The sequence below is a fragment of the Pogoniulus pusillus genome, chromosome 9 (assembly GCF_015220805.1).
Source record: "Pogoniulus pusillus isolate bPogPus1 chromosome 9, bPogPus1.pri, whole genome shotgun sequence".
Classification (NCBI taxonomy): Eukaryota; Metazoa; Chordata; class Aves; order Piciformes; family Lybiidae; genus Pogoniulus; species Pogoniulus pusillus.
In genome coordinates, this window is record NC_087272.1 from 22,647,109 (window position 1) to 22,719,197 (window position 72,089).

The window sequence follows — 72,089 nt, forward strand, 5'->3', positions numbered from 1 at the left end:
CATTTCTGTAAAGGCCTTTCAGTACCAAATCACGTAACACTAGAGATATTGGCTTCTCCCTTCCAGTTTCCAAATTAACTGCTGTCTATGAATGATATCGTCACCGACATGCTGTCAGTAAGCTGTTTTTGCTATGACATAAAGTACTTTGCATCATACTGTATATTCTGTCACACACTAGCTTGCATTTTCCTTTCTTAGAGAAGGTTAAATGCTGCCTTTGGAGTGAGTGACAGCACAGGAAGAAGAGCACCACATATCAGAGATTGCTGTGGCTGCCATGTCCTAGTGAAGCATCCTGCGAGATGTTGAACTTGATCTCAAAGGACTCTTCCAACCCCAACAGTTCTGGGATGCACCTCTCCACCCTTTAAAGATGGAAATCGAGGTAATATTAACACAATGTTACCTCAAATAAGCTATGATTATGTTAACTGTGGGCTTCATAGTCAGTAGAAAGGAATCTGCAGAGGACAATTCAGGTTCTGGGTGCCTCTTCCCACCGCTGGTCAAGAGGGCATCACATACCTAAGTGTTTGTGACTAGATGGTGTTTTGGAAATGTGGGGTTCATTGGGATTTTATGATGCTGAATGAAGAACAGCAATGATTTTAGGAAAAGATAAGTATCTTGCCACCATCTGTGTAAATGATTGTGGCCAAGACAAATACAGAGGAGAAAAAGAGAATTAGAAGAGGGACTGCTAAGGTCGTTCATAGGATCTTAAATATATAGATCCATTGGCTGTAAATTAATGCTTGCTTTCATTTCTGTGCTAAACTTACTTTTGGAACATATTAGGACAATTTGTTAGCTTTTGCCACTCTGTAATGACGCACCAAAATGATACATGGTGCACTTTGTCACATTTTTTTCTTCAATTTGTGTATATATATATATATATCTATATATGTGTGTGTGTGTTCTTACTAGAGCAGGTTGCTCAAGGCCTCATCCAACCTGGCCTCGAATACCTCCAGGGAGGGAGCAGCCACAACCTCCCTGGGCAACCTGTTCCAGTGTCTCACCACCCTCACTGTAAAGAATCCTTTCTTAACATCTACTTTGAATCTCCCCTCTGCCAGTTTAAACCCAATACCTCCTGTCCTGTCATTACAAGCCCTTGTAAATAGTCCCTCACCAGCCTACCTGTAGGCCTTCCTGGAAGGCTACTATAAGGTCTCCTCAAAGCCTTCTCTTCTCCAGGCTGAAGAGCCCCAACTGTCACAGTCTGTCCTTATAGCAGAGCTGCTCCAGCCCTCTGATCATCTTCATTGCCCTCCTCTGGACTCGCTCTAACAGTTCAATGTCCTTCCTGTGTTGTGGGCTCCAGAACTGCACACAGTACTTCAGGTGGGGCCTGACAAGAGCAAAGGGGGAGAATCCCCTCCCTTGCCCTGCTGGCCATGCTTCTCTTGATGCAGCCCAGGACAGGGTTGCTGTCTGGGCTGCATGTGCACACTGCCAGCTCATGTTGAGCTTTTTATCAACCCAGACCCCCAGGTCCTTTTCCATGGGAATATCTTCACAGAAACCTGTAGACAATTCCAAGTAAGAAACTTGATGTTCATATGTCTTTGCCCTTACAAAGCATGTAAGATTCTTTAAATGAATCTGTATCCCTAGAGCTAATCTGACCATGTCCAGCAAGTGGACACTTGGGTTTGGTTCTCTAAAGATGAAATATGTCTTTTTCTTTCTGTTTTTTTGGGTGTTTTTTTTTTTTTTTTGTTGTTTTTTGTTTGTATTTTTTCAGCTTCATTTTGATTTGTCTTGGTTTGGGGTTTTGAGTTGGTTGGGATTATTTTGGGTTTGTTTCTTTCTTAAAGGAGAATGGATAAGGAGGATGTGTATCTTCCCTTTTCTTTTGATGCACTAAGAAAAGAAACCAGGAGAGGGGAAGCTGATGAGAACTGAAGCCAGAGAACTGTCTCTGTGCTGCAAAGCAGTGCCGTGCTGTGCTGTGGCCCTGCTCCAAGGCTGGATGAGTTCATTGTAGCTGAGGTGACTGCAAAGAGATGAAACAGTACAGGGATAGAAAAAAACAAGCTCTTAGTAAATGCTGCCTTGAGATCCTCCTTCTTGGGTGTTTTTACTCCTGTAGATGAGCAAAACAGCAAACTACACAAATGTGAATGCTGTCCTTCAGATATTTGCTACATCTTCATAGTTTCTTATGTTAGCCAATTTGAACCACCTGTGCCCAGTTTTCCAGGGATACTGAGCCCTCCTGACTACTGCATAAATTGTTCGGTGCTGATTTTCAGAAGCTATGTATTTTAAGTCAAAATTTTCATGGTACTACACATATTAAGATGGTCTTGCAAATTTATGACTGCTTCTGATCTGAATATCTGGGTTTTCTGTGAGGGTAACAATACCATTAATCTCGTGTGTCTTAGCAGTAAGGTAGTGTGAGAATAAACTGGGCGTAAGGGAGAAAGGTAGAAGGGTATAAAAACATGAGTTCCATAGTATTTTATTCAAAGCAGTGCTTGAATAGCACACCTCTGTGTGATGCTTATACATGCAATGAATGCAGAAGATATGAAAAATGCAGCATTATGATTTCATCTAATAAGATAGTACTCCTTTGAAAATCTAATGTAGAATCATAAAATTAAACCTGGATAGAAGTGCATTTGCACAAAGGCAACCGATGAGAGCAGGTTGCACAAATTCAGGCAGTATTATTCTTGCATTTCCAACCCAAATCCGTTAACCTTAATATTTGTTAAGTATCCTCAGGGGGGTACAAGTTATACAATGTTTTCCTGTATTCCTCAAAGTGCTGTGAAGAGTTAGCTTTTCTTTGAAGTGTAGTAGTATATTTAGATTCAGGAAAGTAAGGGTGCGTGTAAGATGAAGCTAGATAAGAACCCCATAATTCTTTGACGCCCTTTCAAGTGATAACGAACCATTTCACAGTTCTGTTACAGATTCTCTAACACTCAAATAAGACCTTTGTTGATGTTAAAATGTATGATACTATTATTTGCACTTGTAGAATGTATCTATAGACCTGTGAAATATTTAACTATCTCTATACTGTAGTAGGCAAAAAATCCAAAATATTCTGTTTAGATTCTTTAGATTCCAATTTTGCAGAAAGTAGATGCTGAATCTGAGAGATCTGCTAATAATATTAAGGAATAACCAACAAAGTTTAAATCAGGAATATTTGTGATTTTCTCTGAAAGTTGACCCCAAACACATCCTAGCTCCATTTGAAAGACTGCTCCTCCCAGTCTCTCCTCCTTCCATATCCTTTTTCCTATGGGGAGAAAGCATATGCACAGAGTCTAGATGAGAGCTACATCCACTTCCTTTTAGGATGCAAAAGGGATGAATACTGTCCTCATTCATGCAGTTGTCTAGACATAGCCAATGTATTGCTAATATGGTTATATCTGATGTGGGTCTAGTGAAGGAAATGAGGGAAATTGATTGCTTTGGGTATTTTATTTGGTTGGTTGGTTGGTTGGTTTTTTAATTGTTGTTTATTGGTGTGGTGGTGGTTTTTTTCCCCTAACTCCCCCAAATGAATGACAGGGGAGGTGCATTTTTCTTTATTTCTATTCCTGCAGTGCCTTTAAATTACAAACAACTGCCATGAGCTAAAGGTGTTTGTTGCGATAGAGATACCATGAAAAAGCTACAGTAGTTAAGCAATACGTATACTGTATCTTGGAAATCATGCAGGTTCTTTGAGGTTTGATATTTGAGGATGTCACATAAGATCTTCACTATAGATATTCTGGCAATTTCTTCTTTGTTATTTTAGAAATGCCCTATCTATGTAGGGAAAAGAATGAAATGTGCATGGCATGCTTTCCTGGTTGTGGTTTTGGCACATGATATGGGAAGTAAAATGATACAGTTCTCTTGATGCTGCGTCCTGGTAAAGTCAGTATAAAACCTTTATTGATTCCAGTGCCTCAGGATCTAGATCAGGGGGTTTAAGTTTTGGCTTCCAAAAATTAAGAACATACTCTTATAAATAGAGCTTAGAAGACTATGGATAGTAATATCTGTGTAAATCCAGGTGATATTCAGTCTCTTCCACTTTCATTTCCATGCATATTCCATGCATGCAGCATATTCCATCATAGCTAAACACAAAATACATTTTAAGTTTTCTGATATAATTTCAACTTCCTTCCTTGTGAAAGCAATTAATAAAAGTGATATTACATTGCAGAATCTTAGCTGGTGAAGAGGTAAGGAGAAATCTGCAAGACAGATATGTTACTGTTATTCCCAAAGCAGAATGAAAATCTCAACTTGAACAACGTCAACAAAAACATGTTTCTTTTCAGGTTTAATTTCCATGAGAAACTATGTTAAATTAAAACCTTTCAGTGCAATGTCCTTCCATTTTTTGCATTTTTACTACCTAGAGATCAAACAGTTTGACACAGCAAAAATTCTAGCGAGTTAGAAATGCTGATTGGTGTGTTGGCTGGTGGCCGGGGGAATGTTATGACCGAGTAATTATGTGTTCTGGACAGATGTATTAACCAGGCTTCGAGCTGGAGCCACTGGATATTATTTTAGCCATAAGACTAGAGGAACTGAATAATTTTCAAAGAGCTGGCTGGCTGACACTGCTTTAGTGATGCCTGTTCCAATGATTCTTTGGCAACAACTTCCAACACTGCACTTATGACACAGTAAACAAAAACTACATTAAAGGTTTGGGTTTTAATCATAAAGAAGTTGAACATTTCCACTGAGCTTTTTTGCTATTTATCAAGGAGCACTGAAAGGTATTGTAAAGCCTCCATCCTTGCTCCTCTAACCAAAGACCGGGAACTGTTTAACAGTTAACAGGTAATACTTCATAATTGCAGGGTTTTATTAATTCATTGACTTCTTATCACTAAACCTCCTATGTCCTATTTCTTTTCTCACTCACTTGGTGAGGTGAGTGAGCGTGAGGGTTTTGGGGTTTTTTTGCAGGTTTTTTTTTTTTTTTTTTGACTGACAAATAGAATGAGGGAGGTTTTCATTCTCAGCTTCAAGTTAAGAAAGGGTAAGTTTTCTTCTGTTCTGGTAAGTAGTAACATTATTTTGCAAGATCCTGGAATGTTATATTGATAGATGCAGAAATAATTTGGAAGGGAAAAGAAATCCCTACTAAATGCAGTCTGAAAAATGCACTGAAAAAGAATTTAACTCTTACATGTAAAGAAACGTAATATGTTACAATAATAATTAATTGGTTCTAAGTGTCATGTTTGAGATAGTTCATTGGGCTTCTGATAAGCAGACATTACAAAGTTCTTTGAAGTTTGAAGAAATTTTGGGTTTATTCCTTTTATTAAGCCACTCGATTCTTGAAACAAATTTGCAAATGTGCATTGTGAAGGCTGGGGTTTTTTTGAGGAGGTGTTTTGTCTTGGTTTAGTTCTAATCTGACTTCATCGCTGGCTCTTTCCAGTGGACAGAGCATTAGAACAAGAGCAGCTCTTCAGCATGAAGCGGGGAAAAGTTTGTTGTTTTGGTTTCCCCCTGCGGTGATGGATTATGAATGTAAACTGTTATGTAAGGTCATTTTGAACATTGCCCTGGAGGCATTATGTTAAGTGAAGCATAGCAAACAAGTAAGTCAAAGTCTCTTTCTTGGAATCAAAATGGATTAAATGAAGAAGGGTCATTTCTGCCCTCAGATTCTTAGAACACAATATGTGACTGGAAAAACACAGCTATGTACCTAGGGTCCTATTTTTAGGTCTCCTGCTTGCTCATTTGAGTGTGGTAAATGGCAGACTCTCTGTGCTCCAGGTTCACTTTTTGTAAAACACAGACAATAAACTGCTGTAGCTGACAACAGCCACTACAGTGCTAAATGTCTGAGGCTTGTGCTTTGTTTTTTGGGGGGTGGTATGAATAAATGGTGAAAACAGTGAAAGAGCATGCTATGTCAAAATGCAAAAGACGGAGGTCAAAACTTTCCTTTCAGGATGATGCTGGAGTAAATAATCCAGTTTCCTGGACATCTTTGATGTCTTTTGATAGTTCCATGAATATTGGAGTGCATTATAATTTGTAGACTCTGAACAATTACAAAGGAGCAGTTTGACTTGCATGTTTGTCTTCCACCCAACTCCCGCAGCCGAAAGAGGGGTTTGTCTGCAAAATTCCTCACACATACCTCAGCTGCCAAAACTCCAAAGTCAGATTGCTAAAACAGTGAACAAACAACAAGTAAGACCCTGGTTACATATTTGTTATCATTTTTTATCAAGTAGCCCAGTGTTTCAGGAAAGTATAATGTTTCTTTCTGAGAGAGGAAAAGAAACAGAAAGATACAATAATCTGACTCCTGTACAGATACTTATTTTATAATCACTCTCTCTTCTTAGTATTTTTATTAAACTAGAACTCGTTGCCAGTACACCACAACCACTAAGTATTGCGAAGTTCTGCATATTTCCTGGCGTGATGAAAACTTAGCAAATGGATGTTTCCAGATAGCAGGGAACCACTGAAGGAAGAATCAAGAGATACTTACACACTCCTGTTTCAATAATGAACTTGGTTACTTCTCTAGTTTAAGTATTGTAATATTTTTTCTTGTCCCAAGAAGACTTGAAAAGAAATAATTTTATTTTTCCTTTTCAGCATCATGGAAGAAAAATCACAAAAAGCATAGATCTGTTTTCCTAAATCAGACTTCATGTTCTCTGTCCTTGTGTGCATTCATGTATGTACATCTGTCTGGGTTCATAAATTATTCAGATTATAATCTGAGAGCCACTCAGTGGAAGACTAACAGACAAAAATTAAAACTTCATGTGGCACTTTAAAATTTGCTCTAAATGCTTGATGTGTCTAGGAGTCTAATCAAGTTGAGGTCTGAAAACTTCTCCAAGAACTGCTCTTCCCAGCGGGCCAAATCCAAAGAACTCCAAATCAATAGGAGGCTCTTTTTTGCATTTGTTTGATTTGGAATAAACTCAATGGATCCAACAGGCTAATGTGATGAGAAGCTAAGTAATTGCATATGCATAAATTAAATCCTGCTGTTGTACATGTCTAAATTATGCTCATTTAAATTCCCAGAACACATATGAGTGCTCAACAGCCATTAATTTCTTATCCACCATAATGAGCTTAAATTGTGAACTTAGGTCCCTGGAAGATTTATGTAAATTTCTTCTTTTCCTTAATTGAAAAAACTTTGTTGTTGGTGGTGGTTGATTGGTTGGGGTTTTTTTGGTTGTTTTTGTTAAGTTAGGGTTTTTTTGTTGATGGTTTTTGTTGTTGTTATGGTTGGTTAGGGTTTGCATGGTTTGTTTTGTCTTGTTTTGGGGGCTTTTTGTTGGTTTGTTGGATTTCTTTTCTTTCTAAAGAGTAATAGTAAAAAGTAGTCATTCTTCCTTAGTCACAATTTATTTTCTTGTACTTAGATTTGAGATGCTAATGCTAGAATATACACTGAAGTCTCATGAGACAGACATGTTAATGGTTTGTAGATTCCAATACCTATTATCCCATTCACTCTAGGAATAAGCTACAAGATATAAAGAGAAGTGAATGGCATAAAGAATAAATACACTGCAACCTAGACAAAAAATTGTTTTCTAAAGATGAAAATTGGAAGGTCATGGGACTTCAGGCTGACATTCTTTTAATAGTGTGCAGACCATTGTGTCAGGCAACTATAATTATTAGGCTACAATCATAGATTATCCTATGAATTGCTGTAAATGGAAATAAACAGCAGCACTAAGGGGGACTGACTAACATAGACCAAAATAATCCACTGAGAGCAGAAATGAAGATGGTAGCTTTTCTCCTTCAGTTAATTTCTTAGAAATGTAGAAATATTCTAAATCTATGAAATCAAGAATAAAAACATACTCTGCACTGGATGCAAGCATACAAAAATGGGATAGATAAATGTCCTCAAGCATTGGAACCAACAGTCAACAACTTGTGATTCTGAATGGTAAATGGCTCACTTGTATAATCCTAGATGCTGACAACCAACAGTGTGTTTAGAGACCAATCACTGAGAAGAGACATTTTGCTACTTCTTTGTTATTTGGAAATTAATGGGAGGCAAGAACTGCTACTTTGAAAAATATTAAATCCTGCTCATTTGTAGATTGATGCCATCTTTCTTCCTTGAGTCACAGCAGCTCTTGGATCCTGGCTGTTTTATAATTTCAGATTGGGAAAAAAAAAAAAAAAAGACAACAAACAAAGAAGTACAACACTCAATTGTATCCTTAAAAGCCAGAGCATTTTCATTTTGTACACAGTATGTGGCTGAAACAAAGTACCACCTCTGCTTGCTGTGCTACGTCTGATAGCTGTAACACACAGGTTTGTCCAGCCCTGGCTTAGTGTGTTGCTTTCGACTGATTAGATTAGATGTATGACTGAAAGACTGATTTGCTTTGCCCTGCTTGTTTTTATATTTGGGTTTTCTAATTTACGTTCTGCATGTTTTATTTATTTATTTATTAGCACAGGACCAGCCAGGAGAATGATGTCACTTTTAAACATGTATGCAACAGAGGCAAAGTCTGATTTATAGTTTTGGAGAGTATATGCTAAGAATAAACCCATTATCAATATGATGCTCCACGGACAGCATATTTATATTTTGCAGACAACCACACAAGCATTTCTGTTTTCTTACAAAGTAGATCATTTTTTATACTGGCAAGACTCCTGACATAAATATGTTATGGATACAAAGGAAAGCAGACTATGAGTTTTGGGCTGTTTTCAAAATGAAGGAAAAAGTACAAATCCTGATGCTATTGGGTCAGGGATGAGGATGTTTACAGGATATTTCGAGTGGGGACTAAAACAAAAGGAACATTTTCATCCATTCTGATTAATATATGTTTGTACAGCACCATGAGGATGAGAGATATCTTAAGTGTTATTAATTAATTTTCTTTCAAGATATGTATAATATTTATGTATTTATCACAACAAAAATGTTTCAATATAAAAGTGAATTATCTCAGAAAAAAAGGCCAAGCTTTTGATCTGCTTATACATGATGACTGCGAAATTTTCCTTTCAACCCAGAGTTACATTCGAACCCAGAAAGATATACAGCTGACGTTTCAAACAGAACGACACTACGATAAACTAGGGTTTCTCTAGAAGATAAAATACATCATAAATCGGTGTAACACTTACCTCATTTTAAATATTACTGTCTCCTTTTATCAGGTAACACTATATAACCTCCCCTTACCTCCTTTCTTCCCATATTTTATTTGGTATATTAATTCTGAACAATGATCACAACCAGAATTTTTTTTTTTTTGCTTTAATTAAAATCAAATATATGGACTTAGAGGCTTAGGTTATCTGATAAAATATTTTCATTTAAAAGATACCAAATCTTTTGATTCCCTGATGAACTGATCATAATTGAAATGTACAGTGATAATTTTAATCTGCAGCCAGTTGCTTAAAGAAATTATTCTTACCCTTCTTCAAAGTCACAAATGAGCAAAAAGAAATCCCTTAAGAAAAAGATTAATATCTGACCCAATGGGGTTTTTCTTTGTTGCAGATTGTCCCCTCCAAAAAGAAGTTGATTACATTTATGTATAAAATGATTTTATTTTATAATTTTTATTTTTCCAAGGATAAGGAAATTCTTCTCTGACAACAGTAGCTGAGTTGTTTCCACTTCCATAGCATCCTACCTCTACAGGGACACTGCATATCTCTTGCAAATATACTTGCTTTGCAAAACACTGGCTCCATCTTGGTCAACTGGAAAACAGATTTCACTGAAGTGAGAATTCCCCCTGGGCCTTGCCCTGAGGAACGTGTATATTACAAGGGCAAATTTCAAACTGAGAAAACTTTATGCTGGGGGACAAAGTTGTTGTGTAGCAACTCCGGAACGAAGAGAATAGGAAATAACAGTCTGACACTTCAAGAAGAAATCAAACAAAGCAGAGAGAAAGTAAACGTTGTGGGGTTTAAAATTGTTTTTAAAATTCATTAATATTGTAAAAAACACTATAAGGACAACTTCCTAAGGCATTTTTGAGAAATTCTGACTCAAACTTCTCTTTCAAAATTGACCGCAGTACAAAATTCTTAAGGTGGATCAGAAGTTTAAATGTGGATAGTTATTATTTAAATGTTTATCCAGTGTAATATGAATTTGAAAACTGAGACTGAAACAAGTACAGATCTTAAGAGGTAGATCCTATACCACACATTTCTTATTTAGAAATTTATAACCTTTTTTTTTAATATAAAAGTTTCTATATAGATTTCTATAATTTCTGTAGAGAAAAAAGAATTGGAAATGCAAGATATGTGTGCAAAGTTACTGAAGAAACTATATTTTCCCTTTTGAGACTGTTGTACTTAATTAGATATTAATTCCAGGTGGGATGTAACCTGGAATTCTTTCATTTAGAATGATTGATTTTTAAGATTTAATCCGTTTTTATAAATCACTGTATGAGTTATGACTCTGTTCAGAACAATGATTTAATTCTATTGTGACTATTCTGACCTTAAATATTAATCAAGCATGGGATACTCAGTAAAAAATAGTATGGAATACTCTTCTGATTAAAAAAAAAACAACTTTTAATCTGAAATTTGAGATATCTTCATTTTCTAAACCTGATGATGATTAATCAAATCCAACAAAATGCAAATAAACTATCATGTTTTGGTTTAATTTTTTTATATAACAATTTAGGTTAACCTATACATGTACTGTCACCAAGACACTGATAAAATAAGAAGCTTGGAAATGGAAAGTATCTGTGTGTGCCATTAAATACTGTAAAAACTCAAGAGTTTTAATAGAGTGAAAACTGTTAGTGTTCTACATAGCACTAGTTATGCATGGTAACAGACTGAGTACACTGCAAGCATGGGAGCACAAATCAGAATAGAGAGGGTTATTCTCTGACTTTAATATGCACATGTCAGAATAAGGAGGGTTATTCTCTGACTTTAATATGCCTTCTGCCTAACTATGTATCTTATTTAGGCAGTTTAATAAGTTCTGCACTTTTTGGAACTTTCTGACATTATGGAACTTTTTGGACACTTTCCACTAGCATTAGTGGGAATTGTTGGCCAGTCCTCATTAGCAGACTAAATAAGGTCCTGAGCTATAGGTATATACCTCTAATGCTTTAGTTTAGCATCCTTAACCTGCGAAATGTCTTACTCTGTACATGGTTGATACTGTCACTCTTCTCAGACCTTGCAAATGTTCCTGGGCTTAAGCACATTCTTGAGAGTTCTGTAGACTTGGTCTCAATATTTTTGTGTGAGTTAGTTTTCACTTTGCACACATTGTTTTACTGTGATCCTGTAATAGAAGAAGAGGTGGGATTTATTTATGCATACTATTTATTATTTTATATGCTATTTCTGCAAAAGTTTCATGAATTACAATGAAAATTGCCATTTGGAGTATTTTCTGAACGTGTAAGTGTGTTCAGGGTAGGAGACAGAATGAAACTTGAGCTGTTAAATCAAAGAAATCAAACCCCAGAATTCCAGAAATGGTTAGGCAACTGGTCGTAACTTATAAATGTTGGTGTCACTATTTTCTCATCATGTAATATCAGAACTTGACACTTTCGCCTTCCTTACATCTATCTAATGACTATCAGGTAATGTTAAGGACAGAATTAAGGACATGTTCTTTAAGTCAATACTAATCCTTGCTAAGTAGTATTCTTTATAGTAAATCACATCTACTTCCAACTCCCCCAAAACATATTCAGTAGGTGCTTTAATTTTTAGTTTTTAGCTGTATAGTAGGAAAAAAAAAACATAAATTAATCCACTAGGTTAATTACCATGGTTTAGAAACAGGTTTCTGACAACCAGACATCCAACAGCTTTTACATGTCATTCATCTAGTTTCTGTAATATTTGTTCCATAAGACAATAGGAAAATGAAATCTGGGGAGCTAAAAAGTTATATCAGCTTGTTCTTTTCTTGAGTATAGCTTAAAACAACATATTTCTTCTCTCCTTTCCCCCATTTTAATGAATCAATCTTTTGTTATCCCCTTTCACAGAAGGACAACATTTGTTTATGATGTTGCTACAACAGATAACAGGATATTGCAATCTATGTGATGATTTAGAATGAAGGGGGTGTCTTTTTCTTTCCTTTTTTTCTCTTGTTTTGTTTTGTTTTGTTTTGTTTTATGTGCTGTCTCTTTATCTCCTTTGTTTTTGTTTTGCTCGTGTTGGATTGACCTGCACATATGCTGTAGACAATATTCTAGCTTGCATACATGCACACACATGTGGTGCATATACCAACACCATGGAAGTCTGCATGCATTCCTGCAAATAATACTGCTCTCCCTTTTGAAAACGTGGCTTATTGACATTTCTCACTACAAACAAACAAAAACAAATCAACAAACCCCAGTGAACCTCAAATGTAGCATTTCCTGAGAGGAGTGCTCAAAGGCAACCCTAATACCTGGGTCTGTGTTCGTGACTGCTTTTAGCTTCCTGTTTCCCTACAGGAGAAACTCTAGTACTGTGTGGGGTAGTCTTTTAGCTTTCAGAAAGCACACACACTCATTGCAGTGACAGCACCCTGAATACTTACTTAGTGCTTATTTTTATGATGAACAAATACATGTTGTTAAAAGCATTTTAAATCTACTGATGATACAGAAGCAGAAATGGTCATATATATCAAAGAAAATATTTCTAAAAGCTGACATTCATCAGTCAAAACATCAGTTAAATAGTCTGCTAAATGAGTACAATGAAATGTTTATTCTTTGGTTTTGAAAAAAAATCTTCACAAAATCACACATTTATTATTCTGATTATGTATAGGACAAAGCTATAAACTCACAAAGCTATGTGTGTTTATGTATTTTGTTCAGAAATTAATTGTGAGATTAATGAAGCAGTCTTCTTACAAGCAAAAATAAAGGAAATAATTTTCAAACATCACAAACATTTCCTCCAAGCTTTGCGCTTTGCAAGTCTCTTTATCATTCTTTAAATAACTTTATTCCTTCATCAGAGAAAAAAGATCCAATTTCTAACTGTGCCTTACTGCTGAAGGTATGAAAATTTGTTAAAAAGGAAGTATAGGATCAATTTACTGTTAAATGTATTACAGAAGTGAAATGTTAAAACACTGCTATGGTATGTTGGAAGCATTTAATTTTGATAGGCATGATGTATAGCTGGGGAAGTAAGTGTACTCAAATAATTATGCTGTCTTTGAAAGACTAGGTAATTTAAAAGTAGATTATCCAATGAGACTGAAGTAGTAGTTGTCAAATATTCAGGAAGTAATTAAACAAGCAGAAGGTCTCCCTCTTTTACTGGCCGTTTCTGGGTTACATAGGGATTATGAAGAGAGACAAGAAAAATGACAGAGCAAGCTAAACAGCACATCAAACTCCCCTTGAAGAAAGCTGCTTTTTTCCCCTTCTTCTTCTTAGATGCTTCCTGACATATGAATAAGCTAGGTAACTTTTTGCAGTGCTCTTGGTGCAAGTATCTGAGAAAATGTGCCCTTTGGAAAAGCAATAGACAGCACAGACATTTATTTTTGTTCTTCAAATACCTCTCAATACAATCTGCTGCGTTAAAAGACGGTTCGTTGTTTAGGGTTTGGGCCTTTTCCCCCACCCCCCCTTTTTTTTTAGCGGCTTTTGTTTAGACTTTGGCTCTTCTGGTCGGCTGCCATCTGGCACTCTGCCGTTTCCTTCCAAAAGCAGGGCTCTGATCGTTTCTCCAGCTGCCATTGGTGCTGCCTGAGCCTTCACATAGCTCCGGGCGGCTCGCAGGGTGCGTCCATCCTCCTCTGGTGTATGCAGCCCAGTTTTGTACTGCTCTGTTATTTTCAGGTCTCATGCTGCAACACGTAATCCCTGCCTCAGCAAGATTATGTCAGGTAATGAGCAGCTATTGGCTCAACTCTTGGTTCAGCTAAGAAATTTTGCTGCCTGCCCCACGTAGCAGAGAGCAAGGCTCCAATAAAGGGATGCAGTTAGGTGATCAAAACATTCCTACTAGCTAGCAGAAATAAGGAGAGTCAGACTGTGTCTTTAAGCCACTGTGTCCACTTGCCTTACTTAGGAATAGACAAAATTACTCTATTTTTAATCATTTGTAAGCCAAAATACTCCATGGAGAGGAAAGGTAACTCCATGGAGTGGAAAGGTAGCTCCTATGTCCTTTGACTTAGTTTCTACATTTCTTTTTAATTTAGAAAACTGTGGGTTTTCCTTTAAAAAAAAAAAAAAGTTTAATCCTTTCAAGTTTTAAAAGGCACTGAGTCTCTATCATCCATTTCCCTTGTCTGACTAAGCTGAACAACAATAACGCAACTGTGTGCAGTTCTTTGTTATTTAGAGTAAATATAATTGTAGCTGATAAGGAATATGATCTAGCAACTACCAGAAGGTATTAGAAGAAGACGTCTTTTAGGTAAGACACTCAGGAAATTTCTGTACAGAAATGTGTAGTTTCTGTGTCCTAGTTAGACTCAGTTTAGTTGTGATAATTCAGAATAAAATTCAAAGTACACTGGAAACTTTAAAATCATAAAGTACACAGTTATAGAATTTAAGTAATATAGACACAAATCGAAAGCAAAATGAAATATCTGAGTCAAAACCTGTAATTCTTAAATCTTAAGCCTTCTATTGTGCTTAATCCATAGCTGTGGCTTTTAAATTTTGTCCCCATAGGCAAATTTCAGAGCCATAAAAGAATCACGCACAATTTAGCGGTCTTGTAAATTCTTATGTAACCATCTAAGGAATAAGCCCTTGAGCATTCACATAGTAAAAGCTGTGTCAAATCAAGAGGTTTTGTGACTTTGGAAACATGAGAAAATTGGCAATTTATCTACAGTATGTGTTCTGGAGCAACTCCAGTGATACAATGTATTCTGATGCTTCATTGCAGGAAAAGAAAACTTCTGTAGTTCACTCTTGTCCTCACCTTCCATGCTAGCTAGCATCTTCTGGTAGGCAGAGTGAAATGGCAAGGTCAAGTTAACCCAGGAAAAAAAAAATCCAGCTTCAGCATAGCTACAATATTTGAATACTTTGAACTATGGTGAAACTTTGGATTCTTTAACAGGATAGAGAGCCCTGAACAGTAGGTCTGTTCTAAGGCAGGGCTTTGATACATAGTTCCTTCTTTAAGCAAAATAGAGCTGAAACTTGAGACTCTTTAGCATATAAATTAACTCAAATGGTGTTTCTGAATTTAAAACAATGAAATATCTAGGTTTTGGCAGTAAGGCAGTACTCATTCTAGTTTTGAATGTCCCACAGCATACACACAACGTACACTGTTTCCCCCAGTTCTTCAAATGCCAACTCCATTTCAGCCATAGCCTATTGTGTCCAAATGTCATTTCATCATCACAGATACATTTCTGAATTTGTATACACTGAGCTGATCTTCAAGAAGGGAAAAAACCTACATCTCAGCATATATTTGTACCATTTTCTTTTGTGTTACTCCTTTTCTTTCTGTTCTTCTCTGGCACACTGAGTCTCTAAAAGCAGCCTAGCCTCAATTTGCATGATAGCCAAACTAATAAGCATTTCCTGAATACTAAAGAGTACTGCTTCTAGGATGCAGATCAAATGCTATTTGCCAGGGTTGTTGGCTCAGGCAAATGGAGACACACTGCTTCTGGATATCTATGCTAACTGTACAAAGAAGCTCACATTGCTCTGCGTCTTCTTGGTCTAGTACCATGACAGTTCTTCAGGAGCCCTGGCTACTCACTCCTTTGAAAAACAGCTCACTATCCACCTCATGGCATCACCCACAGAACAAATACCCAAAGTTCATACAAGCAGATATTTAAGAATCTGATGCATGAGTGTCCAGACGTGAAAATGGCTTTCATGCTTATTCTAAAATTTCCATCTCTCTCTGTATATTGCAGTAGAGCAGATGCAAGAAGAGAAATCACAATCATATAATCAGTCATGGTTAGAAGGGACCACAAGGATCATGTACAATGGTCCCATCCTAGAAAGTGAAGAAGCAGATCAGATCACTGCAACAGCTTTATCTGAGAAATTCCTTAGTGAAAGGTCATAGGCAATAAAAAACCTTTCTATCCCATCACAAACCTTTAGGAAACCTCTCGCAGTGTCCTGCGCCCAGAACTGCCATTGTACTGCACAAAGCAGTAAACAGTACTTGAGACCGCTTGGGGGAACTCATGCTCTGTCTCACTAGATGCTCATAAAATTAGGAAAGGAACCTAAGTATTTTGAATAGACAGACACTATAGTTGCCTACAAGTAATTCCTTCATTCTTGACTTGTTTCTGAGGCATGAAATTTCTTCTCTGAGACAACTGCTGACCCTGCCATTTTTAGATGAGTAAAGAACCTAAATAACTAATTCTTCCCAATAACAGCCAGTGCTTCAGCCACTCTCTCACCTAGTGGTAGGACTACTGTGGAAACTTTCCATATTGATGGCCAAGCCAGAAACGTCTCTCTTCACCTTCTTTCTTGTGCTTTCACATAATCAAGTAATGCAGGATTTCTCTCTAAGGCATAAAGATTTATAGCTGTTTACTTTACCTGTTCACTGCTTTATTTAAACTGTAGGATGTAGTCTCCTGATTAATGCTGCTAACTACTGAACAACAGCCTCTCTACTCCATTAGGAGATCTGGAAGTCACTGATGGGACCTCTTGGAGGAAAATTTCCCTTCTAAAGACCCATGGTTGCCTGTGCACCAAATAGTGCAATAAAATTTCCATAACTAAACTTTAGACATGAACTTGCAAATTAAATGTACACTTTCATCTTAAAAGTAAGATTTTTATGTTTTGGAAGGGATCACCTTACTTACATGTTTTCACCTTTGCATCTCATGAATGGTTATATCTTAAAAAAAATAGCTTTGCTTTCTCTCTCTTTTTTTAACCTTCTTTTTTCCTGTTTAACTTTGTATTTCTACATGAAAACTGCATTTTCAGAGCACTAATTCTGTTAGCTAGTAGGAAATTATGACAACAGCTGAAGTTGAAAGCTGTTTTTCTTAAGACTTTGTGCAGTCGCAGTTGCAGTGGCTTGGAATGAGGTGAGAAGCCATTGCTCCCCTGCAGTTGTGCTATCAGATTAGTAGTGTATGCATTACACTAGATAGTGTTGTGACACTAAACAAGGCCTCTCCCCCCCCCCCCCCCCCCCTTTTTTTTTTTTTTTTTTTTTTTTTTTTTTTTAGAATAACATTTCAAACCAAGCCTCTCCATTCCTGGTATATACAGGTACACACCTGTGTAACAAGAATATGATAGACCAGTTGTAAAGACACTTCTGACTACATCCACAGTATATGGGAGAGGTGTCAGAAAAAGTAGGGATGTTTTTTAGAAGTGTGTATATGTGCACACTATTTGAGTTTTAGGAGAAATCTCCTAACACTCTCCTTTTTTATTAGCTGAAACAGTTGAATGGAACTGGTTGTACTATTCTGGGACTCACCAGCCTAATAATTTTAATGTAAGTGGTGCTGGAGTCAGTGTCCAGGGAGAGACTGAGTTTTGAAGAGGTTGAATTGTTGCAAGCTGATTTAGGACTGGTGGGGAAAGTCTCCCTTTGATATCTGGAAGAGAGGGTACCTGGAAGCAGCATTCGAGGAAACAAGTGTTTGAGAGTTTTTCTGCATGTGGTAGTAACACTGAAGTCTGCAAACTGCAAATCATCAGTATAGTTTCATGTGGAGAATGCTATGAGACATTAAATTAAAGCTGTTACTTGCTGTCATTATTAATTACTATGAGTGTACAAGGGACTACAAAAAGGAATGAAATTGATCTGCAGTCCAAAAGCATGTGTCCAGAGTGTCCTTTGGCATTATGTACCCTCTCAAGCTGAAGAGAAAGAGCCTAGTTCTTCAGACAAGCATGGTGTGAATAACTTGACAGTTCCGACGAAAGGGCTTAGTCGTGTGCATCATCCTCTACGTTCGAGCACAATTGCAAACGCAGAGAGCAAAACTTGTTAGACGCCAAAAAGTCTCCTCTTGAGATTCATTTTCAATCCTTATAGCATAAGCTTCAGATTTTGCCCCAGATAAGTTATATGAAGACACAACTGATTTGAGGGACCCTGTTTGATCCTTCGGTTTCTATGCAGAGAAACATGAGTACACTTGCCAAAACAGTTTCAAAAGAAAACAAACAACTATCTGCGCATGGGAGAGAGGGGAACACAAAAAGTTTTTTTTAAAAAAGGTAGTATTTCCTTTCATCGGCTTTAACTTGCACCTTTCCAGCCCTACTGCGCGTTTCCCGCCAGTGCTTCAGGCGCGGTCCTGCTCACGTCTCGGCTCTGCCGTCCCCTCACTCTACAGCCGCTCAAATAAATAGCCTTCGGCTCCCCGCTTCTAGGAAGTCCCATGCCCCTCATACTTTCTCCCTTGTTACTAGACTCCTCATACTCTTTCATTTTCTTTTAAGGGTGGGGGAGGCAGCTAGGCAGGAGCTAAAGGTGAAGGTAAATCTCCCGCCGACGGCACCGGCAAGGGGAGCCTGTGAGCCTCTCGCCGCTCCCCCCATGCTCTGGCTTTCCTCTCCTTGAAGCTCTGTGTACACAAACTGCTGGCTGCTGCCTTTCAATTAGGCAACGGAGATTTATTTACTTTTGCTATTTCTGCCTTCCCTCCACGTATTCGGTATTTGCAGCTCCTATCGGTTTTGGGATTGAGTTTGAGAGGGGTTGTTTGCGTGGCTTTTTGGGGTTTGGGTTCGTTTGTTTTGTTTTCTTTTTTCCTCCTGAAGAAGTTTTTTATTTGTATTTCCCCGGAGGCGGTTTTAAATCAAGTGTCCCTGTGAAGGAGAACTCAGTCCAGCCTGACTTTAACGAGTAGGCGGCCCTCCATCGCTTCGGCCGCAGCTCGCGGGTGGCGGGGCGGGTTTCAGTGAGCTCCGGGGCAGGGCAGGGCTCCGGCCGAGCGCCTAACGCCTGCTTCGGCAAAGCTGGGGCTCGCGGCGGTTCTGCGGGGGTGTGCGAGGAGCTCCACTTGGGTGGGCGGCTTCTTCCCAGTACGTCGGAGCTCGGATTCAGTGCACTCCATAAGAAAAAGCAGAACCAAGCTACGAGAGCGTTGTTGAAGAAGGAGCGTCTACCCGTGTTGAAGGGGTTGAAGCGGGGTGGGGTGACCTGGAGCGAAGCCGACAATGCTTGGCACCGGCGGGTCCTCTGAGACTTTCCAGAAGCGCCTTATATGGCTGGGGGGGGGGGGGGCGAGGGTGGGTGAGGGGACGCGCCTCGGGCACGGCTGAGAGGAGCCGAGTCCCAGCTGTGGGGGAGCTGCTGCCGTGTTACACGCGACTGTGTGTCATTCTAGGTGACAGAGGGAGCGGCTACCGGCGGAGACGGGAATTCTGAGGGAAGCCTATCCCACTAGAAGGGAAAGTAATGGCATCCCTCCCGGCCGCAGCAGGTAATTCTGACTTGGCCACTAACAGGTTTCTTTTGTGGCGGTAGTTTGGAGGGTTTTGTTTTGATTCGGGGGGAAGCGGGCCGTCTGGGGCTTGAGGGGGTTTAGTTCTCTTTTCCCTCCTCTCAGCGTTTTCTGAATGTCACGGACCTGCCGCGGTCGGGGCGGCTTTGGTGGCCTGGGGAGCGCCGGTGCCCTGACCCACTCTGAGAGGAGGACAAGGCTGGCTCTGCTCCGGCGAGGGGAGCCCCGCGGGAACGTGGAGTGCCCCGACTAGCACACGTTCCCCGCTCTCTGTGGCGGCCCCTCCGCTTCCTTCCTCCTCTCGCTGCGGCCTACGAGCGCCGTCGGAGCTGCGGGCAAGCGGGACCTTCGAGGGAGCAAGGACCGCTGCCCGGTAGAGCGTTTTTCGTACTCCTGGCTGCTGTGGGCGCATACCGCGCAGCTGCGGTGCCACCGCAGAAGGCACTTCTCTTCCTCCGAAGCTCCTTGCTTTTCTTCCGTGGAGACATGGAGGGGCTGGGGCAGGTGGGTGTAAAGCCGAGAGTTTGTCTATTTTGCTTTAAAACAGGGAAAAGAAAAATTGTGTGGAGCAGCCACCTGCTGCCCCGTGTCATGCCTGGAGAAGAGCCTGGCGCAAAGCCCCGCTGCCGCACCCGGCCCCGAGCGGGGCTTGCAGGAGCTTTTATTGTCCATAAACAGAAAACCAGGAGCGGCCAGTAATAAGATCAGGAAAGGAGGTATTAAACAAAATAGCGCTCAGGCACCGCACGCTTAAAATTGTGCTCTCAAAAGACACTTTCTGCCGAGCTGCAGTAAAGGTTTTATTGGTAATTGAGAAGCGACTCACACCCGCAGATTTGGCATTAATGACCGCTTTAGTGGGTAGAAATTACACTGCATAGCTTGTGGACGAAACCCACCAGGAAAAGGGCACTGTGCGGTAATAACATTTACTAAAGGAGTTACTACCAAATGAATGTCTGGATTTACGCTTCGGTTTGCCGAGTAAACTTTTGAGTAAGTATGAATGCAGGCCAATAACTTTTATAGAGGAAAGAAAAATATTTAAAGTCAGTAACTTCTCTAGTAGCTGAAAAGTAACTTCTGACAACAAATGGGCTTTCCCTCATCGTTGCATCAAAGCAATTTCTATGCTTAAAATTCACTCTGGAAAAGATACTATTTTTAAAATAACAGCATCAATCAGGGCAATTTCTCAGGTTTAGAATAACATTTCAAAACAAACCTCTGCTCATGAGCAGTCATGAGATCAGAGCATCTGTAGTGGTTTCTGGTTTGTGGGGTTTTTTTTGTTGTTGTTGGTTTTTGTTTTTGTTTTTGTTTTGTTTTTTTTTGGTCAGGATTTTCACGTGTGCGGGGAGCACAGAAATGTTATTCTCTTCGGCAGATCCTAAAGTTCATCCTATAAGAATTTCATTCTGATCTGCTTGCTGTCAACCGAAGTAATCGGTGAAAGGAACTGCCCGTTCTGGCTCTGTGCCTTCAGATAGCACATGCGTTACAGCTGTAAACATCGTGTTTTCTGAATGTGTCCAGCTCATCCTTGTCCTCCATCAGCACCAGACCTTTCAGGTAGTTTAACGTTTGGATTTAGTTCGGTGTTACTCAGTTGTGGAGGGTTACGTCGCCGTCTCAGTCCATTTAAAATTAATAGACTGCTTCCACTGACTCTGCTGCTCTGGGCAGAGGCAGAGTGGAGGTTTCGCTTAGCAGCAGCCTTCTGCCCTGTCTTCCCACCACCTTCCTGCCCGGCCCGGTCACGGGGCTGGAATTCACTGGGAGTTGCTGCAAAGGAAATCAGATGGAGGCTCAATAAATGCATCTTCCACCTTCTGTACCAAGCTTTCTTCTTTTGTCATTGAAAATCTACCACAAGAATTTTCCCACGTGGGCCCCTATATATTACTATCTTTTCAACGTTTGGATTACTTTAAACAAACAAACAAACAAACAAAAAACAAGTGAAGGTGCTTGTGACTAGTTAACTTTAGAATTTTTACGTTTTCTCAGACAAAGTTCTGTGCTCTTAATTTTCTGTGCAAACAAAAACAAAGATTGTGATATATGTTACAGATTCATAAAGATACATAAATGAACACGTATCTATAGCATTAGTTTATATGTATATAAAATATTGAGTCATTTGTTCAGAGCACTTTTCTTGAAAAAGAAGAGGCTGAAGAAACCATTATCCATCAGACTAAAATTTCTCTCATAATTTTGACCATTTAAATATTTTCATCAGGACTTTTGCTTTAATACAAATTATGCAATATAAGAATTTTATTTGTTGCAGACAGCAACAACAAAAGCACCAAACCCAACAACAAAAAAACACGACCAAACAACAACAACCAAATTCCCAAAATATTTTCTCCACACCCTGACTTCCAGAGCAATAACAAAATACCAGGATATCCAAGCACTTTTAGTTTTTATTTTGGTTTTACTATTCAGTGCTGAGACTTAACAATAGATTGTAGGTTGGAAAACACATTTCAAAACAGTTGCGTTTCACCGGAGTTCTGGAGAACAGTTGAGGGTTCACCCCATCACGCCTTTTTTTTTTTTTTTTTTTTTTTAATCCTTTCCTTTAAAAACAAACCCTTTCAAAAAGCACTAAACCTGTCTCAGTTACTCTAGGTAGAGTCCCTCTCACTTTCAGTGAGCACGCAGGGGTAAACTGAAAGATCATTTAATTATTTTCATTCTAATCTCTTTAATCCGCTTTATACTAGGAGCAAATGATGGTAATGGGATCCACATGGAAAAGACCCCTCGGGAGGGGGAGGTTAGGACAGGAGGATCCTCCCGGCCCGTCGCCCTGGCAGGTGGAGCTTGGCTCGGCTCGGCGGGGATGGAGGCTTTAAAACAAATAAAGCATTGAAGTAAGGCTCCCTAATATGTGGACAGGTGTCGTCGTTGCTGTTTTCTTTTTCTTTAATGTTTTATTTTATTTTATCTCTAAGTGGCTATAGAATAACCCGGTTGTCACACTGTATTGACAGGGGACTCTCCTGAAACTGGAGAGGAATAAACAAGACCCTGCTCTCCCCTTTCCTTTCACTCCTCATGCCTCAGAGCTTGAACAAGGACAATCTGATTAATTTTTTCGGGTCCCCCTCGCAGACTTCTTTGCGGTGACCTGAGGCAGGCGACCCCGCAAATATCCGCGGTTCCAAGGTCTCCGCAGAAGACTAAAGCAGCGAAGAAAGTGCAGCTGATCGCTGCGTTAGCTATCACCACTCCCGTCTGTGGCTGCAGGAACAGAGCCAACAGGGAGATCACCAGGCGCTTGGTTTTCTTTAGGTGTTTCAGGATCTATACAAATACGAGACCTGCCAGTTTCTATAAACATCTTTCTGGACACAGTCAATCAATCATACTGGCAAGCAAGCAGACCAGGAGCCTAGGATATATACAAGGCATAAATATATACATATAAACCCTGTCAACTTTGTAATATTTATTCTCTTTTCGATTGGCCTTCTCCCCCACCCCCCCGCCATATAAGCCTTTCTAAGAGAAACTTTATCTGGAAATATCCTGATGAAGTCAGGAATTCACAGTGAAAAAGTAAGAGGTATTGCTAGGAAGTTATATTATGTTGTATGCTTTAATGCTAACAAGGGAAATCTTAGAAAAGAGAAAGCAAAAGAAGTGTGCAGGCAAGTTGAAGACTTACAAAAAATCCTCATACTTACAGTCAGAAACACAATTTCAAGAATAGGTGGCTGAAGAACATAAAACCTGGTAATTTTAAAATATGATGTAATAGGTGTATCTGGAAAAGACATGAGTTTACCAGATTTTCTAGTCAGCAATGTACTCTTTATGTTGCAGCCATTTCTAGTCATACATTAATTTGAAACACATTTGTATCCAAGGATAGGTCCTTGCAAATGCACTGGTTGTTTGTGTTTTTTTGGTTTTTTTTTGTTGGTTTTTTTTTCCATTTAAATGATCTTTTGATAAGAGCTCTACATATAAAGGAGTTTGTGTCCTCTCTTTCTGATGCTAGGTCTTTTGCTTGCAGTAGTACATGTGTGGACAAGGAATCCATGGCATGAACAATACAACAAATCTGATGTAATGCAAAGATAGTAGTTGCATGTCAAGGTAAGAGAAAATCCAGTTTCAAGAATTAAAAGAGCTGGTATAAATTAGGAATTTCACTGAAGCAGAGCAGTGGCTGGTGCTGCATAAACGGTGGGTTGTTGTTCTTGTGTTGCCATGATCTGAAACTGTGACCCTTCTTCTGGATAGTATCAAGGTAAGAAAGACCTGGGATGCATCATCTTGGTGGGAGAATGATGCTCAGAGAGCAGAAGTTGTGTTTTGGCAGAGTATCAAGAGGACCCTTTCCCAAATGGTTAAACATGCCAAACAAGCTTGTACAATTGGAAACCAAAGTGTTGGTTTCTCTCAGGAAAGATCTTATGATGGCTCTGGAGCCACCTAAGACTTTCATTGTGAAAACTTAGCTTTAAAAATGGATTGGTTCACTCACTGCTTAAAGTTCTATATAACAATTTATACTTATCATCATTTAAGTGAGAACTTCATCAGTCAAAGCTATATATATATATATATATGTATATGGCATTGTTTTCCATGGCAATGTAGTATGGAGCTCTTTCACAGAAAGTAGTTTTGATCTGTGGTGAGTAAGGCTGACACAATGAGGGGTAAAAGTATTGTCAATTTCCAGTTAAAATAGCACATTAAATAAATAACATTAAAATGGTAGATGAAGAACTTGTAAATGCTTAATAGCCATGATTTAAATGGTATTTTTGTAAGCGTGGTTACATCAATTCTGCATTCTGAGGTGGTAGTTGTGACTCTCTTCTGCTCTCACATATCAGTGGATCCGTTTGGGCTCACATAAAGTTCACAGGTTTTTATTCACAAAAAGTCTTGGCAAGCGCAGCAATGGTGTTTTAATGTTATAGGAAAAAAAGTGAAAGAGAATACATATTTTTTACTTCTCAAGCACTCACAGTTGTCTGGTTTTTTCCCTCGAGAGAAATTATTGTCAAGAATGATATAAATAAGCTTTTTTTTTTTTTTTAAATACACAATATACACACCTGACAGCATAAAATCCCCATCCATTGACACATCCTGTCTTTCTTCAGCCTCTGAACATCCATACTGAATTCTGTGATATGGCAAGTGACAAATTTCTTTCTGAATTTCTTTCTGGAAGATCTTACTTCTAGGGACAGTGCTATTGTCTCACCAAAGACTGTTTATGAGGAGCACCAGCCAGAGCATTCTGATTCATTAGCCTATGAACAGAAAATTATGTACCTTGAGAATGGACTCCAAAGGGGCGGAAAACAAAAGGGTACTTTAAACAAACACCTGAAAAAATTATAGTATATCAAAACTGAGATGCTTTTTCTTTTAGATCAATATTCTACTATGCCCATACAGATGGAACTCAGCTATTTATTTTACAAACCTGCTATGCATAACTGGGCGTTGAGTTTTACTATTTTCTTTTCTCTGTGGTTAAATGCTTTTTGACTGAAGTATTACTTGCATTAACAGTATTACTTGAATTAATTGCAGTAGGCATAAAGCCTCCAGAGATTCCATATACTTTTTCTTCCCTTCTTTCTCAAGAATGCATTATCTGAAAAGATTTGAGAATACTGCTGTGTTGCAACTGGTAACAGTGGCATTTATTGGCTTAAACAGTATGTGAGCCCTGTCAGAAGGTAAGGCATTAAAGACACTTCAAAGTTTTTGCTTCTTCCAAACCACAGTGACATCTTAGTTGTACTCCTAGGAGGCACTTTTGACAGTGGTGGGGGTCAGAATTTTACTGGCATGCATCTTGTTAGTTGTGTTGTAAGGATAATACAGATAAACCTCTCCAGGCGTTATGTCATATTCTGTGTAAAACTCTGTTCAGTTCAGGTATGCAGCAAACTACTTCTAAACCAGACAAAATATCACTAATCAGCATTCCTGGAATTAATTTGAGGGCAATATTCTTATTAATAATTATGAGATTGAAGTTATTGACATAAGGCTGTATGATCAGCAACATGGGCTTTTGTTTCTTTTGTACAATATAACAACTGTATACTCACTCACTGAGACTAATTTAGTTTGTTTCTGTTATTTAAAAAGAACAAGATTTCTCTAATTTGAGGGGAAGAGTCAGTTGCAAAGGAAGACCCTGTTTAGCGTCACTATGGACTGTTGTGGAGGGGAGCAGACTGGGTGGATAGGGTACAGAGGCTGTTACATTACCTCAGGAAAGAGGGAGGATAACAAATGAACATGGCTGGGACCAGCTATCCTCTTACAGAAACGGCTAACTGCACCTCTTTAAAACTTCTGTTTTGACTTGCATTTAAACTAACATAATTTTAGTGTTAATGAAGTTGTTAGAGAGGTCTTAATAAAGACAAATTCTTCCTTTGGCGTTCCTTCCCTTTTGCTAATTTGTATTTTTAGTCTCATAACATAAATCTTGATTTACGTTTAACAGTTTAACTTAATACTACTAAATGCTACTAATTTAAAATAATTCTCAATACATTTCAGAGTCTTTATAATTTTAAATAATTTTTACTTTAGGAAGTGGAAACAATGTCTATGTACCATTTAAATCTTCAAACAAGACCTTTAAGTGATGTGATATTCAGTACATAGAATGCAGTACAGTGTACATTGTGAACACTTAGTAATAAAAAAGGGAAATAATAAATATTAAAATATTTATTTTTTAAAAACTGAAAAAAGGGAAAAATCACATATTTTAAACACATTTTTACTCTGATAGATGATTGTTTATCTACTGTAAATTTTGCTGCAATGATAAAAAAACCTACCAACAAAATTAGCTTTTGTTAGTACAGACTGGAAATGGTATTGTCAGCCTTTAGATAGCACGGAGAGTTAAAAATACATTTACTGACAAATTCATAAGAGTAATAGAGAAATAAGAAGTTATATTTAATGTTAAAAAATGCATTAAGGAGCACAAGGAGAGATGCCTGTGATTTCCTTGCTTGTTTTGTCAACAGAATGCAAGTAAGCTCATGAAGTTCTCCAGTTATAAGAATATATTTTCAATTCAGTTGCCTTTCATGTAATTACAATTAGCAGGGGGGTTGGACTAGGTGACCTCCAGAGGTCCTTTCCAGCCTCTATCATTCTATGACTCTATGGTGTGAAAAGAGGGAACAGTAGATGTGATTTTTTTTAACCACATAAGAAATAGCAAAGATAAAAGTAACGCAAGGAGTATCTGTGGCATCATGCCCCATAAGAGGTATGTTCTGGCTAGTGTAGCAGAACAGCATTAAGTCTTCACCACCTGCATCTCTGGGAAGCATCCCAGAATTTTTGGCCTACAGAGTAAGTGGAGGGAAGTAAGGTATAAGGGGGTCCACAGGAGGGAATGAAAGGTCAGTTTGTTGATACAGGGTTATGTGACTGCAGAAAGACTTGTGCAGCACAGTCAGACATACATTTTCTTGGAAGGAGAAGGCTGTTCTTGAAATTAAAGTCTTCAGTGTTTGAGTATTTCCAGTGTAAGGAGAACAGGATTCTCAACCTATACCCCAACAGAATACATTTTCACAAGTGAAAAAGACAAATAGTAAATAATTTTGAACGTCTACCATACATTTCAAAAGTATAGTTAATTTTCCTGTGTTATGGTTACACATGGAAAGTACTGTGAATGTGGCAGGTTTTGGCTGTTACCCTGTGTGTGCACACAGATGCATATGCCTTGAGTCTAGCAGACAATTCCTTGCCACTCATCAGCCTATTCATATGTGTAGAGTTCAGAGGATGAGATACGTCTAATGGACTACAGACAAAAAGGAGACTGGTTGCATAGATAGGCTTTCTTCAGAAAAACCTACCAGAACAAGCTTTGGTTTTATTTTTTTCCCTAGAATTTTTTGTCTGCATGGATTATAGCATTTTTCATAAGGTTAACAACAAAGGTTATGCCTGCTCCGAAAACTAAAGTTTACACTGGTACCCACTGTCAAAATCAGACTACTGAAATAATGAATGAGGTTCACTTCCTCAGAATGTGTAAATGTTCCAACTCAGAGTTAAACTTTCAACAGCTGAAAGACAATATTGTTGACATATACCTGGCACTAGTTACTCAGGTTTATTTTTTCCTGGAAAGCTGTTTTGGGCGACAGAGTGGCGTCCGGGTTTCCCAGGTTGTTGTGCTGACAAACTGCAGTGGTGGTAAAGGCAGGGAGTCTGACAAAATCTCATTAATCATTTAAAATTAAATCCAACATTCCTCTCCAACACTGCCAAGAAGAAAGCTAACTTTTACAAATGAATACTCTTTCTGAAAAAAAAACTGTTATCCTGACCATGTTGCTTTCATAAAAGATACGCTTGATTTCTGTCACACACAAATATCCAGTTTTTAAAATAATGCATTTATTGGGTTGCTAGAAATCTGAAAAGTAGGGTTTTTTATCATTTTCTGTATGAGGTGCTACAAATGAACCACGTATCTAAAAAGTAGAGATCCTTCATTTTTTTAAATGACCTGCAGCAATTTTTTAAACTATAAAACAAATGCAGGATTTTCCTTTTTAATACAAGAAAATTTCACCTAGGGGATGGAAGTATTCTGCGTTAGCACCTTCTCATCCATTTATTATCTAAGATTCTTATTTGTATAAAGAAAGGACAACTGCAGATTTACTAACATCATTGTCAGCACTGAAGGTACAAAGGGGCATTGTGATCTTCTTGGAGATTTTTACATATATGTTGATTTCTATAATCCTAGCTATCTGGCTATTATTCATTTGCACATATCATATGGTAAGTCTTAACTTTAAACATCTGATAAATAATATTAGAAGATTGCAAAAAAATTATCTTACTAAAATCACTGGTGTATGTGCATTATAAAAAAAGGTATATTATTTCTCTTTGAGGGAAAATGAAGCCATAATGTGCCCATGGGAGACACAGGAAATCCTTCAAGTCTGTCCTTTGTCCATTTTAATGGTGCTTTTGAGATTAGAGTGGTAGATTTTACAATGGCAGAGAACAAGTCATCAGCCTTAATGTTTATTAGTTTTGATACTTACATGAAAAATGTTAAAAAAAAATCCTAGTCTAATATAAGGCAAGTAAATCTGACTTTTATAAATACCCAATATCTCCGTTTTGACAGTTTAACACCATCAAGTAGTTATACCTCAATTTTGTTTAAGCACCTAAAATAATTTAATAGCTGTTTCTTAAAAACAAAACTATAAAAAAAAATCAGGTTACACAATGACAACCTTAGACAAAACTATGACCACTTCAAAAAAAGAGCAATTTCTATTGATAAATTTGCTTATGTAAAGAACTTAAACTGCTGAAGAGGAAACAGTAACATTCATTTGTCCAGCTAGACAGTTTATTTTGTTAAACCTGTATTTTAGAACCATATATAATTTGTCTTTTTTCAATGTGGGGGTAGAGAGAAGGGCTGAAGAGAACATATGGATTTTTTCTTTTCCTGAATGCAAACTTCTCGCCCACTTCAAAAGTGACAGACACGTCTCTAACTTACAATTGTTTGGACTTTTGTAGGTTGAAGCAGCTTCAATATATTTTAAAAAGCCAAAGGTGTACAAATCTTTTCAGAGAATGAATGGAAGAAGCAGTTTTAGAAAATGCAGAATATCAGACACTGTAACTAAACCACATGAGAGCCTCAGAATTTAATGCAGGCAAAAAATAAGCTGTATTATGTGACAGCTTTTACGTGGACTCATGTACTCTATATGAACACAGAATTTTCCTCTGTCACTGTTGCATGTACTAGAGTTAGTAAAACTTCAGAACTGGTCATGCAGCACACAACTTCAGTGCCTTTTATGACTAGAGTAACATTTGCAAGGGGATGGGCTGCAGGCTCATTCCTTCATTCTGTGCTGCAGTTAGCCTGAAATGTCACAAGGCCAGAATTCAAAGGACATGCAGTAGTGGAATCTCAGTAGCTTGGAAAGCACTTTGCAGTTATGAGTATGATAACGCTTATGTAAGCAGGCTTGGAATCCATTGACCAAATAGTTATCTCCACATCATTTAGCGACACCTGGATCAGTGAAGTATCTAGCTCTGGTTTATGATGTATGTGGAGATAGCAATAGCATACTGAAGAAGACATTGCCCAAAACGTACATTTTAGAGGGCTTTCTGAAGATAATTAAGAGAATTTGAGCTTCATCTTTCTCACTTAGTAATAACTAATGTTACATCTGCTTAAGATTTTTTTCTTCTAAGGCAGGTAATTACTTAACTTCATGAAAAGACTAGATTCTTAAAATGTAAAAAATTACTTCTCTGCCATCCCAGAGAAAGACTCGATGTTCAAAAGAAAAAGGGACAGTAGAAATGTGTATTAGAATTTTTAGTTGTTTTCTGTTCCATTCTGAGTTAGTAACAATGTGCTGCATGCGTCAGGTGCTAGCCCTCTAACACTACTCAAAATCCTACCATGAAGAGCAGATGCTGTATTTGCATATGATCAGGATTTTCTTTTTTTTTTTCTTTTTGTCTGGACTTCCATCTTACAGCAACTTAACTATCATCCTGCTTCTAATTTATCTTCTTGGCTGTTACACTAGTCTTGAAGTTTTCTAAACCTTGTTCACAGATGTATTCATATATTCCAGAAAAAAACCCACAATATATCTGCCTGGAGGCTTTGTTCTCTCTGTTTGACAATGGGAATGGAGGATAACTGGAAATTAGGAGACATGAAGATTAACAATTTGTACTCCTACATCAATGCAAAATCAAAACCAGTATCACTAAAACCAACATAAATACCAATCAGAAAATAAACATTTGCTGTTTCAGAAGAAAACATTTCCTGATAAGATTATTTGTAATTTCAAAAGTCAATAAATTCCTCTTTTTAAGTGTGCATCTTCCGAGGAGTGCTTTCTAGAAAGCTATATTCTGTGGTCTTTGCATCAGATCACTGTAAAGAGCACAGAGACACATTCTTTAGTGTGGAATGACATGACAGAGGGTGGCGATGAAAAGTTGTTCTGAGAGACAGGAGTGGTATTTTAAAACCTGTCTGGAAGACAGCTACAGCGCTGCTGGCTCCTGGATTTGGCTGTATAGGCTACACAAATACAAACTGCATTTACACTTGAATAGCAAGCTAAAGCAATAAACCCCATACAACATTCTGTGGATGCACTTTGTTCATGTGGACCAGAGCTATAAGTACCATATTCTAAACCCTTGGAATAGAAGTAGTGGCTACTTTTTTTTTTTAACTCCCGTCATTTATGTAACTCTTATGTGGACTGCCATTGCCATCACTTTTCTCCTATCTAAGACAAATGTTACACCTCCTAACTGCCAAACAGAAAGCAGAAGCATGGGCAAAGTGTGTAGCTAGGACTACGACCTGCATTCAATTTCCTGCTCTGCCATAGGCTTCCTACATAAAAACTCAGATTAATCTGTAAAACAGAACTAAAAATATCTTTCTACCTCATCTCATGGTGTGTTAGGGAAAAAAGGATACATCTACTTGTTATTACAATGAATCCAGATGCTAGTGATAGCCGAGTACTATGTAAACAAATAATCAGGAACATCTCTGATTTCAACTACACAGTTTAAGAAATGCACTGCTCTGAGTCATCAGAAAAAAAACAACAGGCCAACAGGCAAATCCTTATGCAATTTCTGTACACACATGGTGGTTGTTTTGCTAACAATTTTTATGCAAGACATAACCCAACCAGAACTACTTTCAAGATGTTTTCATAATCATAAAGCTACTTAAAACCTAGTTACACAACAGATTTAGAAAGACTAATTCGGTATGAGTCTGAAATGGCTCCCCAGTCCTGCACAGTCACTGCTCTAGTCTTGCACAGTCAGTTTTCAATACATTTAGCAATGAGTCATCTGGTATGTATTTGCCTAGGCATTTCCATCACTGACACTTCCAGACTGAGGGAAGCAGCTGAAAGCAGCAACATGTTAGCCACCTCTACCACTTTCCCTGTGGAGAGTTTTTCTTGCTTTCCATGATAAATGAATGATTTCAGTTGTTCTGTGTCCCAAATAACTGCTATGTGCAATACAGGTTAACACTCTCTGTGTATACTGAACAATTTCCCTATGCCATCCCTGTGTGACTTTGGAGTTAATCTAAAACAGAGGTTCTAATCTTTACACTTGAGTGGACAGCAGATTGGCAAAATGCTAAGTCAAGTTATACAATACAATATTAAATATCAGCTTAGACATTTTACAAGTGTTCTCTCAGCTCCTGGAGTAAACTTTATTGTAGTATTGAGACCACTGTTTCTCTAACTTAGGTATCTGAGGTAGTCAGCACTGTAAAAAATGCGAAAAAAAAAAAAAAGTACAACACTATTTTAGGAGATAAAAGGAGAAATTTTAGTTAAAATATCTTACAATAAAATAATTATGATTATAAATCTCTTTAGTTAAATATATACACATTACATGGTATTCTAAAAAGAACAAACATATTAAAATTTCAAGCAGATCTAATGCACAAATTTACCATTTTGTCATCGTAGACTGTAATGTCAGTTTAACATTTGTAAATGGCTGTGTCAGACTAATGGCATTGTTTTGTGCAAAACTAAAAAAATTATGAAAAAAAAAATCTCCAAGTCCTTCTGTTCCCACAGTAAATAGATAGAAAAGGTAGTTTTACATATACACACACTTACACACACAAACTTTAATTGCATACAGAGGTTAGAATGACCAGCACTAAAATAACCCCCATCTCTACAAAATAATTAATTTCTTGAATTGATGTAGCTTTTGAAAATTACAAACTTTAAGTGCTAGCAAATTGTGCTTTTAGGCAGCCACATGGCCAATAAGGTAGATGTTGTCATAAAGGTGCCCTACAAAATCTTCACTAATATTCTGTGCAGCTCTTCGTGTATTTCGGATGAATTCCCTCTTTGACATCTTGTTCTTCACATGAGGGCTTGTGAGATCGATGGAAAGCAGAATCAAAGAGTAACACAGTACATAAACTGCATCTGGGTAAGAGAGAATAAATAAAAAAAAATATTTAACAAGGAAACCACAATTACTACTGTCCCCTGTCCATGAACCTTATAGTCTCCACTATCTGGGCTTATATACATAACTTTGAGTTGTTTTATCTATCCCAGGAAGTAAAAAATAATTAAGTTAGTTTCAACATAAGGAAGTCAGTATACTGCCAAATGGGCATTTACACATCTCTTAACTCTTCTACATTATCCAGAAGTCACTAAGGGCTTTATATGCATTCATCTGAACTAATTCTTTTAAGTTTTTGTAAAGTAAGGCAATCATCCTGCTAAAAGTGATCTTTAAGAAAGCAGTTCCACTGCTGAAAACAGGCTCTCCTTGAACCAGTGAGAAATGCTTGTTAACCTGAGTAAGGCCCAAAATTCCTTCTTGTTTCTTTGGGACTCTCCACAAGGTAAAATGTTAAGTGTCTCAGTCTGCAAGAAGGAACTTAAAAAGATAGTGTGGAGCCTAAGCACTGAAAGAAGTGAAGGAAAGATAACATGAAAATAAACCCCACTTATCAGCTAGGGCTAAGAAAAGAATCTGTATTTTTTTGCTTTTTAAGTTTTTTTTTCAAGTGGGACAATGCCTGTACACTAACCCCCCCCAGCCACATTTGTACTTTCAGAAATACTTGTACAGATGTCAGTTTTAAAACTATCATGAAGAGTAGCATTATCCAGAAATACACAGACTGATCCATTGAATCAGAGTGCCTTTTTTGCTTACCAGGGCTAAGGCCAAGCTCTCTCATCAAATCTGGGTTACAAGCACAGAATCTGTGAGAGAACTTTGTTATGAGAGTCTCAAGGTACTCTCCACGCTCCTCAGGAGCATGAATGTGTCTGAAGAACTCTCTCAGTGCATTTGGCAAGAACTGATTTCTGAAGTTGTGCAGCGTCACAAGGTCATCCAAAACATCTCGCCTGGTAGAATAAAATCCCATATATAATTAGAGAAATGTCTTCTGACTGTTTAAATATTAAAATGTAAGTTTTGAAAACAAAACTGTAAGCTTTATGAGTTTATGAGCTTTGCTTTTTTGCTAAATAATCATCACTAACAGTACAATGAAAATGCAAACAGGTATTTCTCAGATACTTACAATAGTAGCCAAATACTATAAAATACACATTAATCACAACTCTGATTTTCTTTATATGCAGATAAAATCATAATCTACATATAGGCTTCACTTTCTGTAAAATGTCTTCATAAATCCCTTAAAAAAAAAGACAGTAAAGGGAACAAATTCATGCATGTCACATGTTTTGGTGCCTAGGTAAAAGCTGTAACAGGAGTATCTTGTTAAAACCAGGCTTAAGTTAGATAAAATTTGCTCACAAAACCTCTTAGAAGTCTAATCCATCAGGATGCAATGCTCTCAAGCATTTTGCACTGAGCACAGAAACATCTGAGGGATTCAGACTATCTCACATGAACAGATGTATAAAAGATATCTGGATAAAATATGGAAGCAAATTTGAAGTGAGTCAAAGAATATGCTTGTATCTTTATCTTTCTGTTAAACATTTCAGTCCTAACAGGGGAGATTCAACATTTATAAATCTAGTGTTATTCTTTTAGTGCTTTATTACATTCTGTTCATGAAGGAAAGATGAATGGCAACAGGGATTGCTAATATTAACTTGCAATGTCATCTGTTAAATGATTTTGTCTTTTTTCTACTGTCAAGGCCCCTAATAATCTGAAGTTCTTCAGCACAGTACTGCCTGTCGTGATAACACTACAGAATGACTCCTTTTACTCCTTTAGTGGCATGGGCTGAGGGGAATGAGAAACAGGATAGCATTCCTGCTAGAAGTGCTTGCTGTCTCTCTGCTCTTCCTCTTAAGGTCCAGTTATCATTCTCCTCCTCTTTCAACTTTTCTTGCAGTTGGCTGGTGCTCCTCTTTCCTGTGCTAATCCCAACCTGAATATATCCTGGAGCACAACAGAAAGCATTGTGGAAGAGAAAAGCATATTATGGTGGAGAAAGTGTTCCCTACTACAGCTCACACTCTCTCCAAGATGATGTGTTATTGCATCTTAGGTCATAGGTGTTTCATTCAAGAAATACGAACAACCAATCAATATTAGTTGAAAAAATATCAGCACTTGGTAAACTGATAACTGCTTTTTCTGATTAACATCCATACTAGACAGGAAAAAAAGAAACTTTAAAATCTGAGCATCCTGCAACACAAAGACTATCATGTGCAGTTGAAATCCGCACTGGTAACTTCAAAACAACCTATGCCCAGAACAGCAAAAATGAAGAAAAAGAATACAGGATGTGGGACTTAATTAGTTACAGGTGGTATTTTCAGGGGTTCTAATAAATTGTTAGTCACATAAATACTTGGACAAGTTCAGACTTAGCATCACCATTACTTAGCTGAATTCTTGATTTTTACATATTTAAAATTACATCAATACAAGCAGAATAATGTTGAACAGTGCTGTACATGGAAAATGAACAGGAAATGTCTCAAGAAAAATTCAAATTACCTTTCATCAAGGTAGATTCTCAGCTTCTTCCAATTTAGTGTTCTTGTGCAAAAGATAAACTTAGCTATTTCTTTCGGTGAATCATCTAGTATGCCCTTGGACATAAAGTAGTTGACTCCCTGAGATAAAATACAGGTATGTATAAATATGTTTAATCTTCATAATGTGTTTAGGATCAAGTATGGTACTTGGCAATGTAGGAGGATAATCCTACTAATTGCCCTGTTTTTCAGAATGATTCCATTTCTTCTAAATCACATTTCAACATGCACAATATAGTCTATAAATCAAATGCAAAGAGAATTTACTGTTATGGTTGAGATTTTGCATATACTTACAGTGGGAAATTTAAAATTATGAACCCCATAATGAGAATGATGTTCCTTAATTTCTTTACAGTGTAGACTAGTATTCTGTTTTTCATACTTTTATAATTGTATGCAGAATGCTGTGGGAGCCATAACTTTCAATTTCATAACTCCAGTAAATAAGAAAATCTTAGCCATAATGTGTTTAGTCTTTAATATCTTTCATTAAAGAATTAATGTTCTCACATGTATATGATGCATCACATTCAAATAGATGCATTAAATGCATTTGTTTAAATGTGTAATAATGCAAATAACACAAGCACACTGATTTCAAAGCATAGGTAAATACCAACATATATAAATATGCATACACATAAATAAGAACACTGTGCCTAATAGAAAAGTTTTAAAAGATAGAACTGTATATATTTATATTGGTATTATCATTTCCAGAATTTTCCACAGGTTGGTAAGCACTCATTTCTTACAGAATACATGACAAATTCTATTTTATCCTGGATATTCATTACATTCATTGAAATATCTTAAAGCATAAAATGATTTTCCTTATGATCTCAGAAATTAAGTAACAACCTAGAGAATTTAAAAAATGTTCACATTTTCCCACAAAAATCTAGACCTAAGAATAGCTAACTAGTTAGCTGCAATTCAAATTGTCAGGGACTGGGAGTGGTTCTAAAACATTTTTTCCTGAGTCTTCCGATAGCAGACTTCACAGTGTTTTGCGAGCCTGCCCTTTTAGATTACATTACACCTATAAAGATGTAAGGGCAACCCATTTTTCAGTATATGAACCAACTTTCTGTGTGCTCCTCAGTTTTGATTTAAAAAAAATGAATAAAAGACTGTGTGCAGGTTTGGAAAGATGCTTTCTGGTGTGGATTGATAACACAAAATCTCAGCTATTTCAAGCAAAAAAGAAGTGAGGATATAACCTTAAGATACTGACAACATAAGTAAAAAGCCAACAAACATCTGTAATATTATCCAGTTGTTTTTATGAGCCTGTAAATTTTGCTTATACATTTAAAGAGCAGTTAATCAACATATATTTTTGTGGTTAAAAGAACGTTTTACAAAACACATAAAAATGTAAGGTTTTTATATGGGTGACACAAGAAAGAAAAAAAAAAAATCATAGCAATTTTAAGCCCTGATTTTAAGAGGACTCTTTCCTTAGGACTCTATTGAAACACGTACTGTACTATAAGCTTGGATTTACATCCAAATTAGATTGTATTTAAGTTTGCCCTTAATATGAATGGACAACGTAAAGCTAAGGCCTTCCTTGGATCTGAAGGTAAATAGGAAACTAAAAATGTGAGATAAAAATAAATGATTACAGCATGTTCATCTCTCAACTTTTCTTTGCAACTTATACAAGAGCAGAGCACCTTCTTTACTCCTTTATATTATGATAGTTATGTGTTTGCTTCAGTAATAAGTATTTGTTTAAGGTAATACAAACTGAAGCCAGGTGAAGAAGTCTCAGGAGTATTCCTGCTTCAGTTATATAACAAACACTTCTGCAACATATCCAGAAAGTACCTAGCATATCATATATGAAGCAGGATGAAAATAATACCTTCTTTAAGGCAGATAATGGGCTGGTTTCTCTGTAACAGTAAATGCTGCAAGTAATTTATTTAATGGACTAGACTTCAACTCAATGTAAGATCTTCACCCCAACAGGCCACCATGTCTTGGCAAAGCATTTTTATTCCCCGATTCCAAGTGTCACTCTCTCCAACGTCCCCCTCAATGATGCTTAACAATATATTTTTCTGTAAACACTTCCTTCATCTTCTTCACAAATAAACTGAGTATAAATAAAATACACTCCAGCACATACTATCATTTTTAGTTTCTTTAATTTTTCCCCATAAAGACTTTGAAACAGAAACCTGGTTTCTTTTTAAACTTCTTAAATTTTGGCTCATAGCAAGTGAAATTTATTTACAAGACTTATGGTACGTCACTCAATCTGCTTTTTGTAACATTGTAAACACTGCCTTGAATTGCTCTCAGAAGCCACACTTCAAATAAATCACTCTTGGTGGCTAAAATAGTCATTTGTGGCAGGTACACTAGCTGAAATAAGTAGTTCTACACAGTATTAAAAAAAAAAATCTGTGCTGATTATTTATCACTCATTTGAAGAGTCCCTTAGGAAACACATATCTGAAGTCAGACAGGCAGATCTGTGTCATCAGTTACCAGGCCTGAAGAGGTCTTTTTAATACTTTGAAAACACTGCAGGATGAGTACATGTGTTGTATTCTCCTAATTACGATGTAGGTTAGGTGAACAGTATCACAGCCAAGACTTCCAACAGCTCTGTATGTGCCTGACTTGCATAAGGAGCCTTGTTTGTCACTGGGGATAGGTTGGACTGGATGATCTTCGAGGTCTCTTCCAACCTGGTTGATTCTATGATTCTACGATTGTATGATTTTGGACAAATGCCTTAAGGATATCTTGCCTTTATGCCCTGAATTTCATACAGCTGTGGATAAGATCTTGATACATTAAAGTATTAATTTAAATTAGACATGCAAATAACAACCATAATTATAGGTAATAGTAACAACAAAACCCATTTGCTGTATTTCAATGTTATTTCCTACAGTCACTCTTTTTTTCCAGTCATATGATGCCTGTTTCACCAATTTATTCTACTACAGCACTGATACTCCTTGCTTGCTTTCTCCCTGTTTCCAAGAGTCTTTCCACTAATTTATATCCATACAGGATATCTAAAATAGAAGGATTTTTTTTCCAGCAGTGATTTTGTTTCTGCACTGACCTTTTTTTTCAGCTAAGAGTACTTTGAAAACATTTCAGTACAGTAGTCAACATTAAAATCTAATAGCTGCCTTTGACCTCTGTTTAGCCACATACACAAACCAAACCAGACATATTCTAAGTTAATGGCATAGAAAATATGGAATCAGTATTCCTCTACACTTACACCTGATTTCTCTTTTTAATATTTAGTTTGCATGGTCAGAAATGGGACCACACCTTTTAGCTAATGTGCATTTTAAAGTAGTGCAAGAAATTATGTGCAAAATACATTTTTCAGTAAAGACAAATTTTGGATTCCATGTAAATGGTTGTGCATCCACTCTATTCGATTACCAGTTTTAAAAAGTGACTAAGGAAATCAGTAATAGTGACATAATTCTGTGAGTAATATGCTTTTAGGTTTTAAGTTTACATAAACATCAATATAAATTGTTGATTTATTTCTACTCTATATTGTATTAAAAAAGTCAATTTGATCATCAGCCAAATAAAAGCTGAGGAAATACTGGGATTCAAATTTAAATTCTAGCTTAATTATTTAGCTAAATTCTTTGGGGGAAGTGACTGTAATTTTATTCTTTATATACAGTATCTTGTATAGGGGGCCCCTGATTTCTAACTGGAGCTTCTAGGTAATACTAACATTATTAGTCAATAAATATTAGACATGTATGGTATTAATATTCCTATTCTTCTAGAGAAACACAATATCTTAATATACTTAATGCTGCTGCTTCTGGAACAAACGTACAGTATCAATATTCTATTTTCTAGCACAATTTGTTAATATCAAGTTATGAATCAAAGACAATTGGTAAGAAATGTCCACAATACAGAACACTATGTCTTTCACTGTATGTTTTAAAAATACAGTCTCAGTCATGCACACTTTCAATGGCAGAAAACACAAATAGAATGCAGAAATATTTTTCATGTTACACAATATCCATAACTAGTAATTTACAAAATTCAAGATCTGTGACTTTACAGTAAAGTTTTCAAAAGAGCTGTCTGGTCCGTTCTAACTTTTTAGATAAATCACACAGAACTTCTTCCCTCTTCAGCATTCACATAATTTTAATATTCTTGGGTCAGACAACAATGCATCTCAAAACTGCCATGCTTAGTACATCACTATGAAATAAACTAAGTTTAAAAAAAATTGATTGTAAATATATAACAATAAATATTCCATCATCCACAGGCAATCTATAATTATAAAGATAAGGCACCTTTATGCAAGTGGCTAACAATTAATTTATAATCAAGCAAAGGTCAGAAAACTGACTTCTCTAGCAAAACCTAAGGATAGTTAGTAATGAATGAGACAATCGTAAGAGTGGAAAGCCAGGCTTAGTGTAAGCACTGTCTTACTGTATTGTTATTATGCTACATAAAGGAAACCCTAACCTCATTAAAATCTGAGAACTTTGGTACAGTCCAGACTCTTAATAGTTACCTAAAAATAAATGCCATTGAACACAATGAGTCTAAATAATTATTATTAAGAATGCAACAAAAATTAGATTATCTTTCCTGACCAAAGGATTCTCTTTTCCAACTTCAGGTCCAATTTTATTTATATAGTATCGCTCCATGTAATAAACTTGAAAAAATATTTTGTAGGGGGTTAGAAGCAGTGTGAAATACCTTTGGTTACTTAGAAGTTCTGAGTCACAAGTGTATGAGATATGAAATGGGCAGTGCATGAGAAACATTTCACATACACCATACACTCTTTAAAATAAGATATAGCAGAGACCATGTAGGTAGATTAAACACTGTAATATCCACATTCAAGTGTTAGTAGTAACACTAAACCACGTGCTCTCTCCAAAGAAACAAAAAAATGAGTTCCAAATCTTGGCTACAATGGTGCTGCCATACAAAAAAAAAAGTAAAAGAAAGTAAAAACCCAAACGATCTAACAAACAAACCAAACCAAACAAAAAAGAGAAACCAAACATGCACTGGAGGTCGTTGTGTGTTTGTTTTTGGTTTTTTTTTTTATCAGACCATGTGTAATGTGATTAGGCAGATCCTTTCAGCAGGATGTGAGCACCTTCTACAAATTATGCAAGCTCATGCACACGATCAATACATTAAATTACAGCAGATATCACAACATCATGCACACAACAATGGCTAACCAGAGAATCCTACCACAAAGTGTGTAGATGCTCTTCCCTACCCCGTGAGCCACCGCTAGCTCTGGAGCTGTTGCTGTGGAGCCTGGTTACCCATTTTCATGACATGGGCGGTGTCCTTTGGAGAATCTTGCTCCTGTGGCTGTAAGTATTCCTATTTTTATAGTAATTTGATCATGTCTGTTATCAAATGTAAAGCAGAGTTTGGCAGGAAATTCGGAGACGCAATTTATAATAGTGGAATGTCATATCATATAGTCCAGTCACAGTGTCCTTATAATAATAATTCTGCCAATATCACAATTGTAAACAATAAAAGCAATAATATTTGTGAATTCTCCTGAAACTCAGGCCCTGAATAATTCCTACCAGGCTATGGTGCCCCACAGGGAGAGAGGAACAGAAGCCCTTAGGAGAAACCCTGAGGTCTTTTACTAGGCCCGAAGCAGACTGTTGATGCTACCATTGCACAACATAACCATAATGAACCCAGAGGATGTTAACTGAAACATTTTCTATTCAATACCTAATGTAGGTATACCATATTTGCAGATCTTAATTTCCCTTAAAATCACTTAACTTTTTATTCAGTGTCTTTTGTAATGCTCTAAATGCTTTAAACCTACCAAAATGACTTTAAATTAGTTTAGAGTATAACAGCATATTACGGACTAAGATAGTAAAGTGAAAAGCTATACTAACACAAATGGAAAGAAGAAAAAATTGTGTGGATAAGGCTGTCACCAACTAAAAGTTGATATATTCCTGAAAACACATGTAAGTTACCAAAACACGGCATTTCATTTTATAAACTTTACATTAATTATTAAATTCACTAAAATCCTGATGAAAATCAATGCACTCAAATGGCAAGACCTTTCAGCACTGTTTATCACAGTTTAAAGAAGAGCTCTACCAGAAAAGCTACAAAATAGTCTAATTTGTGACAAATAAAAATAGTGCCTTTCTTTATCAAGCAGAATATGAGATAAAGCATGGATTCAAACAAGAATCACATTGTTATGATTTCCATGGTGGTCACAAGTGACCCCATTGTCACAAGTTCATGTCCTTGTGTATGTATAAATATATGCAGGAAGTTAATACTGCCTTTTTGTCCAGTACTGTGTATATTCCTTTCCTAGGAAACATGAAGCAGAGTCTGGGTTTCTACATAAAAGATGGGTGTTAATTGCTTAACTCCCAGGCAAACCTTTTTCTTCTCAAACCTTTTTCTTCTTTGAAAGGTGCCAAAGGAAAAGCAGAAACTGACTCTTCCAGTTAGCTACTTAATAAATTCTTTTAGTTCAACGTGGAGTATATTTTGAAAAGATATGTTGCTATGTACTGGAAAGCAAAATTATGTTTATGCATAACAAACAGCTACGGAAATCCCATCAAACTGATCTTTAGGACGGTTCAGCAGTACATCTTTTTCATAATTCCAAATTTGCTCCTTGGTAGTGGAAAACTCAAAATCTGTTACAAGAAGCCATAACTGTAACAGAAGTAAGAACATAGTAAGTATAAGTGCTACTTTGCACCTCACCTTGTTTTAACTGAAGTGGAATCAAACTGACATGCTGCAGAAGGATTTTAACAGTTCAATTTATGTAAGTGTATTATTATCCTTTCTAAATTCCCCATTGTCTCTTGAGTTAGGGTCTTTATCCCCTTCCTAAGTCAGTGGGTGGTTGTGGACTTGTGCCACCCATAGGTCAGACAATGGTATAGAGCACTTAAGAGGCAACCCATGTAAATGATGTGCATGGGTACCGTATACAAAAAAGATCAGGGTAGGGCTGCAACTTGGCATTAATTTCTATAGCAAAAGCATAATTTTGTAAAACTTTGCTTTTAATATGGATGTTTATTAGTGTCAGCAATAGTTTACTTACCTCATCAGGGTTGGCATTAAAGGTGAGACTGCCCTCATCTAGCTGCATATACAATTTTCTAAAAGAAAATCCTAGAGGCGGATTCTTGTTGTATATAGAACAGTGACCCCAAGTGGATTTGCACAACCTATAAAAATAGAAGTGTATTATCAAACTCCTTTTTGTACTTCACGTATTTTACAACAGGAAAATGTAAACAACATCGCAAAACCAACTACTCAAACAACATGAAACGTTAGAAATAGGTTGAAGATTAACTCCTTGTTTTCCCTCGACATAATATACAAAACAACAGCTATACATAGGTATAGTTTGTATCAAGCACAATTGTGTATGTAGCAATCTCCAGTAAAACCTAATAGGAATTCGTAGTCCAGGATAGCATATTTAAAAACATATTCCCTGTGTGAAGTCTCATTTAACTGACAGAACTTTTGCTAAGGTTACAACGACCAAAAGTACATATTGTAAAAAAATTAAAATTTTACTATGTCCAGGTGATACATTTAACTTTTTTTTTTAAAAAAATCTTTCCTTACCCTTGCCAGAGGAGCTCATCATTTGCAAGATCCTGCCAGACACATGAAGCTAGACAGAGATCAGTTGCATTCAGGTATGACAAAATGGTAAAACTAAGCTCTGGTGGCAGCATTTCCAAGTTAATGAATCCTTCTTGTTCTTTAGATTTCCTTGTTTTCAACAGGTGGTAGATATCAATGCCTCCTTGAGTTTGCTTGCGGTGGCTTGTATTGGAAACATTGTTAGCAGTTATTCTTCTACCATGTTCTCTGGTAAGATAACCTTGCTCACTGTATCCTTGGTGTTGCAGTTGCTGGTTCCTAGCAACTCTCCAGAGTCCCTGACCCATCTGTGAGCCTGTTGGATACAAAATTCAAACTATAGGTTGACATCTATTTACAAATATTTGTAAGACAGACTCAGCACACACTGGTAAAAGAAAATTGTAGGACTGATCTAAACACAAAGTTCAGTCAAAGTTAGGCTGATGGTACTCTGTCTTCTGAAGCAATTAAATAAATACTGAAACCCCAAACCCATTAAAAAAATCTATTTTTTAAAAAAACCAAAATATTTATGCTTGAAAAGCTCCAAAATTAACAATAAGCTTCTGCAAACAGTACTAAACAGTACTGATGTCCTACACAAGTTAAGAAGCTTGAAGTATCAGAACATTTGGAATTATTATCTTCAGACTTCCTTTAAAATTTTGGAAAATATACCTTATTTAAAATCAATAAGGTGCTATAAAATGTAAGGATAAACAAAAATGTGTTGAGTAGTGGGTAGCACACAAAATTAGGCTGTGATTAATATTAAGACAAAGCTTAAGAACTTCAACAACAATTCATTAAGGATTCAGTTTCTTGAGTTCTCAAAATCTCTCTTCAAGCTTTCTTGCACAGTAGCACAAAAACATCAGGATAAGGTTTCTATATCTTACTTATCACTGTGTCTGCAATTCTTTGTCAAAATTTGCTGCAGATGATAATAAAGAGAACAGATCCTCAATGTTAGTGAGATTTCTGAATGATGCATCTCAAATGTTCATAAATGCTTATATTTATCAAGAGGGAAAGTTAAATCAGAATAAATCATACAATCATACTAATTCAGCATGGGAATGTTCTCTTGATTCTACCACAATCAGTGTATATATATATGGTCATCCATCTTATTTTTTCAGCATTTGCTTTGATGATCCCTATGAGTACTCTGCAGGTTCCTGATACAGTCTTTCAAAAAAAAAAAAAAAAAAAGAAACACTACCACTACCAGAGTAGGATGTCATGTGTGTTTGAATTTGGTATGTTCTATGAGCAAATGGAAGTGAAAAGGGGACTTCAACGCAGTTAACCAAGTTGCACATGAATGGAAACTGTTCTACATAAGCAGAAAGAAACAAGCCATGGGTGCAGTAAGTGATTATGGGAGGAAAAATGGAAAATATCAAGAAATTAGAGGAAGAAAAAAAATGCATAACCAAGACTGAAATTGACAAAAGCCAGGTTCAGCTGGCTGGCGAAGCATTTATCTACAAACACATCCATTCTGGGGAATTTCTAGATAAGGCCAGAGTTGTGAATAAATCGTAGTTATATGTATTGTACATGGATATATAAAATACAGAGTATTTTATATAAATTCATCATTATTTTTATTCTCATTTCTTGTACCTTGTTAATATTTTACCATATTGGGACAGGATAAACCATGATCAACTGCTATAAATTATCAGGGAAATTTAAGAAAATATAAGTTTACTGACTCACACCATAAACAGGATAGACAACTAGCTGCAAGAATGCATGCATAAAGAAGGTGTTTTCATGTACCTGAAGTTTTAAAAGTACTTAGGGCTACCACTTAAAAGGTGGAAACACAAGGATTTAATCAAAGTGGGTCTTGATAATTCGTGTTGATGTTCAAAATTAATTTATACAACTTGGAACTTTGAATAAAACATGTTTCTTCAGAAGACTAAGAACTCTGCCTATTTTTGTCATTGTTTAGCTAGATATAAGATGTAGCAACTTTTTAAGAAGAGATCTTTTCTCTGGTGTTGAACAACTGAATCTCTCAAAGGAGAAGGAAGTTACTAACCTTCATTCAAAAAGAGGAACATCAAGCACTGTTAATAAAAGCAAAAGCTGTTGAATGGATCAGTGGTAGCTGTGCCAGAATTGGCATTTAGGACTACAAGTATAATCCAGCTGCTGCTGCCCTAGTCAGCAGGCAGAGCCATACAGTTATACGCCATGAAGAACCACGATAAAAAAAACTTTAGCCAAGGGCTGTGAGGAGGGGCAAAGACTTATCTAAAGAACGAAAAGAGAAAATAAGGAATATTTCTGAACGATCACATTTTAAAAAGGCAATGGAAAGTTCCTGTTTTGCTAAGCACTGTATATAAGCTTGTTAATTACCTAAGTACAGTGCTTAGTAAACAGGTATCTCTCAACACCTTTGGAGGCTTCAATCACTTCTTGACCTTAGCCCTATGAGTAAATAGAACACTGCAAGACAGACATTACACCTCCAAATACGCAGACTTAGAGGCTGTCTACTCTTGGAAGGCATCAGATGATCTGAATGACTCAATAATAATGAACTTTCAACTCGGTGTAAGAAATTCAGCGGTTTAAAGGTAAAGGTATACATACACGTGTAGATGTACTCAACTATAATTCACATACTTTATCAGTGTAGCTCTTCATGTGAAAACAAAAATAAAATTGTCCTGAAAATATTCCCTGAGTCCCCATCTCTGGAGGTGTTTAAAAGACACATAGATGTGGTGCTAAGGGACACGGTTTAGCACCAGCCTTGATCATGTTAGAGAATGGTTGGACCTGATGATCTTAAGTCTTTTTCCAACTAAAATGATTCTGTGATTCCATGATTATTATTATTATCTGAAGTCCTTAACCACTAAGGCAACAGAACTTGGAAAGAAAATAATACACCGTTGCAATATTAAAACTTGAATTTTGTAAAAGATGAGACGGTATTCTACGTAAACTGTGCATTTCAAGTAGAGAGTAAAGTTCCATTAAATGCAGATGCTTGTCTTAGAAAAAGTTATGTCAGCAAATTAAGGAATTTACATTTTTGCCATTTCTTCTGGCACCAGTTTCTATCATTATAACACAGACAGCTTTCTCCAAGTATTTATTAACATTTAACTGCTAAGAATCTTCTGAAAACATTATTTGGGCATAGCTTATATGAAAGGAAAAACAACAAAGGAGTAACTGGAAATTCATTAGAAATTACATTGGTACCAGTATCGTAATACACCAGGAAGATGAAAAAGTGCAGCAGCATTATCATAAAGAGTTCACAGAAAGGCTGTGACCAGTCAATTATCAAGTTAACCTTTATGCTACTAGGTAAGCATCTGGAAATTTTATAATAGTTTTCAAACCTCTTCCAGGTCTGATTATGTTTCTGTTCTATATGCATTACCTGTGAAGAATTTGGCATGGTCAAGGAGGACCACATTTTCCCACCTAGCTCTATATCAAATATTCCAAATTTAGTTACTAGTTTACATCTTTACTGCAATACTCAGACACAAACTCCTGTTCTTGAAATATCTCCTATCGAGTGTTATTAAGCTAACAAGAATATTAACAGTTCTTGTTGTCACTCACAGGGCTTTTTACACAAAAGCTAGTTGTTGTGTATCACCACCATCATATCTCGTAAATTATTTAACACAAGAAATAGCTCCAAAGCAGGAAAAAAACCCTGTGTCATTCAAACAATCTTGCGTTCATATGATATTCACATATATGTATCCAAATGATATCACTGAATAAAAGGGTATTTAAAATTTTGTAGCACTAATAATTATCTATTTCCTGGTTTAAGCAACAGCTGAGGAAATTTCACAGAACAAAGACAATTTAAACCAGTCTACAATCATCTGCTGGATATCCACAACCTTTACATATGTGCGTAGCTATTCAGCAGCTTATATGCTATCTGGTGGAACATACACAATTTTATACATCAATTACTTTCAGCTTTGTATTAATCCATTATGATGGCTTTGCGAACTCACTTGTTAAACAAGAACAGTCAACTCGTTGTTATTACAAAGTCTTTTAAGCAACTGTGACCAGAACTAGATTGTAAAATTATTCTGAATATGAATTTTCCATCTCCTGATTCAATAGTCCACTCAGCGTATGTTTTCATACTTCCAATCACGTAACTTTAATAACTGAAACCTCTTGATAGCTTGACTGTATTTATAAAGTACTGATCTGTTCCAAGTCTGGATATGTATTAGAGCCTGACTTCAATTTTAATCATGTCTTCTTCGGGTTACTTTTTTACCACATCATGATTTTTTTTGTAGTATTAAAGATTATGATAAGATACTAAAAACTACATGTTTATCTAGATTAATGCTGTAGAGGTACTGGCTTCTGATTTCTTAACTAAAAAACCAACATACACTCTTGATGGTAACCAAGCTGCTGCTTTATAACCACAATTATCCAAACAGGACAACGTTCCTCTTCCTTTGATCTACTGAAGCTTCGTTAATCGCAAAAGCATTCGTAACTAAGGCCTGTTGACCTCCTTTAAACTGAGAGCCTTTCAAACGCAGCTCCGGGCAACTATCCGTGTGGTTCCAGCAGCACAACCGATCTCTCACGCCCAAGGCCGTCCTAGCTAACGAGAAAGCTCCAGGTAGCCCCCATCGGCGAGGGTCGCGGCTGTTCTCCCGCCGCCCTGCAAGGCATCGCAGCGACCCTGCTCAGCTCTTCCGCGTCGCCTTCCCTAGTTACGCTTCGCCCCGCAAAAGGGACCCCGGACCGAGGCTAACGAAGGCCGGAACACGACCGCCCTCTCCTCCACGGCTACCGGCTGCCCTGTCCCCGTGGGCGCCACCCCCGTGCTCCATTGGATCGCCTCAAAAGCCCCAGCTCTCGATTGGACGCGTCGCCCGTCCATCCGCGCTCCTCTGCCGCTCTGCGGGAACCCCCCCAACCGGTCTGTACCTGTGCGAAGTCGAGTCCCAACCGCCGCCGCGACGACCTCGGCCCGAGTCAGTGCGTGAGCCTCGCCGGGCAGGAAGAGACTGTGAAGCCCGAGGCAGCGGGAAGAGGCAGCGGGCACCGGGAGAGCGCCTCTGACGCGCAGGGAAAGCCGCCGCCCGTCTCTTCGCCTGGCAGGTTTGACGTTTGCTGTTGTTGCTGGAAGTGACGTCACCGCGGAGGGCCTCGCGGGAAGCGGAAGCGGCCGTTGGCTCTTAAGGCGGTAGATTCAGTCTGCGGTTGCCGTGGACCAGCCGGTTTCTGAGGGGCGGCAGCGAGGGCCCGGCGGGAAGGGCATTTCCACAGTGGGGGCGGCACTTAGCACGGGTGAGCGTCAGCATCTCTTTGGAGGGCTTACCCCGCCTTAGGGGCCGGCGGCGCGGAACGGCTTTGAGCCCAGTGCTCTTCCTCTCCTCAGAGCTAGCAGTCCTGAGGGGGAGTTGCGAAGGCCCAGTGGCCGGCTGATCTAGGGGTGAGTAGGTCGAGCGGGACTCCAATTCCGCTTTTGAGATTTCGCCTCAGGTCGGTGGTGTGGCACCGGGACCACAGCCGGGCTTGCCAGTGGCAGGGCCGAGTTCGGTTTTTTTGCCTGTTTTGCTGGCTCCCGAGCCAACTTCACAGTTCCGTGTGCGGGTCATTCGTCAGCAAATACTCTGTGCTTGAAGCGTGTCTGTTGCAGCTATTACAGCAAAGTGCAGTATTTGCCCTTGACTTTTTGCCTGTCTGCATAACGGTGTGATCTCTCACTGCCCCGTGTGACAGATAACTCTCAATATAATTAGAAAAAGTAAAGAGCCTTTTTTGCCCCTGTTAGATTTCAAACAGCGTTCCTAATGTCAAGATACATGGTAACTTGCATGGCATTTTTGGTGGGCTTGGTGGTTGTTTTTTTTAACATTGTTTTGTCCTTTTGAATATTATACAGTTTTGGAGAGCTGTTCTTTAAACGAGTTGCAGTTCTATGTTATTTCTTAAAACCTTATATCTGGTTTTATTCTGGATAGCAAATATTACGCAGCTGTTCTGTCATGAATTCCTACAGGCAAAAACTATGTGCCGCTTTTTATAGTGTTCGCTTTCCCAAGACGTTGAAGTATTTTCTACCAACTTAACTAATTTTTATGATCTATGGAGCTATTAAGTTTGTAGCTGTTGTTTTTTCAATCTAGAAGTCTGGTGTAGAAAGGATTTTTGGTATTTTAGGAAACTGCTTATGTAATTTGAAGAATTCCTGTGAGAGTGTCTTCTTTAAGTATTTATATTGTAATTGTAAGTTGGATCTTCAATATTCAGGATTCTTTGAGACTTGTCTTGAGATCTGCTTAAATTGGCAAAACTGTAAGGTGGACCACATTGTAAGCTAATGCAGGAAGAATGGCTGTCTCAGTTTCCAAATACTTGAGGTTAAATTATGCTTAGCTTTTAACAGTGAGTGTTGTGTACTTATATTTAGTGTGACTAATAACCCAGGACCTAACAATTATAGAGGAAGAACCTAATAATTAAATAGGAGGAAAGTACTTGAACAAGAGCAGAACACATGTGAAGGTCTTTATCATCATGAAGATTGCTAGTTCAAACACCATTGAGGCACAAGAATTAAAAAAGAAACAACTCACACAAACCAACCTAACCATTCTGAGTGAAAGCTTTAATTGTTTGGGTGGAATTACTATTTTATTTACACTGTTAAGTGAAGTGTGGTCAAGAAGTTCCTTTCAAGAAGACTCATTTGAGTGAGCAGGACCAAATAAAGCTGCAAACTGGAGTAGTAATTGGAATAGACTTGTGACAAGGCTAGACATAATATCATTGGAGAGTTTGGCTTTTTGATCTGTGTCAATAAGAGAAATGATGGAAGATTCTGTACTTTGATAATATCTTTTCATGTGTAGGCTGTCTAGTAGTGTCTCTTCACTACTTGCATTGGTAGGCTGCAATGTGTATGCTTCCTGGCAAGTAAAGAAGTTCAGTGAAGGCAGTGGCAGGCATTATCCCCCAAGAGAAAACTGAATAGCAAGTTTCTGTTACAAGGCATTATAGCTGAGATTACTTTCTTCAAAATCCCCATTAAAAGTAGTAGTATAGAAGATTAAGCCAGTCATAAGCAGATCTCAAGTATGTGCAAAAGAGCTGTTTTTGTGAGGTGCCTGTCAATTTCCTGCACTTCTGTACTTTAAGGTGTTTTTTTTCCTCTCTTATGTTTTGTGGTTTTTTTTTTTCCCTGTTCACAAATACTGAGTTTGCGATTTGCTGATAGACTTTCTCAAATTCTTTCAGTTTGTCCTAGCTTCTAAGATGCAAGTTACTTGTTTTCAGCTGTAACTTAAAAGCTGGGGTATCCAGTCTGTTTTTAAAGTTTTGTGTTGGAAAAGAGGAAATACTGGTTTCTTATAAGCAAACAGTTTTAAGCTATATATATATAAATATATTTTAAAGCACTGGAGTGAGGGACAAAGTTTTTTAAGATACTTAGTAGTACTGATATTTGAAAGTACTGTTGTCTGCCAGCCAGATAGAGTTGCCATTAGACTTAAAAAAAAAATATATATATATATGTATATTTAAATCTCCTCCCAGTCTCCTCTTCATCCATTAAGATTCCACTAATTAGTTTTGTTTGGTAAAACATGCTAAAAGCCTGATTTTCCATTATTTATTTATAACTCTGGTAGTTCTAAAAACTGACTTGGATGATGGTGATTTCACACTTTGCTGATTCTCTTTTCTTGTTTTAACCTTCTCCCCCAACTTTATTTATTTATTTTTCTTTTCATTCTGCAATTTCCATACAGCTTTGCAGGGAGAAAGGCACTTTTTTGTAGCTTGCACCAAACCTAAATAAGTCTCCCTCTTCTGTGAGGCTGAACCCACAATTAATTAAAAGCGAGTTATCAACTTGTGTTTTACAAAGTAAAAATTAGGGCTGTTTGTTTATTGTCCCAGTAAATTTGACCTATTTTGAAGTATCAGCAGTCTGATATTCCCTTTCCTCTGACCATTTTTAAGTGTGCATAAAGGATCAGCTAAATAGAGAAGTATTGTCCATGTTGAGTTGGCTTGTCTAGTCTACTGATGTTTGAATATCCAAGTATAACTTCTGGCCAGTGAGATTGGGGCCAGGTGAAGAGAAGACTAAAAAGCCTTGTAAATTAAAAGTGCAAAGGTTTTTCACTGGTTATGGAGTTTCTGCTCTTTTGAAACAATGAAGAAACTTGTTTTCACTAACTCAGTGTTAGTTCATTTAGGCAGCTCTAAATTCTTACTACAGTTTCAGATCTGTAAAGATCTTTTGTAGCTGATGAGGTTGAAGATTACTACTTGATTCTGCTTTGAATGAATGGAGACAATGATTGATAGTAATTGATTCTGAGCTGTAACTCTGTGCTCTAATAGTGGCACTATTTAGAAATAGTGGCATCTAGAAAAGAGGAGCGAAAAGTCTCTGGGTTTCACTGGTAATTTGGTTGTATTTTGTAATTTTTGTGTAATCGTTTTTTTTTTCTTTTTTTAAGGAGGAGAATGGACTATACTACTTTTTTATTTTGTGATCTGAAAGAATAATATTTGGTGTAATGGCAACAGGAGACCTAAAAGGAAGTTTAAGAAAACTAGAACAAGGACTTCGTTTACTGAATTATCCAAGAGATGTGGATTATACAGTGTAAGGGACAGTGTGAAGAAATTGGTGCTAACTCATGACAGCAAGACATGTAAATAAGATGCATATAAATGTTATTATATTCAGTAATGGATAAGCAGAACCTATGTCTATGGGAAGTTATAAATGGAGTTTTACTGTTCTAAGCAATCCTTAGCATAATCCTGAAGTGTATTGCTATCTTCTTCTGCTGTTCTTTTATAATTTCTTTGTCAGTGCTAACAAAATTTTATTTACATAAAGCTGAAGGTTGAGAAGGAAATGCTGGTGGGCTTTGCAGTGACAGTGTTTAAATTACATGAGGGTCATTAAAAGGTTATTGTGAGCATCATAAAGATAATAGTAAAGACTGCTGACTAAGATATGCCTGAAAAAGCACCTTAAAATGAAGAAGATATTTGGATGTAACATTCTGGATATTTTAAAATCTTTCAAGTTAAATGTTTGAATTTATGTATTGAAAGGCTGTTGTTATCTTATACTGTGTAAAATACTTTTGTTCCTCGATAGGTTAGTAAAGGGTGACCCAGCTGCATTTTTACCTATCATCAGCTACTCTTTTACATCCTTTTCAACTCACATAGCAGAACTTTTGGTGAAGTGTGATGTGGAGCTTACAGCAAAGAGTGACTTGCGTTTTATTGAAGCCATTTATAAGGTATCTCTTCATGCTCTTCACAGAAGAGACACTGTTTTGAGTATGGCCTCATAAAAATTTAATGTCTAGTATAAAATTTGCCAGAAAGTGTGTTTTTGTTGTTTTTTTTTTTTTACAATGAACCTGAATTATGATTCCCTTAGGATTGCAGATAATAAGTCACTGTTTGACAAGTTTTTATTTGGGTTTTCCTGAGAACGAGGATGGTGCTTGTTAACTCAATCTTAACTTCGAGGCAATTGCAGAAACAGTAATAATACTGGTTTATATTAGTTTTGAAGAATACTGAAATATTTATTACACAATAAGTTTAATAGAAGTGACCTTAGAAGAAATTATAACCAGCAAAAAAATTACAGCAAATTTAATTAATTGTAATGCAAGCTCAATTAAGAAATAGAGCTAATTTAAAGTACCATGCTGTATTGATATATGAAGTCCAATACTTAACATTTTATAAATTAGAATAAAATTCTTAACAGATTGAAGATAATTTTGGACTATCCTTTAAAGTATCCATAAATCTGTATTATTATACATTTGCTTGATTTATTAACTGATACTAGATTATTCATATTATTTTTCCATTTGAGGAAGAGAGACTCCTTTACAAAGAAGCTCTGTTGTAGCTTTACTTAGCACTCTGATGCATTTGCTAACATTAGTACAACTTTTTATTGTGCATTAACTTCTAAAATTTTTTTGTTAACTTCCTGTAGGCACTAACATTAAAAAAGTTTATTTCATGAATCTTAAGACTGAATTAAACTTTATAAGAGTTATGTGAGGGAAATGTTTCTGGAAGAGGTGTGTGGAAAGTCTACTTAGAAGAAATAGCTGAGCGTATATTGATAAGCAAATGAGAAAAAGTTTACCTGCTGAAGTGAGAATGAAATGAAGGACTGTAGAAAAGTAAGAACCAGACCATGCCATTTCTACATGGTGGTGAATTTGAAAGTGATATAAATTCTTTATTTTGTTGCAGCTGCTTCGAGATCAATTTCAATATAAACCAATTTTAACGAAACAGCAGTTTCTTCAATTTGGCTTTGCAGAAAGGAAAATGCAGATTGTTTGTGACATTATCAACTGTGTGGTGAAAAAGCATAAGGAATTAAGTAACTTGAAAAAGGTACTGATTAGACAGTAATTTTTTAGATATTACTGTACTGCAGAGGTTTTATGTGTTTGTATGTCATGCAATATTTCTGACTGTTAATGATGACAGAAAAGGGGGTTTGTCATCCTTTTCACAAGTCATGTTGTTCCCTGCTCATGAAACTCTTCTCCTTTTCACTTGGAAGGTTAAATCCCAAACAAGGAAAAAGCTCAGGTCTTTTAAGTATGAAGTATGGCCGAATTGGGATAATGTCCTTACTGATCCTAGTGGGAGTGCTCTGAACTCCAAACAGGTATGCGAATTGTTTTTATGTTGTATGTCTAAAGATTAACCTCATTTGTAGCAAGTCAGGCTCTTTTCTGGAATATGTCCTTTCATTTAAGTTTTAGTGCTCAATCAGGTGTTTTGAGGCGGTTGTAGCAGGTTGTTTTCAGCATAGCTTTTGAAGCTTTTTGCGCTGTCTTAATCTGTTCAGCAAAGATTTCTTAACATTCCTTTTCTGTTTTACACAAGTAACGCTTCATCTTATGTGTTGTGCCACTTTTGGCCTCTGGAGCAGGCAGCTTTCATAGTCTTTTCTGATAAGATGACACAAAGTACATTTGTACCAAACTTAGGTCTGCAATTTCCCATTAAATGTTGGTGATTTTTATTTAGAAGCAAAATTACTGCTTTTAGCAGTGAGGAAAACTTTACAAAGAAAATACTTGGAACTACTTATTTGGCACTTCTGCTTGTTGAATAGTAGAACTGAATATGAGTATATTAAAAGTTTCCTGTAACAGCTTCTTTAAAACATCTAGGAATTTGTAACTGTTAAGATGTTGCACAAACTTAGTAATTGTGGGTTCTTAGTCATTAGGTAATTTATTTAGGTTTGTAGTGGAGAGTGATATACAACTTGATCCACCTGGAAAGAAAGGCAAACTTCGTCTCTTACTTCATTCGCTCTAAGGAAAGCGTTGAGAGGAAATGAAATGTGTAGCTAGTAGGGCTATTTTGCTGACAGTTGTCAAGGTAAAGAGTGTTCTGGTTTTCATAGTTAATTTTTTTTTTTCTTCTGAATGTTGGAGTGGTGGTTTTGATGTTTGAACTGTCTACATATATGGTAATACTTACAGTCCTAATCATACCTCCCAATCCACATTTGGAAATCTAACAATCCTTGCAACAAGAGAGCCTTCTTTACTGTTTGTGAAGGGTACCAAGGTGCACAGTACATTTGGTAAATGTGTGCATATTTCAAGTTAAGCTGCTGTTTTCTGTGTTTTGCCTCCAATTGAGATGCAATTGTCAGATTTAAATACTAAATTGGTAGGTCTTCTGTCACTTACTTATCTGATAATTGAAATGCTTTTGTAAAGAACAGCACCAGTGAATTATTTTTTTTTAAACATACTCCAAAGACGCCTCAAGTAGAACGGCACTCAGGCAATGAAGTTAGTTGTGACCTTCATCCACTACCCCTCCCAGCACAGGGAGGTCATGAAGAAGAATTGTATCTAGATCATGATGCTGCGGAAGTTAAACATGAACAAGTAAGAATATTTATTTTAAAATTCTATTTGTACATGTGCTTTTCTAAGGGGATAAATGTTTTAGCAACATAGCTGGATGTTCCTTAGGTGTGATTAATAAATATGTAATAAATATATTGAAAAAATTGAAATAGTCAGCTAATTTGTACTGTCCTTTCAAGAGCCAGTCCTGTCAACAGTGTCTTTTAAAAGCTGAATGCCATTAGCAGACGTATTATGACAATTCTGAAAGAAAAATTGTCTTCCAATGTAACACATGTGGTTATCAAACTTGAAGAAAATTCCACTTAAATTATATCTGTTTTGAAATTAGATGACATGTTCTTATCCATATTATCAGGTTATGGAAGATAATTCAGAGATTGAATTCCTAAAGATTCAGCTTGCTGATTGCCAGGAAAAGCTTTACAAGCTAGGTTGGATGGAAGAGAAGCTACATGTTTTAGAAGAGAAACTGGAAGGAAAGGTGATCATAGATGAGAAGGACTGGAATGACTTGTTGAGTAGAGTTTTGCTTCTTGAAACAGAGCTAACATTGCAGTCAAAAAAGGTATGTTAAGTTCTATTCTTCTATAACAAAAATTGCTCAGATGTAGTGTTGTAAGCCTGTTTCATCTCTTTCTGGCTCCTGATGTATGCTTTTTCACTAGTTTTTAAAGACATGATCTAAGGGGAAGTACTGTTTATGGAGTTGTTTGGGTTGTTCTTCATCTGTGATTTCTTTTTTAGCCTGATTTGATGGTCTCTCTCCCTTTTTTTTTCAATCTCCTCTCACTCTTCTTATTTCTTGTCCATGATATTAATTGCATTTTTAAGTGTGTGCAAGTGCTACAGTTGTGGTTGAATTTGTCATCAAATTAAAACTCTTGTGTTTTTTTCATTCTGTGGGAGATCCTGATACACACATTATAGAATTTAAGGTATGTACATATGGGTATTATGAGATGCAGTGAAACACAACATCGATTTTTGTCTTGTGTGCTTAATTTCAAAGTGCATTTGTACGTGTCTTGTCTGTCCTTCAGATATTAAGTAGTTGTAAAAATGTTGGATTTTCTTGGAACTGAGATCTCTTTGTGTTGATGGCCCTGCATATTTGAAAATGTTGCTAATACCCGTATACAAGACATGTTTTTTACTGTGTATATTGGAAGTGTCCTAGGTATGCAAAGTCTTGAAATGGAGACATGTTATGTTTGTTTTTGTAGAGTGTTTTGTTTGGTTTGGGTTTTTTGTCTTTTTTTTAATGCAGTTTCAGGTCAGTAATGGCTCAGGTGATTACCATTAGAAATCGATTTCTTATGGTTATTGTAATTTATCAGTGAACATATCATTAGTGATGGTATTTGGACATTCTTTCTTCTGCTAGCGATATTGAGAGGCCTTCAGCTAAACAACCATAAGATATCTTTGTTCCTGTTTCAGGTGTATTCTTTACAAGAGATGTTTGTTCATTCATGACAGTACCAGTATGGCAAAGCTTGTGTTTCAGACTAGGCTTGTTCTTTTGTTTCTGTAAATTCGGGTTATTATTACTTCAGTAATATGTTTATCACAGCTGTGCAAAGATTTAGAATAGTATTGGAAAATACTTAAACCAAAAAAAAATCCAGTAAGATAATTATATTACAGTACTCAATGTTACTGAAAGAAATCATCTACCGAAACAAGTTTCAATGTCATTTATGTGACATCGTTTCTTGTTTCTTTTTCAAAACAAAATAAGCTGGTTTTGTGTTTACAAATGAAAAAATGTTTGAAACCCTAACTTTTTCTTGCAATAGGCATTTGAAAACGGCCAAGAAATAACCATTTGGGTCAGACAATTGCTGCTTCTTTGTTTCATGGAATTCCGTTCAAGCTGTGCTTCCACAGATACAGAAGCAATTCAGATCTACTCTTTGTTACTCTTGAATTGTTCAAGGAACTTCTTGCATCTCACCAACATAGCGGGGACACTTTTAAGATCAGTCTTGCACTGATGTCAGAATGCTGAGATTTCATATCACAAATGATAACTCCAGGGTGAAAAAAAGTCTATATGTTCAAGATATTTTTTTGTAATAATTGGAAAATTGCATTCAAAATTATTTGTTGTGGGTACAAGGTTAACTTTGTTTATGAGCAACTTTAAAAAAAAGTTAAACTAAGAAGCTTTCTTAAAAGAGCTCTTTTAGGAGCTCAAAGAGACTTTGAAGTTGAAACAATTAGGTGAAATGGATGTCAATTCATCATGTTTTTAGGACGGAGGAGCTGAATTTCTGAATATCAACCAGTAACAGAAGCTACACTTATTTTGTTAAGATAACAGCAGCCATTGTCAAAAAGTAGTTGTTTAGACAGACCTAGAGCAATCTGATTGTTTGGTTTACTTAAACCTAAGTTGTGTAAAGGTCTGTTTTTGACCTGTTTGTTAACAGCAGTGTTACAAAAGGTCCCATGAAAGAGGCTTTTTTTTTTAATACAATGTATTTATGGAATGTAGGAAATTTTTTGTCTTGTAAAGACATTTGTGCTCTGCCAACATATCCAGATGGTGTAACATCTGCATACATAATTAGCACTTAAACATATTTTTCTTCAATCCAAAGAAGACCTAAACAGAGTGCATTGCTATAATATAGTAAACTTACGTTTCAGAATATACCTACAGAGTTCAGCAATATAAATCAAGAATGTAATTCCAGTAGGATTCCAGTTTCTCTTGGTGAGTATTACTGATTTTCTTTTTAGTTAACATTATATGCTAAACGCTTCATGCCAATCTTGATTCACTAATTAGACTTTCTCTAGTGTTGCTTTTAATATAATTAGGATAAAAATATAATTCCTACTAATATTTAAAAAAAAACTTTCTTGTGTTATACATGATATCCTGCACTTGCCTTGTTTTCAGAAAATGTGAAACCTATTTTGGACCTTTACCTGTAGCTTTTCTTTTTCACTTTCTTAAGAATGCATTCTCTTCTGTTATTGCATACTGTAAATCAAGCTATTTGATAGATGACCTTACAATAAGGGACCAAAAAGGCAAAGGTAACACAAAACTGAGTATATCTCCATAGATACAGAGAGGAAGAAGGAGATGCCAGAGAGTCTTCATCAGTCATCAAGACACAGTTCACTGTTATCCACAGACCCATCTCCCAAAGCCATGACCATTAATTCTCATCATCTGACAGACATTTCAAAGGTAAGTAATGCTGGCAAATGCTTAGTTGATTTCCTTTCTGAGGTCTAGAGAATAAGTAAGCATTAGTTTTAGTTGTATATACTAATGATGAAAAACAAAGAAACTATGCAAAACTACATCTAAGTCTGTTTCATAAAAGTCCTTTTGATATGTGCTTAAATTCACATATTCTCTATGAATTTTTCAGGTTGAAAGTCCATCTGAAGAATATTAGCTTTGAAGAGTTCGCTAACTTTGTTGTTTTTAAATTGCAGGAGACAACAAGGCAAAGAATGGAAAGGATAAGTAAAATGTAAGTAATAGGAAAGGGCAGCAGGAATTCATTTCCCAGGAGGGGAAATGTACTGGACTAAGGCATAAAGAGAATATACATATGTGTTCCAAACCTCAAAGTTCTCTACATCAGGTGTGGCATTTCCTTATGACTCCATTAGATAATAAATCCACTTACAGTTCTGTATTTGTGGGATGACTCACTGCTTTGGTTCTAAAAAGAAATAAAAGCATTCTTAATAGTATTAACTAGAAATTGAAGTGTTTAGAATGTGGTTGACAAGAAATATATTATGTTCTGATAGGAATTTCCTCCTACTTGCAACTTTTCTTCCTTAAAAATAACTACAGTATCTATTTTTTTATTATTTAAGAAGGAAAGCAAATTTTAGCCTAAGCATTGTGATACTGCATTAACTATATTTGATATCAGCCCTGAGATTTGCAATGAGTGGGTTTTTTTTAAGGAATATTTTTATTGTACTTGAAGATAAATGTTTCTTTAGCAAGAGACTTCTATGCTATAAATCCTTGGCCTGAAAAAAGCTACAGCCTCTGCAGTGCTTTAATTTTATAGTGTGGCTTATTTCTATACTTAAGATTTGTTGATATGTGGTAGGCATTGAAAATATAAATCAATTGCAGAGCAAACTTAAGGTTTCATGTTGCTTGTTAGTATTTTGCATTCATTAGAAAGTTACTGGCAAGTTGGGTATTTCTTAATGTGTTTTAATCAGTGTGTGTAAACAAAATTTGTTTTCAGAATCGAGGAAACCTCAGAATTGTTGAAAATACCCAGCAACACCTCTGAGAAGACCTAAAAGCACAGGTCCTGTTTTCTGTAGACATATTAATATCAAAACTAGTATGTGTTTGGGCAACATTACTTTTTTAATGTAACAAATCAGTAGTGACCATTAGTACTTAAAGTTATGGAATAAATATTTGCTAATGCATCTGTGTATTGATTTCCCTACCTACCTCCGGTACCAGTTTTTGGTTTTAAAAACTTCAAACAGTTTCCACCTCAGTTTGTGAAGTCATTAAAGCAGTGTATTTTTGTGTTGACATTTGTTAGCAGTGTGCTAAGTAATGTGTTTTTTGAAGTGCAGGCTTGAGTATGTTGGTTTACATCCTGTTGGAAACATTCCAGCTGGGACCTCAGTATTACACCCAAGAGGCTTCTTTACATACCATCTTACCATCTGTACTGTTGAATAAGTTTTAACAAAAACTTAAATACACAATTTCAAATGTGTACCTTTTTTGCTGTTTTCTTAAAATATAACTTTTCATACTGAGCTAGAGAGCACCAATACATTATGGCTTCCATTAACACTGACAGAGATAATTTGATCCTAAACACTAAAATGTGCGAGTAAGTCCACACACTTTGACTGCGAGAGATGTGTTGAGTGTTTTAGTAGCCTTACCCAACACATTTGAAGACCATCTAGTGTACAGATACACAACATTTGAAGCCATATTAAAATTCTAGTTAGAGATGTATGCAGATATAAGTATTCCATAAACAATCAGACCAAAGATGTGTGAGGTATGATAGGTCAATTAATTAATTACTCCGTGTAAGTTTGATATTTGATCATATAAAAGTTACATTTTGCTAACATCCTCCACTTAAAAAGATTTTTGGAGTTTGGTATCACAGAATCAGTGAATTTTTTTTGGTAGTGTTTTCAAGTATAGGCAAAAGCAGCTGTTTGACATTATTATATAAATGATGTTTTGCAGGTTTTAACAATGATTATGATTTTCTATAACCATATGGTATATGAATTGACTTCATATACAATCAGAAGAACATATGGTGATTCATTGTTTTATATAAACTTTAGCTGAGGATTTTTTGACTTTTGCAATAGTAATTTTCCAGTTGTTTAGAGATAAACTGGAAGGTTACATCATGATAATATATTTTGCTCCTTCATTGAAAATAGATATTGCAGATCACTGCTCATTATCCTAAAAATGAAATTAACTTTTCTTCTAAATGTTGGAACAATTCAAAAACACATAGGTACTATTTTGTAAAATAGGACTGCAGCACCATCTTGTGGAATCTACACACAGGGGTCACTAAAGGTGGAAATAAGTGTATTTCTATTCAGTTAAGATTATTGCTTTAAATCAGTAATTACTCACTATTTGGAAATACTACCTCTCTTTAATTTTTCCTCTTGTCCTTGGACACAAAAAGGCTTTTACATTAAGTAAGGTAATGGTTCTGTATGATATTTGATTATGTTCATGGCAGGGGCCAGAACAATGAAATCTGTTGTCTGTTGTCGATGTTCTGGCAAAGATGAGAAGTGTTAGTACAAACAATTTCAGCAAACTTTCCACTCGGAAACCTTTCTGTAAGTGAGGAGTGGTGAGCAGTGATGGTAAAATGAAAATGTTTGACATAGTTCTGTTTCGTACTTTAGAAAAAAAGCAAAACTAAATGAGGCTGTATCCTTTTAGAGGGATGTGGTTGGATTTGGAATATAAATTTATGCTTCCATTTGAAACTTTTCTGTTTGGTTTGTTTTGTTGTTGTCATCCTTTGGTATTTAGGTAATGACCTCTGCATTCTCCACTTTTTCATCAGAACACTTTTACCTATCTGTTAAACCAAAAATATCAAAACTTCATACTTCAGAACCTACTCATTGACATCAAGGAGCAATCTGTGTCCAGTGCATACATGATTGGTGAGGTATTGAGGGCCTGTGGGTGATAGAATGGTATTTTCGTTTGTCTAAAAAAATACAGTTCCATGTCTATTGCTAATATTAATTTATGCTAGTATTTTAATACAAATGTAATGCAACCTTTAATAGAAATTCTTTATTGGTATGTTTTTCCTCCTTTGCTGACAGCTGTATGTACAGCTATTCAGAGTCAGAGCCCCCTTGGACTCCCAGAGTGTCAAAGATCTCGGGTGTCTTACTTTGCTGCATAAGACGTTGATCGTTTCTAGCCTCGTTTGGGCATATCTCAGCTAATTGGGCAACCACCAGTGCAGAAATATGTTGGAGACACATAATTTTTTATATGCCAGAACCAGCAACCCTCTTTTTTCATATGAAGTTCTTCCCTGACCTTGTTTCTGTACCTCTTAATAAACTGGTATATCTATCGGGAAGCTCTGCACATGCTCAGCAGGGGAGAGACTAGATGAAAGAGAAGCAGATTTTAGTCAAGCTGAATTGGCTAGGCACAAAGTTAAGGCCAACACCAGGGGGAGATGTGAGAGTAAGCCATTAGAGTTACCTAGAAGTAGGTTTGGGTTAGCCTATTATTGCTGAAGAGTATATGATGTTTACTGCACATCACCATCAGTTTTCTGGCAATTAAAAATGCCTTCTCTCCCAAGGACTTCCTTGTTACTAGGTTAGTAACATAGTTAATACGTCTCTTATGATTTATGAGGTGAGTGAATACTTTGGTGCTTTGTCTCCTATTATAGTACTTCAGAAGGTTCCCAACCTTCTTGAAGTCTGTTGTGATTTTTTGAGTGCTTTAACATTTTAGGGTATATATGAGGTCAGGTCTAGTATCACAGATATCACAGTCACCTTGGATACAATGAAAACTGAAGCATTTGTTCTGTCATGATATTGCTGACCAGCCAGAGTTCTGTAGTCCAGTATATGTCTGTATTTTAATTTTCCTCTCAAGAAGAGAGCCATGACTATGTGGCTGTGAAATAATAAAAACACTACAGTTCTAAATGTAACAGTTAATAAATACTGTGATTGTTCATAGCTCTATAAATTACACAGAACACTTTCTTTTGATCAGTGAAGTCACAGCATTCAATCAGTTTTGTAGTCTTTACCTTCTAAATGCTTTCTAAAATATTTTTTCTTATATTGGGGTGAAAAAGGAAAAACAGTGTTAAACAAAACCAAACATTGTTACAGTAAGAAGCTCAGTACTGAAGTAGTTAGTGTGAGGACGGAATGTGACAGTCAGTATCTTGAATCCTGTGCAAGTCACAGTCCTATAAATGAGAGACAATTTGACAGGTTATTTAAATTAAATTATATAGGTGTCAGTTTTCATGCTTTAGGTTACCCTCAGCAGCACACTTCAGCACACAGCTAAGTTTAAGGAAATCCACCTCAATTAAGTTGTCTTGATTAATCATTTAGCTTTTTTTGTGTGTGTGATATCTTCTGCATTGTTTTGTTTTTACAGTGCGAGTCCCATCAGATATGTTAACTGTGTTTGTTTCTGTTACACTTACGTATTTGATGTCTGGGGTTGGGGAATGGAGATGTTTTGGTTTTGTTGTTGTTGTCTAGCAGAGCAAGCTTTAACGTCAGCACTTAAACTTTGTGCGTGCTCAGTAGCATATGCTAGGTCTGGCAGTCTTCAGTCATTTTGCTCTAAGTGCATTTAAATACAATTGTAACTGTAGCCTTTGTAAGCATACCTAAGTTATCAGTAAATTGAGTACCTCAGGTCCAGGTCCTGACTTGTTACCAGGGTTGTGATGTTGAGGTCAACACAGGCTAAAAACTCAAAGTCAGTTGGCCAGCACATGCCAATCTCTGTTGCTGTAACTGCTCTTGCTGATAACCAACTTAGTTTAATACCTCCAGCAGCATATACATCATTAAATGAATGTGGGATCTAAAGTTAAGTGATGTTCTCGGTATTTCACGTTGTGCAATTATAATATCCAATGTAAGCTATGATGAATGTTGATACAGGTATTTTTATGTATTTTCCTTTGGCAACTGAAAAGGAAAATGTGTTTTAAAAAACTATTGAAAAGGTTTGAAACAGAACTTATTTATTTGCATATTTTAAACAGAAATGATAAAATCAAGCAACTAATAATCCTTGTTTACCTTAAGAATAAAGAATTTTACCTCAGCATGAACTCAAGATTTCTATTTTAAAATGGACTCAAAGTTGTATTTGAAGTGATTTAAGGAATAATAGCCTGTTTCATGTAAAATAAGTTTGCTATTCATGCAAAAATAATGCTTTTAAATCTGAACTTTTAAGTCAGATCATTTGCTAAAGGATTTTTTTTTGTTGTTGCTCCAGTGCTGGTCATTGTACAAAATAAAAAATTAACTGTTAGTACAAGTAGAGCCCATAGCATGTTCATCCAGACTATACAAATTAAGATACATGTTTTCTGTTTTGGTGTAGTTTATTGGCAAAAGTAAACAAAAATGTCTAGTGTAATATAAACAGTTTAGTCTTTAAGGTACATTTTTGTCATGGAAGATTGACATTTGCTGTTTTTTCCAGATAACAGTAGCCAGTGTTGTCTTATCAGGAGAAAGGTTAGCTGCAGTTCTGTAAGTCATTGAGAAGATAAGAATAGCTTTGAGTAATGGAGCAGTGGTACAAGTCTGAAGCAAGGCCTTTGTGCTTGGGAAAAAACTAGCTAAAGAACTTCCTGAGAAACTGACAAAATCAGACCTTCTTCCACGTAAGCATTCTGAACAGCTTAGAAATACAAACTTCAGATAAACTTGTCAAATTACACAGGTTACTATAAAAAGCTAATGTTCTTTAAAATTATAAAGCTGTCTGCAATATAGAAAATATTTCAAAATTGCTGGGTTTTCTTTTTAAGAAATGCTAAATCTTGTTTGCTTTTTGTCTTTCATTTGGGCCCTTATTTGTAATACTGAGTCTATGTTGCAGATATAATCCCAATTTTTTTTCCCCCTAACTTTTGAGAGGATAATTAAAAATATTTTCTTAAAACTTCAGTAGAAAATGCTGGTTTGCATTTCTTCCATCTCTAAATGTGTATCTGTGGCCTTGATGAGAAAGGTTTTCCTGATATCAGTGATGATACTGGACATAGTGGTGGATATGTCCAGTTAGCTCCAGCTCTCTTATTATCAGCAGACATGTCACATAGTCCTTATCATAAGTTCAGTTAGAACTATTTTTGTAGTTGAAATGGAATTTTACTCTCCTGTCTCCTCTTTTACTCTACTTTCCTCATAGCCATTGTGCTGGTACTTTCCTGCTTTACAAATTGAAATTATGTTTTTCTGTTTCGGAAACTGTTTCTTTAATATCTGGGAGAAGAGAAAAGAGTGAGCTCATAGCTTTAGTACTGATAGTAGGAGCAGATTCTCCTTTCTAGTTTTGTCTTCATATTTCCTGCCATTAAAAAGGAAAAAGGTGAATACTGCACATATTGTAAGATGAGCAGAATTTACACTGTGATTATGTGAAAAAAAAAGAATGCAAAAAGCAAGAACTTTAAGAAGTGGCAGAATTGCTGCTTCCAGGCATGTTATTCTAATATGGTTGGATCATACCATGTTTTGAGCATACTACTAATTTAAGCTCTTGCATTATTTTCTTTGAATAATATTTCACTTAATTTGGTTTATTTTTCTCTCCTTCAGTAAGGAAGAAATTGTTAAAGGTATCTGTTATTGTATTTAGTGAACATGTGAGTGATTTTCTTGACAATACTTTCTTTTATGCCTCACATTTCAGGAAGAGATTATTATTGCTGTGATGGAGTTTGTGGTCTGGTAAGTCTACAAGAAGGAGAGGGATCAGGATCAGTCAAGTACCATGGCACAAGTGTTGCTCTTGTTACTTCATCCTATCATATTGGTAGGGATTATACATCACTTAGGGTATTTTTCATAAAAAGGAGACCACTGTGGACTTTCTGTAGAGTTTTGTAGAATGTCAACCACAAGAGATGTGATGGTCTAGAAAATATAAAGCTGGGAAATATTCCAGGAAAGCCATAGCTAAGCATACTAGTAAAATTGTGACTATGTATAAATTCCGTGACTAGTGAGAAACAGTAGAGGCAAAATTTATAGACAATAAGTCTCAAGTATGAAAACAATGCTTGCAGAACATGAACAGGTGGCAGAGAAACTAGCATGAGTATTTCCAGTGTTATTTGAAGAGCTGAATGTAAGTCTGGGATTCTGTGTAAATCATATTCTCATATTCTGTTTTCTGTTAGAGAGCAGACTCTTCATAGCAAGGGCTATTTTGTCTGTACATTCATATCTGGCATTTGAATAGGGACAGTTAATTTGGAACTCATCACTGCAAAGTTGGAATTGTCATATATCTTGTTTTCTGTTTGTCAGCAATATTTTTCACTTGGGTATTATTTTCATGTAAATATTGTTTTCCATATTTTTTGACTTAACCTGAATATTAACAACAAAATATACTGTATCACAAGATAATCACTTCTTCAAAATAACTTATAAATATATTTGGAGTTGGTATTTCTATTTTCTAGGAGTAGCTATGAGGAAAGCATAGCACACATCAGATCTTTGTCCTACTAGCCTTCTTGTAAATTTACTTCAGCTTTTTGTGGTCTGACCCTAAACAAGATCTCACTGTAGAAATTTCAGAGAATGTCTGAAAAAAAAAAAAAGCTCTGAATTCAGGCATGTCAATTGTCTTATAGTGTTTTCCAAATTACAGCCTTGTATATCTGTATATTCTTTCTTTACTTTTTCTCCTAATTTTTTCAGGAAAAAAACAATTTTTGTCTTTTCACTTTCTTTTTCCTTTTCTTAGGTCAAACATTGAGTTCTTTTGTGTGCATTAGCTCTATATGAACTGGTATCTTTAATGGACAGTATTGGAAGCATAGTATTAAACTAAGTGAGATTGGACTACATGACCTTTAAAAATCCTTTCCAACCCAAAACATTATGATGCTATAAATAAGAATTCTCACCTGAATATTCTTTTAAAATAAAGATACTGAAGAAGCTTCTGCTTCTCCTTCTCAGTACTTAGGTGGTATTGTGTAATCATTCATATGATATGAAGAAAATTAGATATTTGTCACAGAAACTGTAAAAAGACAATATAGATAAACCTGGTAGGTTGGTGGGAGTGGGTGTACCTCACATACTTGCATAAACTGCAGCTTTAAAGTGAGTGCAACACCCTTCAAAGTGAAATTATTTTCATACTGTCAGTGGTATAACATCTTATGGCTTAGTACTCAAGAGCAACTTTAAGTTGGCTGTAAGGATTTTATATTTAAACTCCAACTGAAAAGATAAACACTTTTAAACTGACCACTCAGTGGTGTCTATTTAGTATCAATGACTTTATGCATTTTTCCTCTTTTGGGTTTCTGAGGCCCTCTCTCTGGTACTAGGCTGTAACAACTAGTCTGCTTGAGACTGTAAGGCTATTCAGAAGTCTGATGAAATTGAGGAAGATTCAAAGCTACTTATTTACATAGCTAAAACGGCATCAGATGAACTGTGAGAAATTCACGTTACTGTTAAGATTCCTGTCAGCAAAGGCAATAATTTCAGACATTTCTTACAAAAGCAACTAAATAAAGTATTAGACAAACATCTGTCAGCAGAGACTTTAGGGTCTAACCCTAAGCCAAGCTGGAAAGCTATAATGAAGGACCGCTGGTCCAAACTGCTTCTGCTTACATGAGCCTTCAGGTCTCTGATATATAGGTAGGTCACATTTGTGACAGTATAATTTTCTAGAAACAATCTGTCCAATGTAATTAGCACAGTCTGTTTAAGTTTTCTTCAGGCTTCTTTTGTTATTTATCTTCAGACTCTTAAAATGCTCTGTTATCTTTAAAACTGCTCAAACTTGCTGTTCCAGTTTTTACTTGTAAAGCAGTTAAGTGTTTCATAATTTCTGAGATAAGCAGAGGCCTTCTGATCTCCATGCTCTTGTCCTGTAACACGCCAGCAGAACTCACTTCCTCTCTCTCCTAAAATCATAAATATTCCACTGCTTATCCATTATATTCCTATGGCTTCTTCCTCTGCTTTAATATGCCTGCTTGCTGTTCCAGCCTTTCTTTAAAGAGCTTTATTGTTGGTTTGGGGTTTTGGTAGATTGTGGGTTTTTTCTCTTCTTTTAGGATACTTGGATGTTTCCAGAGTTTTTTCACTAAAACTTGAGCATTAAAAAACCCTAAGATTTCATGGCATTTCCAAGTGGGGTAAAAGAGGGAAGATGAAGGACTGTTATTAACCACTGTCACTTCAGCAGAGAGTTTAACTGCTGCTCTTGGCTAGAGATGGATAGCTATTTTACTTGGAAATAGCAAAGAAAGTCCATTAGCAATTGTTTATATGGCATGACAGCATCTTATAATTACTATTATTCTACTACTAGTAACCTGAAGATTAGTATTGGGTGCAGAGACAAGTCCAAATTCCACAGGAAGCAGGATCTTTATCTTCTTTTTCTACTTTTAGATGGTGTTACTCTTAGTAATCTTAAACAGAAGTACCTAATAGTTAAAGCCCTTGTTAAATGTGAAGGCTTTTTTTGGGTAAAGTTTATTTTACTGCTTACATTTGACTTTCATGGACTACTTTTGAAGTATAAACCCTGTGTTTTCTCTTTTGTAGCCTTCCTGTAAGGATCCATTATGCTTTGCTTCAAACACTACCTAGAAACTATGGAAAACAGTTTAAATGTCTAGGTGCTTAGAGAGTGAATTTCTTTTGTATCTCAAGGCAAGATTTTTATTTTTTGGCAGTGAGTCTATACAACTAGAGTCCTTAATTTCTCAACCTTTTGGTTAGAAATCCTGCTGATACTAGAACAAGAGTAGCTCTCTTACATAAAACTACTTCTTGAGTAACGTACTCAAAAAGGTACAGAATTCTTTGTAAATGAGTAGTGGCTAGTTGACGTGGAGAATCTTGTTATAGCACTGAGTAATACTTAACTATTTCAGGGATCTTTACTTGAATGTGTATCCACACTTAGATGTTCCTTCCATGTTCAAATGTGAGTTTGCTGCAACAGGGGCATGCTCTTGCTTCTGAGACCCTAATGAAACAGTAATGTTGAGAATTTTTGCCTGTGTGTGTAGATGATTATTTTTCAAATGCCTAACACCTCCATGTATTGTTGACCCTTCTTAGCATGTATGAATAGGACTAAATGCAACACAGAACCAGTGGCAACTGACAATAGTGCATTGCCAGATAGTGTATAGAGTATTTAGTATAATTAAGGGAAAAAAGACCCAAATTAGTGTGTTTTTTTTAGGTGCTTAAGGATAATTAGAAGAATAATTTGTTTTATTAAAGCAAATATCATTGCATACCTGTGGAGACTAAATCACAATGATCAGAAAATCATCACTGAAAGTAACTGGGCTACTTTAATTACCCAATGGTGGATGTTTTATTGTCTCCAAATCGTATACTCCTAGCATTTCTAGTGGAAATCTCCCTTTACCCACCTGTTGTTTCAAGGTAAATATGAATAGAAATAGTGTCTCTGTAAATATATATATAAAAATTAATCTGTGGTCAAGGAAGATCTTGGCTGGTGCAAACTGTGTATGAGCATTATTCAGGCAGTCTATCTCAACACCATGCCTATAGAGCATTTAAGTTACCTTTCCTTCTAGTTAAATAAACCTGAGATATATCACTGAATGTTTACCTTCCTGGAATTGAAACACAGGACATAATGTGAGTGACTTGCTTGCTAATCAAAGCAATCAGTCAAGATAATGAGGGAGGATTTTCTAGTGAGCATTGGAAGTGGGTTAGGGGAAACACACAGAACTTCATTGAAAGTAGAAACATGATTAGTGGATGCAGGCTTGGAAGGATTTGTGTTAGAGTTGACAGTGAAGAGGTTTTGCAGTTTGCATTCAAGAATAATGTTTGAAAAGTTCGTTGTTTCTATTTTTTTTATGCTGAGCTGTTTTATACTATCACTAAACATATTTTTCTAAGATGTAGCAACCATAGGACAGCCATTGACTTAAATCAATAAAATAACTGCAAGTTCTAATTTAAACTGAATTGCTACTTCAGGGTGGAATTTTTACTTGGTTACTGTAGTTCTTACAACTATGTATGTGATTTAGATGGTGTGCAGCCCTCATTTATCACTCTTGCCTGTGCCTTTTACAGCTGGATTTTCAAATCTGGTTTTAAAGTACATTTAACATGCCTTCCAGAAAGTATATACGTCAGTAAGCTTTTGTTTATTTTACATGCTCATTCATAAGATAGTTTAACTTAGTACAAACCTATACTGCATTCAAACTGTGTTCAGTTGGTCAAGACTAGTTTCATTTCAGATTATAGAAAGTGATTCAGAAACACCTGGAGCAAAGATTTATATCCTTACCTAAATTCTGAAAGCACTGTGTTTTTTATAGCTCTTTAGAGGAAAAGCAGGAACTGCATTAGCACTTGTTAGAAGAACAGTTAATGCAATGCTGACTAAAATTTCAAACTTCCCCATATTAATGTTAAAATGTGTAAAAAAACCAACAAAAAAAAAAAACCACAAGGAGGAAGAGGCAGTAAGTTTAAATATTTGATCTTTAATGATGGAAATTACTTTTTCTTCCTCTGAAAAAAAAATACCAAACCAAGAAAACAGAATTTTTTAAGTCCTTTGAGGGATGTTATAGTAATATGAACAGTGCTTGCTTGCTTCTTTATTTTCTGTTGATCTGTCATCGAAAATAATGACCAAGTCCTCTGTGAAGTTATTTCACTGGAATAAATATATGCAGATTTTAAGTCCTCACAGATTACATAGACCACTCAGAGATCTGGAAAAATATTTATTTCTCAAAGAATTGAAATATCACATTCTTATTGAAAATTGTCTTGTTTTTAGCTTTTTATTGTAGCAGAGAGATTGAGGCCCAATATGTTGGATACCTAAGTATCAAGTTGCAAGGCTTCGAAAACCTCTAAATTTGTGTCTATGTAAAGCTATTCTGATGTTTAAATCTTTCTCCAGAGCCAATGGAAATTACACTCTGTGTGGCCTTGGGTCCTGTTATGAAGGGGAAATTAATGCAAGATGATATTTTTCCAAAATTAATATTGTTTATTAATTTTGATATTCAGAGCTCTCTCTGCCCCTGACCACTAATTTTAAGAGTAATAATCGGATCTTTGCACTGTCATGGAAACATGACATAGATAATAACTAAATCTAGTAATAACCAGCAAAATATATAAACACTAATTGACCTGGAAGAGAAGATTCCTGTAGTCATTATACCTCTTGCTCACTAGATGGAATCAAAGAGTTCTTTTTTGCTTATGACAGAAGGCAATGGAGGATTCAAAAGAGACTTAAGTATTTACGCACAAAATTATTGTTGCCTGACTTGGGAGTCTAGTCACTGTCCCAGAGAGTACCCAAATGCTTTCAGGAAACTCTGTCTTGTTGGCCATTGAGACTTGATTCATCCCAGGCTTCTGGGGAAAGGAGACAGACAATCTCTGACCTTGTCTCCTGGTTTCTCTGGACAATCTGTGTGTCTCCAGGACTTCTCATCTCAGTGGAAGACTTTGAGGTACAGGCAGGATGTCTTGCGATGTGCAGTCTCAGCACGATGTCACGCTGGCTATGCAGGTCAATTGCATGGAGGTGCTTAGAGTCTGTTCCTGGTAAACTTGTGACAGTGGAGTTTCCAGAAAAACAATAAGGCAGTATGCAATAGCAGCAGGCAACAACAGGCATGAATAGAATGGCAGAGCACACTCTGTTTGTCTGTGTATCTCTCTTTTGGCAACCTGGGCCAAGATTAATTGCCCTTTGTACACAGAATAGGCAGTCAGAGTGGCAGTTAGCCAAGCCTGGCCATATTAGGCAAAGCCATAGGCTTGCTTTACTCAAATTTGGGAAAAGCATAGGCCTTGTACAAGGAAAGCTAAATGTGCATACCTTGTTTACCACAGGACCAAAATAAGTCTGGGCAGGCCAGAGTCCTTATACTTAGTGGTTCCATGTTCTATTGTCTTTCCCGTGGTTGCTTCTCCCCGTAACAGGAGGAAGAGCAGAAAAACATGCCTGGGCAAGCCAGGATGTGTATAAAGCCTATTTTCGCCTGCTTAGGCCTACCACGACAGGCCCCATAATCTATAGTGTGTAATTCCCTTAAAGTAGATAGGACCACTAGTTACAGACATTCTGCTAGGTTTTATCACTCTAGGCCACTTTGCTGAACTAAAACAGTGTAATCATGCCATCTTCTACATTCTTTATTAAATTTCAATTATCCGGAATTGTTGTTCATCACTGACAGTACCCCATTCAGTATCACTTCACTTTAGGGTGATAAATCATGCTATGCAATTACTCTGACGAGTATAAGACCATTCCAATGCTACATCTGTTAGGAATATAATTCTGGTCTTCCATGTAGCTAGCTCAATTACAGTACTTTTCTTGGTCTATGGTCTGATAGATGTTACTACACCAGTCTGCAGTGAGAGTTGATGGCAGGACTTGCCTTTTGTATTGTGGATTAGAACATGTATTTTCCTGAGCAGTGGGAATGCAAATATGTGTTTTCACTTTAGGGATTGTCTGAATCACTAGTCTGTAGAATAGTTCACTTAAGGAGTATAGGATTTGGTTTGGTTGGGTGGTTGTTGTGGGTTGGTTTGGTTTTTTTGGTTTTGTTTCATCATTTGTTTGGGTTTTGTGTTTGGTTTCTTATTCCTCCTCCATACATTTTTTTTCTTGTTGTATTCACATAGTAATAAGGTAAGCAGTCTTGTGAAAAATCAAGTGGAATGTAAATTGGCTCTCTATCAGCTCCGTGATGGCTGGACCAGAGTTTCATGGGTTTTATGTCATTGTGGCCCAGACAATTTCCTCTGTACTACTTTATAAACATCGGCACTATGTGTGCTTTAGAAGGGAAAATGTCTCACATAATATATGAGTACTTGTAATTTAGAGAGTGTTTTTCCTGTGATCCCAAATAGAGAGATCTTACTTTAGGTAAAATACGTAGACGTCCAAATATTAATTTA

The 72,089-nt window shown here is 36.6% G+C and overlaps 2 protein-coding genes and 1 long non-coding RNA gene across 5 annotated transcripts; 2 read left to right on the forward strand and 1 right to left on the reverse strand.

The window, feature by feature from the left end:
- The first annotated feature begins 19,995 nt into the window (after positions 1-19,995).
- LOC135178206 (uncharacterized) lies at positions 19,996-30,365 on the forward strand. The gene is made up of 5 exons (XR_010303424.1): positions 19,996-21,052; positions 22,219-22,368; positions 23,517-23,599; positions 25,115-25,209; positions 30,172-30,365. It is a non-coding gene; the product is annotated as an uncharacterized LOC135178206 (long non-coding RNA).
- On the reverse strand, positions 28,558-48,013 carry FBXO8 (F-box protein 8). The gene is made up of 6 exons (XM_064148872.1): positions 47,809-48,013; positions 42,811-43,147; positions 42,272-42,398; positions 35,087-35,205; positions 33,305-33,501; positions 28,558-32,556 (listed from the first exon to the last, which is right to left on the reverse strand). The coding sequence occupies exons 2-6, from the start codon at positions 43,137-43,139 to the stop codon at positions 32,369-32,371; spliced, it is 960 nt and encodes a 319-aa protein (XP_064004942.1). The 5' UTR covers positions 43,140-43,147; positions 47,809-48,013; the 3' UTR covers positions 28,558-32,368.
- A 54-nt stretch (positions 48,014-48,067) lies between these two features.
- On the forward strand, positions 48,068-59,545 carry CEP44 (centrosomal protein 44). Of its 3 annotated transcripts, none has more exons than XM_064148870.1 (11): positions 48,068-48,171; positions 51,360-51,508; positions 52,016-52,163; positions 53,149-53,295; positions 53,468-53,575; positions 54,690-54,821; positions 55,162-55,371; positions 57,462-57,528; positions 57,887-58,014; positions 58,269-58,306; positions 59,051-59,545. In XM_064148870.1, the coding sequence occupies exons 2-11, from the start codon at positions 51,420-51,422 to the stop codon at positions 59,106-59,108; spliced, it is 1,125 nt and encodes a 374-aa protein (XP_064004940.1). In that variant the 5' UTR covers positions 48,068-48,171; positions 51,360-51,419; the 3' UTR covers positions 59,109-59,545. The 3 variants fall into 3 exon arrangements, with proteins under 3 accessions (XP_064004940.1, XP_064004939.1, XP_064004941.1); XM_064148869.1 differs by having other exon boundaries at positions 48,095-48,316; XM_064148871.1 differs by lacking the exons at positions 48,068-48,171; positions 51,360-51,508 and adding an exon at positions 51,541-51,557.
- Positions 59,546-72,089: the final 12,544 nt, after the last annotated feature.

Coding starts and splice junctions, on each gene's coding strand:
- FBXO8 (XM_064148872.1), bottom strand. CDS start 43,139: ATGGGTCAGGGACTCTGGAGAGTTGCTAGGAACCAGCAACTGCAACAC. Junction 42,399..42,810: donor GATGAGCTCCTCTGGCAAGG/GTAAGGAAAGAT, acceptor CTATTTTTATAG/GTTGTGCAAATCCACTTGGG. Junction 35,206..42,271: donor TTAATGCCAACCCTGATGAG/GTAAGTAAACTA, acceptor ATTTTATCTCAG/GGAGTCAACTACTTTATGTC.
- CEP44 (XM_064148870.1), top strand. CDS start 51,420: ATGGCAACAGGAGACCTAAAAGGAAGTTTAAGAAAACTAGAACAAGGA. Junction 52,164..53,148: donor TTATTGAAGCCATTTATAAG/GTATCTCTTCAT, acceptor ATTTTGTTGCAG/CTGCTTCGAGATCAATTTCA. Junction 55,372..57,461: donor TAACATTGCAGTCAAAAAAG/GTATGTTAAGTT, acceptor CTTACGTTTCAG/AATATACCTACAGAGTTCAG.